Below are 72,089 nucleotides of genomic sequence, written 5' to 3'. Positions count from 1 at the left end.
TTCTCAATAGGTTGATTGTGATTATTGTTTCTACAGCAAGAAGGAACTCATGGAAATTATCTAGTAGAACCCATTATTTACAGAGGAATTAACTAATGCTAAGAGAGGTTAGAGGACACTTCATAGGTTATACAGCTAGTTAAGGAACAGATTAAGTATCAGCATCTAGATGTTTTTATTCCTGACCCTGCCCTCTTAACCCCAAATCAAGGTTTTCAGCTAAAGAGAAGTCTTGCAAAAGAGAGATGGTACAGAAGAACCTGGCTGCTTCCACATAGTCATATCCACATATTTAAGCAAATTACATAATAGGGGTCTGAAAATGAAAAGACCATCAGTAATATTTAAGAACTTAAATAGGAGATTTAAACATTTTTAATCAAAAAATTTGATGCCAAGGAATTAGAGTCAAATATATAGGATGATGAATTTATTCCCAGATAGCCTGATGGGAACCTCTAAGCTACTGAGTGGGGGTAAGGGCTTAAATACAATTCATGTCTATTTTAGCAAATCACTTCACACAGTCTTCCATAATTACCTGTTGTTACAAGGATTAGCAATGATTTCAACCATTCCCAAAAAGTGTTGCTTAAAAGATCAATATTGAGTTGGAGAGAAGTCCCTAGAATAGCGCCACAAAGCTCTGTTTGGGGTCCAATTCACCTGAATATTTTAATCAATACTTCTGATTAAAATGTAAAACATGTGTCTGTAAAAAACCTTTTAGACTAAAACAATTCTGGGAAAGATAGTAGTATAATGGCCAACAAAATGAAGTTTCAAAACCAACTCTGCAGGCAGCTATGCTGGGCTGAAATGAGTCAGATGAAATACAACAAGTATGAAAGAAGATTCTTATATTTAAGCTTTGAAAAAAATGGAAAAGAAACAACTAAACAAATGCAAAATGAGAGGCCCAGCTTGAGAGCTATTTCTTTTTAAAAAATTCATGACTTTTATCTCTTCACTGTCTAAACTCTCCTTTTCGTCAAGAGAGTATTGGGGATGCTGCTAGGAACTAAATATATGCCCCCTCAACAATCATGTGTTGAAATCCTAACTCCCAAAGTGATAGTAAGTGGAGACTTTGGGAGGGAAGTAGGTCATGTGGATGGAGCCTCATGAATGGGATTAGTACCTTTATAAAAGAGACCCCAGGGGCGCCTGGGTGGCTCGGTCAGTTGAGCATCACTTTCAGCTCAGGTCATGATCCCAGGGTTCTGGGATTGAGCCCCATGTCTGGCTCCCTGCTCGGCAGGGACCCCTTCAGGCTCTCTCTCTCTCTCTCTCTCGTTCTCTCTCAAATAAATAAAATATTAAAAACAAAACAAAACACAGGGCTCATCACAAATGCCCTCCCCTCAGTTTATTCTCTATAGTTAAGGGTCTATTAAAAAGAGAGAGAGAAAGAGAGACCCCAGTGAGCTCTCTTTCTCTTCCATCATGTGAAGACATATTGAAAATATGGTTGATTGTGAACCAGGAAGTGGTTCATTCCATTGACATGATCATTCTTTTGACATGATCATTCCACTGACATGTCATTCCATTGACATAAATCTGCCAGCGCCTTGATCTTGCACTTTACAGCCCCTAGAACTGCGAGAAGAAAATGTTTGTTGTTTGAGCCACCCAGACTTTGGTATTCTGTTATAGCAGCCCAAGCTGACTAAACAGATGTCACACAAACAGACAAGCTAGAATCAGAAGTGGGTGGTGCTAGATCATGGCCTGCAGAGCTACTTTGAAAAGAACAAATTTGGAATCCAGCCATGCCGAACTCTACTAGCGTGTCACACAAAAGGCACTAGAGAGAACAGATTAAAATAGATGCAAGACCATAGGCCATGACAACAAGAAGTCAGAGTGGCGCTGTTGTATATGAAACTTTGAGGTTTCTGTGGGCCTTTGAAAGGCCATGACCTCCTACAGAAAGTATGCCAACAGACGATTGTAGCTGTGTTCTAGTAAAACTCTTTCTGGACACTAAAATTGGAATTTTATATAATTTTCACAAGTCACAAAATATTCTTCTTTCATTGCCCCCTACCCACCCACCCCCAACCATCTGTGAAAATGTGAATAGTGGAAATACAGCCATGGGCTTTAGTTTGGCAACTCTAGTGACAGACCAGAGTTGAATGAGTGAATGAAAATGATTTATTAGGTGTTTTAGGGAACAGAGATAGATAACACCAGGAACAATGGAAGATGGACTTTAAGAGGAAAACATATTCTATGGTAACCCAGCTATTTTAGGAAAATTCTAGGGAAAAATATTAATCTGTTAAAAAAAAAAAAAGAAAAGAAAAATAAAAGAAAACACTACGAAAAATCACAAATATGCAGCATGAACCTTAGCCAAAAATTCACCCCAACAAATATGGAACTGCTTCCTTCAAAAGAGAGGAATTTCATCATTCCATAACTTTAAATTCCATAAATTCCATAAGTGGAAGCTCATATCAGGAGGTACACATGAGAGTTGAACATAAGCAAAGGTCAGAGGATGGCATCTTTTCCAGAACAGGACTGGATTCTCAGTTATATTATTTCAGGCTTGCAACAAAATTTTTTTTTTTCTGCAGAAGAAAGACTTTTTAGAAATAAATAAAATGAAATTCTTTCTAGAACACATTGGATTACCATATGGTTAGTTTTTAGTTTTTACACCAACTCATTTGACTATTTGATCTCATTCTTTCTGTTCTTAGAAGTTGAATGAAACTTAGAGCAAAAATGGCAGCTGTTCCCTTGACAAAAGAGAAATACAAGAGCGCAGACAATGGGTTTTCCTATTAGATGTGTACTTTACATGGAAAAGTTTTAGTACCATGGAGTTGCCCAGAATTAAAGATTTTCCCATGAATGATGTATTTCAATTAAATACATGAATGCTATTTCCAACAAATATTATGTTTATGTCAAATATGATGTAGTTTACTACTTTCTTTCTTTCTTTTTTTCTTTTTTTTTTTTTTTTTAGTTTACTAGTTTCTAAAGGAACATTGTTAACACAAATTCTAGGGCAAGAGAGACAGTCTGGTTTATATTACTCTGCAGAGTTTGCCATCATCCTCTTTACATTAAAAAATAATGAATCTGATCTCATTTGCAGGTTCTTAAAAGCAAGCATCACGTGGCCACATGACAATATGAAGCCACGGCTCATAAATAGTAAATGCAAACAGGATTTTCTTACCTTTTCAAACAAGTAGGACTGAAAGCTTTCTGGTTCTCCAGAGACTCAAACTTCTTTACAAAAGCTTTGGAAATTCAGGGGCACAGTAAAAAAACAAAAGCCTCTGTGGACTGTGGTAGATCAAGGATTTGTTCCCCCACACCATCCCCAGAAGGCTACCAGTTGTTCTACAGTTACAATAATTTTTAGGATGGAAAAATCTGGCAACTGTGAAAAACCTCAATTCACTCTTTTTCTTTCTTTCTTTCTTTTCTTTTTTTTTTTTTTTTTTTTTTAGTTTTACAGTGTTCCTTTTTTCTGGAATAACTTTGGAAAGTTATCGTAATTAAGTTTAGCGTAGTACTTATGTTAATTTCCTAGGGCTGCTATGACAAAGTACTGCAAAATGGGTGGCTTAATACAACTTAAAATATATTCTCTCACAGTTCTGGAAGCCAGAAGTCCAAAGTCAAGGTATCAACAAAGCCATGGTCCCTCTGAGGCTCTGGGTAGAATCCTTTCTTGCCTCTTCCTAGCTTGCAGTGGCAGCCATCAACCATTGGTGCTACTTGGCTTGTGGCTGTATCTCTTGGATATCGCTGTCATCACACAGCATTCTTCTCCCTGTGTCTCTTTCTCCTCTGCTTATAAACCATCAGTTATATTGGATAAGGGTTCACTTGACTCCAGTAGGATCTCATTTAACTAATTCCATCTGCAATTACCTTATTTCCAAAAAAGTCACATTCTGAGGTTCTAGGAGTTAGAGTTTCAATGTATCTTTTTCAGGGACAATTCAACCAAGCCAGTACTTAAAGAAATCTGATCCCAAAAGATTTCACATGAATCTGTTCACATGAATGAACTCTGAACAGAGGCCAAGACCAAATCAACAAACATTCCTACTGAACACTTTCATGCAATAATAAGTCTACCTGATTCTCCCTAAGCATCTTTTCCATCATAGACACTGTCTACCATGTCTCTCGTGCTAATCCTACTACTATACTGCAAGGTAGTGGTTTCATTTCAGGTTTACAGATGAAGAAAACAAGGATCTGAGAGAAGCAATGACTTGCCCAGTGCCAAGTCAAGAAAGCAAGAGATGCAGCAAGATTCAAATATAGGGTGTCTGATCAGCAAAGCAGTGTGTACATTTATAGAGTCACATGGTTAAATAATTGCAACATAAATTATTATTATTCATTGACAGTGGAGTGGTATCATTAGGAAGGGTTGTAAATGTTCAGAGTGTGGGACGGAGGTCTTTATGATATTTTATTCTGAACCCACCTCCAGATTAGAATTACATTATTGAACATTTAAAATCTGCTAGGATTTATAGCAGACACTTGGGATACAATATTAAACAAGATGTTCTCTCTTCCTACAAGATGTTCAAAGCCTAGCAGATTAAAAAGAAAAGTATATGGACAATCAAAATTTGGTGTAATAAGATAATAAGTATGTAACTTTTATCAGGCAGTTAGTCCCTTCCTGGGCCTATTCTATATTTAACAAAGTACTCCTTCTTGAGGTTGAGTTTATGGACAAACTAAATTATTCAAAAAGAAATTAAAATGTTGTATATATATGCTATCTGATGGAAAAAGTGAGGCTCACAGATTAGCCGAAACACTGGGAATACTTTTTTAGGTGGTACCTAACAATATTTTTTAAACCTACAACTTATTACCTTTAACACTGCTTCAATGTTTTTTGGTGAATTGGTCTCTTGTAACATGAAAGGGAGTAATAAAAATTGAAATTGTTTTTCTTAGTTCATTTCCGATTATCATAGTAAACAGTGAATTCCATTCTTCTGTGCATTTTAGATCAAATACCAAACTAGCTTATTGCAAAAAGAAAGTGAGTAGGAAGCGTTAAATCTTTTATATAATTTTTAAATACATTTTCTATCTGTAACTCAGTTTAGTACAGTGGTGGTTTCTGATGTTCAGTGAAACATAAAATTCATAGGGATATCTTTGTATTTGGATTTGCTTTTAATGTTGTTATAGCTTTTGATTACTGTACTTGCACTTATGAATACAACTACATACACATAATTTCATTTTCAAAACATCTATTAATAATTTACATAAATAATTGTTATTCAATTATATGTTTTATAATTTATATTATATATGTAATCTGACACACAATGAAGGGTAAAAGTGTTTCTCCAAATCATATTTTTAAAGTTTAATTGTTTTTAACTAAAAAAACAACAACAACAAAAAGAACAAGTTCAGGCATTTCTCCCAGCCCCTACCCCACACCTCTGGCAACCATCAGTGTGTTCTCGGTATCTAAGAACTTGGTGTTTTTTGGTTTTGTTGTTTGTTTATTTGTTCGTTTTAATTGGTTTCTCTACTATTCAAAGAATAGCTTTCCTTTTGAAACCTGTCCTAAGCCAAAATGAATTAAAGCAAAAAGAGGCAAATTGCCTTTAATTTATATGGGAAAAAAATTTTTTTTGGCATGCCCAAACCACAAAAATAACCTCTCCCAGGGTTTTCCGACACTTTGGACACATCTTGCTAACAAGTACACAAAATAAATCGAGATAAAGCACAGATGCTCCCAGACACAGTTCAAAGCCAGGCAGTTTGAGGCTGAAAAGCTGAGGACAGCTCCCAGGGAAGCGGTTTGGTGGTGCCCTTCCTGCTGCTGGGGTTTGCGCTCCCCTAAAAGGGCTCATTGTGATACAAATGCAGAGTGCTGTTTTTGCTTTTCTCTTTTCTCTTTTCTTCACAAAAGCATAAATCCTTTTTTGATTTCTTTCAGCTAGTGAAAACTACTAAGGGAAGTCTCTCAGAGAAGCAAAGTGGTGTAGTTCAAACTTTTGGTAGTGGGGGATACCTGTGTTTATTTTTAGGTTTCACATATAAAAGAGGTCTTCCTCTGACTTACCTCACGGAAGATAATATCCTCGAAGTCCATCCATGTTGTCTCAAACACCAAGATTTTATTCTTTTTACGGCTATATAATATTCCATTGTACATAGACAGACCACAGTCTCTTTATCCATTCATCCATGGACGGACGCAAGTTGTTTCCAGAGCTTGGCTGTTGTAAACAAGGCTGCAGTGAACATGGGGGTGCATGTGTCTTACACAAACTGGCTATAAACCCGAGCCTTGATGCTGCGAACCACAACAGAGAGAGAACTCACAAGCCAGAGCTTCTCCCTCGATAGTAAAGGGTTTGAACCCTACACCAAGCGTTTCAGCTTTTCAGACATACCCTTGAGAGACAAGCCCCCAAAACACCTAACACTGAAAACCAGTGGCTCGTATCTGGAGGCCCACAAGACTGAAGGAACCTCAGGAGCAACTCTGAAAGGCCTCTGTGCTTGGACTGATCTACCCCAGGGCCCCGCTCAGAAGGAGCTGATTGCACTAGACTAAAATGAAGTTTCACCTGCTTACAATAAAGTGTTGGCCCGAGGGGCAGGCATGTAATTAAACACACACACCTAGGAACTTGCTAGAACATGCTTTAGGATGGATGCTAGCAGGTGCCATCTTCCTACTTTCCCATTACTATGCTCCCAAGCACCAGTATTTCACAAAAGGGGGCTTTAACATGCATCTGGTGCCCGGTTTTTGCAGCCACCCCCTAGGAGCCACCTCTACATCACCTGGCTAAATCTAGAAGCCTATGGGGCTTACCTTTGTGGACCCCTGAGGACTGTAACCAATGAAGAAAGAGTTCTTCTTCTTCAACAGCTACCACTGAAGGACACAGCAAGAGACAACAAACCCTGGAGCTTGGTGTTTGTGTGAAGGAGGCCTGTTAGCTCCTGGCTGTGGCCTGAGCAGCAGGCTTCTAATTAAGCAGGCATAGAGGGGCCTGACTATAATCCCTCCCAGAGACCAAGGAGGGTGGAATCTGTCTTCGAATTCATCCTACACCATGCTCTAGAGTGCTGATATCTCCTGGAGGGAAGATTTACCTGTGCCTGGTGTCCTGCTTTTTATGACCGGTGCCTCACTTTTTGTGGCTGCTGACTTGGGGACATCCTTAAGCACCTGGCTGTGGTGGCTGGGGAGGTTTATATTCTTGGGTCCCATGGGACTGTGGCCATCAGAGAGATGGCTTTGGGCAGGGCTACCACCCTGGGAAACTGCACAGGCAGCAAACTGAGGCACACCACTCAGTCTTTCTGTGAAAGAGGCTTCTTTGCTTGTCCTGGAGCTTTGGTCTAAGAGGGAGCCTTCAGGTTTGGCACACATTTCGTGGCTTATAAGCTGCTCTCAAAGAATGGGCTGTGAATGCCATCTTGGTGCTCTGCCTCTGCCTTGCTCCAGCTCACTGGTATCATCCAGGAAGGATCTTACACGCTCATTTGGAGTCCTGGTTTTTGTGGACTGCCACCCAGACAATAGGTCCAGATTGCCTGGCTTTGCAGGCCAACAGGGTTTATGCTTATGATCCCAAAGGACTGTATTTATTTTCATAGTTTTAAAAGCTGTTGCTTAAGGGTATGGCTTGCCTGATTCTAGGTGCTGGGATCCTCCCTCTGGGGACACTGACAGGTCTTGGCACATCCTTTTTTTTTTTTATTCTGTTTAGTCACCATAGAGAAAATCATTGGTTTTCGATGTAGTGTTCCATGATTCATTCTTTGTGTGTAACACTCTATGCTCCATCTTTAACTCCTAAAAAACTATTAAAAATATATTGGGCTACTTAACAAGCACAAAAGTTTGAAAGACAACCAAGAACTGATGCAGGGTTGAATGATAAATTTCATCTCATAAGAGGCCATCCTTCAAGACTGGGTGAGGAGGCACTATTTTAAATCTCCATTTTATAAAACAGGAAACAGCACAGCAATGTTAGCTTTCCCATAGTAACATTGCCAGAGAGTAGCAAAGCTGGTTTTAAACCCATAGAGTGGCTACAGAATTCATACCCTCAGCTTTAAACTCTACTGTTTTCTCAATAAAATATGGAAGAATAGATGCTAGGGAAGCTCAAAGGAAAGGTGTGCAACCAAGGCTTTAGGTTAGGCAGGGGGTACCTTGTAGGGCAAGTAAGACCTAAGCAACCTAGAAGAGAGTGATTCATGGCAAATTCAAAGACTAGAGAGAAAATGCATATGATCTTATCTTTCTCTTGAGATTGTTATATGTATTAAATGGGACAAATCAGGTAAAGTCTTAGTTCAATGTCTAACAGTTAGTCAATGCTTGATACATTTGAGCTTCCTTCACTACCACCATCATTATCCCTGGGCTGATCACCAGCAAGATGTGCTATTGGAGGAAAGCATCAGGTGGGATGGAAGGAGATGAATTAGATCAGGATTTTCCAAGCAGAATGGTTAATGAAAACCCTTGGGAAGATTAAAAAAAAATAATAAATAAAACAAAACAAACAACAACAAAGAAACAGATTCTGGAGCCCTACTGTAAATTAATGAATGGACACCTCTGAGGGGTGATAAAAATGTGCATTTTTAAAAACAGCTCAGGTTTGCTATTTGGGGACCACTGAACTCCATGACTCTCATCTTTCCAAGCTTGATATGCTATGACTCCAACCTGAACAGTTGATCTGGAATGTAGAAATTTGGAAAAATTGATGCAAGTGGAAAAGAGAAAGGCAAGAACATTAATGTGTACCAAAGACAGTGAAGAACTCTCTGGAGCAGTTATTGTGGCACAGGATTATTTTGATGCCACTCAAAGTGGAAGTCATCAAATGTTATTTTAAAAACCACACACAAAAAAATCACCGTCCTATTCACGCGATGCTGAGTTTCAACCCAGCCTGATACTCAGTCCACTATGAACCTGACCTCATCTCTCACCACATAGTTGAATCTTCTGAAACTTGTCTTTCTTTGTCAGTCTCATGTTGTTCTTCAGTTTTGTCCACAGTGAGGGTACAAAGGGCACTCAGGGATTAAGTACATCCAAGTGTATTTTATATATATGATCCTTAGTAATTGCATTTTTAAATGTGTGATAGAAAAATAATTACATTGTGAATATTTCCTGTCTTACCTTCCTTAGTTTCTCTCTAATGAGAATTCCATCCAGGATTTTTGTGATGGAAAATCTGGGCAACAGCAGTATTCTTAAAAAGTCATAATTTGCTTATGGAAGAAAAGAAACAAGTTGTAGAAGGAAAAGGGATAAGATATTGAAAACAAACTCTTGCTTAAGGTATAAAAGAAAAACTTGGAATTGTTGACAGTGAGAAGAGAAAAATCTTAAGATCAGCTATTTATCTGAGAGATACTGTATTTGAGAAAACTAGGGGAAGATGATTTTAATGAAAAAAGGGAAACTGATGAGACTTGCAGATCCTATCTGCCTAGACATTATTTAGGAGATTCAGTAAAACTACAATGGACTAAATTACTTTTGATGGATGGGTTGTATTTTTCTTCTAAGGCAACACTGACAAAGACTGGACTATGAAAAGTAGCAGCTTTTACGTGCGTTATGTACATTTCAACATAGCCGTGCTGATGAAATCAGATCTAAAAGTCTTGCCTGAAAGTTCTAGGAGCCAAGGCACCTGCATGCCTTCTTTACTTAAATCTCAATCTAGATCTTCAGAAAGCAAAAGCACAAATCCAACTACCATATCTCAAGGAAAACAGTAATTTCTATTTATTTATATTTGTTAATTTGTCTGAACACAACTGTATTCCTGTTCAATTTTAAATTTGAGTTTGTGCCATCTCTTTGCCACTCAAGTGTTAGGCAACTTATCAGTTTAATAGTATTTGCTAAAAATATGTGGACTCAAATTAACTATGTTTAGGTAAAAGTAAATATAAAGGTAATTTTTTCCTGAGACTTAAGCAGGCTACATGGATATTTCATAGCTGACAAGGGAGTTGCTATGAGAATAAAACAGAGCTGGGTTCAAATATTGTCTATTTAAGTTACTAACCACAAGATTTCAAGGAAGTTGCTAATTATTCTAAGCCTCAGATCCTGCAGTGTATAGCAGGATAACAATATCTACCTCATGAAACCATTGGGATGAATAATGGGTTGAGTTTTGTAAAGTGCTTAGTGCTTAGAAAAAGCCAACACATAAAAAAGAACTTTGAAAAATAGACTTTGCATAAGCATAGGTTAAAAAGGGCACAAATTTTTCATCTTTCCATTGGAAGAACATTATAAATGCTTAATATGTGATAGACTTACCAAAGTATATCACCATAACCACAAATAATTGTAAGACATAACTTACACTTCTCTTCATTATGTAAAAAATGTAAAAATCACAATTTTTTATTAAGAAAATTAAAGATGATAAATTCAACAGCTGCTAATGCTTCAATTGCTCATCTCATGACCAAATATAAAATGTGCTCCTCTCTCCTTCAGCCCTGTCTCAAAGCATATTAATCATGTTCTACCTACGCTAATGTGGGGCACCGTCATCCAGGTGAGTCATGGGTAAAGTAGTTATCCAGTCTCTGTGTGAGTGACAGGTTCTGTCTGAATTCTAGCTTTCCTACTCCAAGAAAGACAAATCTGAATAAATGTATAAGCCAAATCTTCATGTCTTTTCCACAAACGAGTGATCACCCATCACTAATAATGGTAACCATTAGTCCATTTATTTTACTAAAAAAAAAAAAAAAAGGCAACTGAAGTGTGTACCATCTACCTTCTCTATCCCACCCAAATAAAATGGTAACCATTATCAGATTTGGTATTGCAAATGTATTTTACGGAATTAATAACTGAGATGAAAATGGCCCATTGTTTCTCTTTTTAATGGGGCTGGTTCATCATGTTTAGTTGTGGCATTTCTCTTTGGCACGATACAGGCAGCAGGGAAAGAGAGGAAACTTAGCTGCTCCCTGGGGAATAGAGGTTCCATCCAGACAGTTCCAGAAATTACTCAAGAGCACCTACCTAGTAACTGAGCACATGCATTTCTTTCATGAGGGCACAGAGAAGACAAAGCTCCTCTGTAATGGATAGGATGCCCCAGACAGAAGTTCAAAGCATCAACTGAAAATTTAGCCTGAGGCCACCATAAATCCATCTTAGGAAACCTCCAGACAAATAGTGTTGTTCAGTCTCAAATTAACAAATGGAGTCCAGGAGTTTTTATTCCACTTAACCTGTCTCAATGGGAGTGTGAAATGCTTCTAGAACCCAGGCAGCTGAATATGCTAAAACCTGCCACTCTGAGTAGGGAACCAACTCTCTCCACCAAAAACCATATAAAATACACATATGTTACTCATTTATCTTCACCTACTGGTTATATTAAGTAAACTGAGTCATTCTCATTTCAGACCCCTGGCAATCTATACCAGTTGGTTATTTATGTCAAGTCCCAAGTTAAAGAGCCCCTCTAAATATTGGATTAGATTAGGAGAAATCTACTGAGTGGAGTAGAAGTTATAAATTGAAAGCCCATGAGCAAGATGTAGTTCAAAAACATGTAAGATTCTACTGAGCTCTTAAACACTTGAATTAGCTACCACCTTAACAATATTTTTAAATGAAATAGTTCACATGCAATTCTGAATCTCCAGTTTCTCTTAGCAAAACCAGATCTATAGTCTCACAAGATGGCAATCTAATACTAATGACTAGTAGCTGCCCACTTTACATAGGGCACGTTTCATTGAATTTGGCACAGTTGCCACTGGGCTATTTTACTCACTTTTATCAGCCAGCCTTGTTTAAATATCTCTGTGATTGCTCTAGTAAAGATTCTGGCAGTCCCATGAGCCAAACCAGAAAAGCAACACTGAACTATTAATAAGATTTATGTCTGTCTTAGTGTGCTACTTGTTATATTTGTATCTTTCATAGCCCAGTGCCTTTTATAGAGTAGATGTCACACATTTTCATTGAATAAATGAATAATTTAATTTGAAGACTGCTGCTCATGTATTGTGAAAAATTATCCTCCCTTGTTTTAAACACAATACTTCTTTTAATACAGCCCTGAGGTCTCATTATCACTTTTAGCAATTATAAACATTCTATAGAGCCTCTGCACCCTTCTCCCTGAAAATAAAATATTAGGAATGACCTCTTATAATCTATGGACACAAGTTCAGGACTATCCTTCAAGCACCAGAGGGAATGGTTCTAATAATGCAATTTGAGTAGGTCTCTCCAATCTGGTTTAGGGGTTGATCCCAATGACCTGGTGATGAGCCATCTCTCAGAATCTGTGGTGCCTTTAGTCACAAGAGCATCTGGCCCGGCTGATTCAATTATCACAAGAGACCTAATGTGAAGACCATTACAGCCATTGTGCAACAATGTATGCCAAAGATGAATGAATATTTGATAAGAAATCAGTGGCATAAATTGCCTGATTTGAAAGATATGGAGAGAGGCTGGAGAAAGAGAGATAGGGAATTAATACAGGAAGAGTCAAACTAGCTAATAACTGGTGACATTTTCTCTTATAAATGGTACGTTTAAAGAAATCTCTTTAGGATTTCCTAAAGGAGCAGACCCACTAACCTATTATATTAATAGAAAATTCAAAATTACATGGAAGCTTATCTCCATTTGGCTATATGGGTTTATGTGCTGGCTTGTTGCTGCTTATAAACTCTAGGACCCAGAGTGTTAGTTTTGACATTTAAATTGAGTTTTCTCAGGCTCACGGGCACAGAGGGATTTCTGCCTACTTAGCATGGCAAGGTATACATCTGTCCTCTCCTGCCATCTTTCCCTTATATTAAATTTGCACATTGCAAGCAAATCACACAGGTAAAGGTAAAGGCAATAATTTAGGTAAGGGGGAGGCTTCAAAAAGATTGGATTTGAGTAAGATCCTTTTATTCATATAAGAATAACTTTCATGGTGGTAGACTTGCAGTTTAAAATACAGGTAGAGGGAGGCTGGGAGACTCACTTGGTTAAGCGTCTGCCTTCAGTTCAGGTCATGATCCCAGAGTCCTAGAGTTGAGCCCCATGTCAGGCTCCCTGCTCAGTGAGAGTCTGCCTCTCCCTCTTCCTCTACCCCTTTCCCCCTGCTCATGCTCTCAATCTCTCTCTCTCTCTCTCTTTCAAATAAATAAAATCTTTAAAAAAAAAAAAAAAACAAGATAAAATGCAAGTAAAAATAAGCATAATATTTGGTGTTTATTTTGTCCCTAGAGCCTTACAGACCAACCTCAGCACTTTGTGTTCCCAAGATCTGACCGTGCTATGAAACCTTTAGGAGACATCCAAATTGTAAAAGGATCATGCTTGCACTCAGGGAGTTTTACAATTTTGTTAGTAACTTGGAACACACCCAATGGAAACATTTAAAGAGCATTTCCAGGACAATAAATGAAGCACAAATGATGCAAAGCTAATGTAGACAACCATGTATATAAGCTACTTCTTATTTTTAAGCCAGTGCCATATGTTTTCTTATGCAAAAATAGAATTAAAAAAAAAATGTTTGTGCTTTCTCTCTGTGCCAGGTCTTTTTACCCATATTATCTCATTTAATCTGTTCAAACACCCAGGGCATAGGTATCCTTGCTTCTCTAGAGGAACGAGCTATGGTTCAGAAAGGTAATTTGTTGATGGTCATCATAATAGGGAGAGCTGGGGCCGTTTTTAGTTGCTCTCTGAAAACCCACTCCACATCTCTTTGCACATCACAGCTGCATCCCAGGGCAGAGTTCCTCAATTTGAATGAAGGGAATTAAATTCTTCAGAGGTAGAGAGACTGTCCAATAGGGGCTATAAAACCTGTTAATAGGACCAAGTCATCCAAGTTTAGTTAGAACCTTCCTGATTTTAACACCAAAATACCACATCCTGAGAAATAACTCAGTCCTGGTTTAAAACAGAAAATTGTGTGCACCCACAAGCCTTCAGTCCCAGGCAAACTAAGATGATTGTTTACTCTCCCTGTGGTATCCCCATACACATAGGGACACAGTGAATCCTACTATCTGCTTATTTAACATCATTTCTCCATGTCACCACAACAGCCCACATCAGGTGCTCTAGTGAACCCTCATTGGCAAAAATGGCCCCTAGAGTATAGTAGAAACCTAACAAATATTTGCTAAATCAGTGTCCATGTTTGTCTAGTCTCCCAATTCATCGGCCACAGTGCTTTGCATGTATGCAGTCAATGCACAAACAGATTTGAACCAAATACCGGTGAAATCAGTCCCTAATGAATTGCAAGAGTGATCTTAAAGAGTTAAAGAAGACTTGGGGGGAAGAGAGATGACCCATCGTGGTGGTGATGGTGGAAAATGGTGGATTGATTGCACGTTTATGAATATCACATCTCTCTGCCCTGGAGAATCAACTGGTGGAGCCACTTTTTCTCTCGTGGGCAGCAGCCTCCCCGAATCCCTTCTTGGCTGCCAACACCAGCTGAGCTTGCACAGGACCAAAGGCCAGTGTAGGTGTCCTAATGACTAGACTAAACAACATTTCTTAAATCCCAGTGAACATGCCAGTAATTGAACATATATTATCTCAATTTAATACTTGCAACATGGTGCAGTTACTATCATTATTCCCATCTTCTAGGTAAGTAAGTTAAAGCTCCACAGGGGCTAAATCCAGAGCCCAAGCTCTTAGGCACAACGACATAGTATATCCCAAGTTATCAGACAGTTGCCGGACATACCATGTCTAATAATATAGTATCTCACTGATTTATGATGTCTTCAGAGTGCCTTGGTGATAACAAGAATGTTATTATTTTCTGGTCATTGAAGCATGTTATATTCCAAAAGAATATGTAAACAGGTATGTGTACAATTTAAGGTAGCTTAGGTTCGCTTGTTCTTTCTTCTGATGGTTGAACCTTTGTGCTTGGATTTTGTAAAGCTGAGCTTATGCCAAACACCGCAAGCAGTTTCCCCATAACGGCATCTGCAAATACTCGCAACATAAAAATGTTTCCCTTGAAAGTCTCAAAATACACCCTTCTGAAAAGAAATCCTATCCACCTTTGTCAAATGTTCCCCTTTTTTCTCTTACCATTTCCCTTCCTTTTGTGTGAATTGGATGTTCTTGTACTAATATACCTAATTGAGGGATTCAACTAAAATGCAAATGTACATGAAAGCATAGTCCCTGGGTATAATATTCTTAACTACTGATAATTGCAGAGAATATATTGGAATTAGCCAAGCACGACAGGAAAAAAAAACCTCTTTCAACACCTCTACTTTAATTTAATCTTGGAAATGCATAGAATCAAGGAATTTCAGCCCAAGAGAGAATCCTAGAAAAATCTAGTTTGGTGGTTTTCTAACTTTGGTCTACAGGGGCGTTGGGCCCTATTTAGTAAATGACCAGCCAACAAGACCCCATCATCATCATCAAGGAACTGTGACTGGTGAAGGTTGAGTAGGGGCTCAGGCCATCCTAACGGAGCACTGATGGCAGAGACTGTGAGTTGGCCCACCCAGCACCCAGTCCAACCCTCTTCTAAAGATGGCTTCCTGTCTTAAACAAGGCCTGTGTTGAGTCAAGCAACATATAGGTACAAGTGAGCTACATGAAAAGGCAGCCACAGGCTGGGGGTTCAAACCTGGAAAGGACCATGGCAGCATCTTAGGGAGGGCTGTGTAGAGTTTCTAGATTCCAAACCACAGTGTAGTAGGGATCGGGTGATGGATAGCAGTGACAATGGTGCTTTCACTAGACTAGGTGCCTGATGGTAGGGAATGTTCTCTGGCAGCTTTGTTCTTGGATGTAAGCATCCATGCCCAGCTCTCCAAAGACCCAAAGACTAACTGGTACTTCTTTGTAAATCTCTTTCTACCTAAACTATCTAAAGTAGATTTGATTGACATTACCAAGAACCTGGACAAATTTGTTTTTATGTACTCACATGGTGTTTCCTTATGATTTAATTTAACTAAAGAATTCTGGGGGAAAAAAAAAAGAATTCTGGGGGGAATTCACACATTTTATCAGCAACCGCATTTTTCAAATAAAGAAATAGAGGTTCAGAGAAGTGACTATTAAAGGTAAATCTTAGTCTAGAATCTAATTCTTTCTGTAGGCTCACCAAGTAATGTTCCAGGAGTGACCATTACTGGTCCTTGGCAAACTATATCCCATATGATTGTTCAGCCCTTAAGAATCAACTAGGTGGCCCATGGCTGGCCTTTCATGCACACCTGTCCAAAAGCTCTAGTGTTACAAACTGAAGTTTCATTGCTTTTTACACTTCAACAATTTTCAAATCCCTAGCTATTTACTTTCAAATCTTATTATTTTGTGAATGTGACTGTTATTCTAATAAAACCTGAACAGTGTTTCCTCATATTCTTCCTTTCTGGAAGTATTAAGATATTTGGGGACAGTTTCTTGGACACTACTTCAGTCTGTTTTATATTTTAATTTTAAAAATGTTTTCCCAACAGGTGTTTCTATGTCAACATAGTAAAATGATATATGCCTTTCATATTATATTATTATAGCATAGATACGATTGGACACTAGATTATACCATAACTACCATAGCTAAGAGCAAGGGCTCTCATACCTGGGGCAAGTTATCTAGGATCTTTGTTAAAATCTCAATTTTACCTTATCTTAAAAAAAATAAAAAAGAATGATAATCATACCTATCTATTTCATGGTATTGTAAGAATTACATGGAATTCATGTAAAGATTGCACCATGTAGCTATATTTGTGGTGAGCATAGCATAATATACAGAGTTATTGAGCTACTATGTCATACACCTGAATCTAATGTAACATAATGTGTCAACTATACTTGTGCTAGTCTAGCATATAATACAAGCTTATAATACATGCTTACTAAGAATTAGCTGCTATGTTTATTATTACTGTCTCCGGACTTTCAATCCTAGACTCTTAAGAGACTTTGAGAGAAACTATGCTACAGGACACTAAACCATTGTCCCAAGGTCTTCTGTTACCTGTTCCACCCAGAAATAAGGGGGAAGAGAGCAGGAATAGTTGGTCAGTGCACTCTATGTTAGACACCACCCACGTCATGAAGGCTGTCACAATCTGCGGAAACCTACTTCTCTAAGAGTATTCCACTATCATGGCATCATGAAAAAATAGTCTACATATCCCATAGTGTGCAAAGCTTTCTTGAACAGTTGATTTGATCTAAAAAACAACTCTATGAGGAGGCAAGCTGGACAAATGTCTTTACTCTGACTTTCCAGGGAACACATTCAAGCTAAGAGGCAGTTAGGGCACACTGAGAAGAATACGATTGGTCAGTGGCACACTCACATCTTCTGACTTTGGTCCAGGGCTCTGTAGAGATTTGTACACACATAATGCGTGAATAACATATCTGAATAGCCAATTCTGAATCAACTTATAAATGAGAGGTTACACACTTAAAACCGTACAGGTGAGTAACATAAGTGTGTGAATCAAGCTGGGTATAAGGCAATAGGCATCGTGTGACTGAATCATCTAAAAGTTCGTACCTCCCTAAAGGGATTTGCTTTCAAGAGATTTTTATGTAAATGTGAAGACCAAGTGGGACAGTCATACACTACTTGTAGGAATGAAAAATGGTACCACCTTGGAAAGCAGTTTGGCAGTTTCTCAAGAAGTAAAATATATATATAAATATTTATATAAATATGTACCGTATGATCCAGTCGTTTCATGCTTGCATATCTACCTAAGAGAAACAAAAGCATATATCAAGCCAAAGACTTGAACACAAATACCCAAAGCAGGCTTATATGTAACAGGCAAAAACTGGAGCAACTCTAATGCCCATCAATGGTGAATTTATAAATATACAGTGGTATATCTATACAATGGAGTTCTATTTAGCAATAAAAAAAACAATTAATACAACAACAGGATGAATCTCAAAATAATTCTTCTGAGTGAAAGAAATTCTAGAAAATATTTTTTCATTTTTAGTGACAAAAAGCACATGAGTTTACTAAGTCGAGGGATGGGCAGCAAAGAAAAGGGCATGGCAGGTATGACAGAATTAAGTACAAAAAGGCACAAAGAACCCTTTGAGGCTGAGGGATGTGTTCGTTATCTTGATTGAGATGAAGTTTCCTCAAGTGTGTATGGTCAAAATTTGTATGATATGTGTAGTTTATTCCATGGCAATTGTGAAAGTTTGTAGGGCAACTAGTATAAGTACTACAAACTGAGAAGCTTTAACAACAGAGATTTATTCTCTTATTGCTTTGAACACTAAGTTGGAGATCAAGGTGTCAGCAGGTTGGTTCCTTTTGAGGGCTATGAGGAAGAATCTGTTCCGTGCCTTGCTGCTAGCTTCTGGCAGTTTTCCAGCAGTCTTTTGTTTATTCCTTGGTTTGGACAGTGTCACCCTGATCTCTGCTTTTGTTCTCACATGGTGTTCTCTCTGCATGTGTCTATGTCCAAATTTCCCCTGTTTAATATAGATACCAGTCATAATAGATAGGGGCCCACCCAAGTCCAGTAGGGCTGATCTTAACAATTATAGCTGCAATGACCTTATTTCCAAATAAAGTCACATTCTGAAGTAGAGAGGTTAGGACTTCAGCCTATGAATTTGTGGGAGACACAATTCGACACATACCAGCAATTACATTTAAATAAAGTGTTTTATGAAAAAAACTGCCAAACCAATTAAACCCAAAAGCAACTGTCAATTTTATGTAATAAAAAATTAATTAATTAAAAAATAAGTCATCTCTCAAAATGTGAATATGGTACTGATGCCCAATCTCTCTTTCTCTCTCTTTCATTTTTTTTTACATTTTTACATGCTTAGACTACTCTATGTTATAGGGTGACTCAATTTTCTATCCTTTGTTTCCTGCATCACTTTTAACTTGTGAAATTTCTGTGGACCTTTCTTTCTTAAAATGTGCTGAGATGTCGTCTGGCCTTCACTGGTGAGAAGACATCATTTATACATCAAATCCACTCTGTTTTTTCTCATCAACTCCAAGTATTTTAAGTGGCACTGCTCGACATCCACATGTTCATAAACACAAATGTAGAACACTGGCACTAGATATCACTTCTCTGCATTCAATTATAAGAAAGTCACTCAGATATTCAGAATACACTTATATTTATTTTTCATATTATTATTATAATTAGAACAAATTCAGATTTCTGATAGCATCCTAGCAGACTCTTGAGAGTATATCCACACACTTCTGGAAGGTCTGAGGATTCCAGGGAAGGTTACACTATATTAGAGAAAGATTCCTGATGTGAAAATCTAGAGAACTAGATTTTAGGCTTGGTGCTCCTATTAACCAGCACTATGACCTTGTGTGAGGGTTTAAATCTACCCAGATTTCCCAGATGTTCTCAAGTTCATGCTCTCAAGTACATTAGTGTTGTTGAGACTTGGATTTGCTCACCTGTAAAATGAAAGGGTTGAGCCAGATTATCTCTAAGTTCTTTTCAGTCATCAACTCCGATAGTACTTGCTAAATTGAACTGCAGTATGGACTTGCTTCTCATGACTAGCATAAGTTTATACATCACATGTCTTTCTTTCTCCCAAAGTCACAGAACTCAAAAACAAAGTCCCTTTTCCAAAAGACAGCATGCGTTCAGTGCAAGGTTTTGGGCAAGGATAAAACATCAAGGGCACAATGTGAATCAGATTTAAGAGAATAAGGTATTCCAACAGATGATCAGTCTGGTAGATGGGTACTTAGTTATCCATGAAAATGGAATTTGGGCAATGCCTCACTCAGAAGAGACTGTTAGCATGCTCAAAAATAAAAAGTGTGAGCATCTCTATAATAAAAATAAAATGAAATGATGGCAAAATGCAGACAAACCTGACAGAGAAAGGTGTTCGATGAAATGTAGGGAAAATTCTGTGAGCTTCCGTGTTTCTGCGGAATGTATATAAACCGGCTGTACTTACTCTACCTGCCAATCTCTCTTTTATAGCCTGGTAGGCCCCCTAGGGCCAAAAGTAAATGTGGATATTAAATTTATGATAATAGGGGCACTGAATTCCAGTGTGTCGTCTCTAAGCATTTTCTTAAGAGGAACGATTGTGAAGTCCCTTAAAGTTTTATGATTGCTGAAAGAAAAAGGGTGTTACTGAAAGAAAAAGGAGTATAAGCCGCTGATGAGGCAGCTGGATGGTCTTCCTCTCCCTGCTGGAGGTCTCTAGGAACTTCAGAAAAGTAATGTGTGACGATATTCAAACTGGCAATCACCCAAGACCAGTTTTAAAAGGAAAACGATCCTTGGAAAGCCCTGCCTAGGAGTTGTTTCAAGTATATTTTGTTTCCTATAATGATTGCCTCTTACGTGCCATATGATGCTGATAGAGTCATTTCCTCCCTCCCATTTTATCAGACTTGTGATTCGGACAAAGTAAGAGGAGAGTCCTCAGTAGGAGAGAATGCTATATTGCTAACATATGTAGCTATATTTTAATATGGATCTACAGATATAAATCTATATAGATTTTTAATACAGATGATATGTTGCAAGATTTCTTCCATGCCCTTTCGGGCACATACCTGGTCTACATTCCCCATGTTCTCTGGCTTCTCTGCAGTCTTTCCTCGGGAGCTCTTGCTCACAGAAAGTGGGTGGAGGTGATGTAAGCCATTTCCTAGCCTGTTCCGTAAAATTTGTCCATGCATTCCTTTCTTCTTTCTCTCTTTTCCCAGCCTCTATGTGAAGGGGAAGAAGTCTGGAAATAGAAGAGGAAGAACCGACTGATGGAAGCAGCCTAGGCCCTGAATGACCCTGAGGAGTCCACTCGGCCAGGAACATGGTCCCCTACATGAGGACAAAAAGACTTGCCTTCTTTAAACCTCCAGAGTTCTTTGGTTGATTTGTTCTAGCAGCCAGCATTCTATTACCTAATTTGTTAATATTTGGTGAACGCTTGCTATATGTTAGGCACATACACACCTCTTTAATTCTCACAAACCCCATGATATAGGTACTGTTATAAATGCAGCGCTTAACTTGTTCAAATTCACACAGCTGTGTCAAGCTGGCGTATAAACCTCAGACACACAAACCAGGAGCCCTAGCTCGTAACCATTGTATGATAACCCCTATCTCAATAGAGGAAACATTACTAAGTGTAGTACCTGGCACAAAGTACTTAATTTATGTTAGCTCTCTCTTATTATACAGGGGAAAAGAGAAATCAAAATGGAGGGCGAGTAACTGAAAACAAAGAAACTTGATTCTAAAATCCTGTTATCAATAAAATATTTACAAAAAAAATGCAAAAAACTTATACGACCTTTTATTTTTCAGTAAGGTCTGATTGCCTAAAGGTAACTAGTAATAAAAATAGAAAAAAAAGTCAATGTTAAATTGCTAATCCAAACTATTGTATATGTTTTTATAACTCAATAACCAAAATGGGCATTTGTAACATGTATCTTATTATAATATGTCATAGCAAATAACTGATAAAGCCCTTATTTCTCATCAACAGAAGACTGGAATTATACAGTCATTAAGCATGATAGTTTCAAAGACTTTTTTTTAATGATATGAAGAAAATGCTTATGATATAATGTGTGCTCCAGTTACATAAAGACATTCATTTATTTAATTTACTCAATTCAGTGATACAAAAATGTTTAATGAGTACTTAATACATGCTGAATGCTGGATTAGGAGTTAGCCATCCCGGCTCTGAGCTCTGCCTTCAAACAGTATATACAGTCTAGCTTTTTAGTGTAGGCTCTATCTAGGGCTTAGTTGTTTTATCTATATAATAAGGAAGTTAAATTAGATGCTCTGCAACAATTAAGTTCTGCAAGTGAAAATAGGATACTTGATCCCATCAGGCATCCTAGTTCTTGTATCTGCAAGGTTATAATTCAACTAAAACGATAACAGTGCCATACACTTACTAATGTGAGTTTCATTTAGGACAAAGAACCATCTTGGTCTGCCTGGACTGAGGGGTTTCCTGAGATGTGAGACTTTTGGGACTAAATCCTGGACAGTCCCAGCCAAACTGAGACAGTTGGTCACCTTAGTTCCATGCCAAACTATAAGACTTAACATACATTACAGAAACCTCAAGTTTGTGTTTTGTTGGAATGATTTTGTGTTGGAATGACTTGATATGCAGAACAAAACTGGAAGAATAGGAATTACATATGAGTTGTAAACCCACTCAATTGTCAAAAATTTTTAGATAAACAGGGGCACCTGGGTGACTCAGTCAAGCATCCAGCTCCTGATTTCAGCTCAGGTCATGATCTCATGGTCCTGGGATCAAGCCCCAAGTCAGGTTCTGAGCTCAGTGAGGAGTCTCCTTGGGATTCTGTCTCTCCCTCTGCCCCTCCTCCTGCTCACTCATGCCCCTCCCCCTCTCAAATTTAAAAAAAAAAAATCTTAAAAAAAATTTTTTAGAGAAACAACACTTTTGGTATGAAATTTAACAATAATCACATCAGTCACATAATTATGAGCTGTAAAGTCATTATCCTCTAAGAGCTTGGTGGTGTTTGTTTTAAAACTACAATATTAATTCAGAGGCTGTAAAGAACACTGACTACCAGCACTCTATTAATATTTCAATTAGAGAGAGACATATTTTCAACTTTTAAAAACTGTCATTTTAAATGGCATATTATAATTTCATTCTCAAAATACAGATGTTCTTTTAAAGATTATTCTAATATGATCAACCATCTACAGTTTCCTTTTTCTTTTTTTCCCCCTCAGTTACCACAGAGATCAGTACAGTTAGGCTAATACCAATTATAATGTTTCTTCAAACCAAAGCTAAAGAACCTCAAGCGGATGTTGGGGGAACCCAGAGGAATCTGTAGTGTCTCAACGGGGCAAGAACTCCTCCTTACATCAGTAGTAAGATCCGGCTTTCTTGGGAATTCATAGGTCCTGCTGTGTATTTCCTCTGTCCTCCCAAACTTCCAAGATCTTCTACAATGCCCCAAATAAATATTAGGATAAAGTCTTTTTCCACTAATAGATTTAGGACCCCAGGACTGGGTGAGTTCACTAAGAGTAATTCAGATAGACTTCTTTTTTAATTGTTTTTAAAGATTTTATTTATTTACTTGACAGAGATCATAAATAGGCAGAGAAGCAGGTGGGGTGGGGGGAGGTGGTTGGGGGGGCAGTAGGACCCCGGGACCACCCCCTGAGCCAAAGGCAGAGGCTTTAACCCACTGAACCACTCAGGCGCCCCTCAGATAGTCTTCTTCTTCTTCTTCTTCTTTTTTTTTAATAAGTAGGCAGAGAGGCAGGCAGAGAGAGAGGGGGAAGCAGGCTCCCCACTGAGCAGAGAGCCCGACGTGGGGCTCGATCCCAGGACCCTGACATCATGACCTGAGCTGAAGGCAGAGGCTTAACCCACTGAGCCACCCAGGCGCCCCTCAGATAGTCTTCTAAAAGAGAAACAAGTGAGTTTGGTTTAGTTCTCCTGGTCAATTGACTGGGCATTTCCTCTTCATTTCCCCAATGATGAAGGGCTTCTAAGTATCTATAGGTAAAATAATCCTGAAACCCTTTTACAGATTCACTAAACAGCAGTTTCTAAAACTTGGACCAGTTACCATTCAGGCAATTTATTAAATTTCCAACCACTAAACTAAATTTCAGATTCCTTTGTAATTGCTATGCGTACATTTGTCCTCTTCTGTCCCACAGCAATCTTTCCAACACAAAACATTCCCTATGCTTCTGCCCAAGACCCCTCTTCATCTCTGACACATGCATTTCTTCATAATGATAATACTCTGGAGCCAAATAAATGCACTGGTCGAGTAGAAATAGGCAGAGCTTCCATTCTTACTCTTGCCTTGGGAAAGAAGGAAATAAGTCTAAGTAAATGAGATGCTGACTTTAAAAGAAATGAATTGAAGAGTTGTGAGACAAGTCTTTTTTCTCTCATTTGTGGTGCTAATGCCTTTAAAATATTCTGTCACCTGTGTCAGTTTTGTGCATTAATTATTCTATCTGTCTGACCTGATGTTTGGCTTTAGTCTTCACTATCTGACTAATAATACCTACTGCTTATATTTGTTTATTACTTACTATATACCAAGAACTGCCCTAAGCATATTTCTCAATCAGCATAACCCTTTGGGATAGGTACTGTTATTAACCCCACTTTACAGTCAAGGAAACTAACCCTCCCCCAGAGGGACACCTTTCATAAATAGCAGTGCTGAGATTTAAAGCAGTGTTGACCTCATCCGCTGGTGCCTGATTTGGTTTCTCCTTAGCTGGGCTTCATACCATTCTCATAAAGTCGCTTCCAAAACCTGGAGGCTATCTATTATCAATCTTGCCTCCTAGAAAGATAATCCCCCCCCATTAATTGCTTCAACTGCCCCTGATGGCATACCTCTGTAAAACACCACTATGCAGTGTCTACCATCAACTCCCCTCCATTCCCAGAAACACAGGCTGGAAAACCTAAAGGAGACTCCCTAAGAAGACTGTGTTCTATTGTTCCCTGATCATCCAAGTTGTGTATTTTTACCAGAGGCTTGCCTTCTTTCAAATAAACTCTAACTTACATATAATCAGTATGAGAAAGCAGAAAAGAGACAAAAATATGAATCTTGGGAAATTTTCTAGACTTCACTCCCTTAGAAAGTTCTTAAATCTCATTCATTTACAGGCAGTACCCTCACACCCCAGTTGCAAGGGGCCTTTTTACATAGCTGTTCTACTCTTCACCAACCTTCTACTCTAAACCCTAACATCTCCTTTCCCTGGAGCTGTGACCCACTGGTATCTCCACAATAGTTCCACAATAACATAAAGGAGATGAACATTAGTAGCATCAGTATTTATCAGACATCTATGAAAGACATCAAGAAACACTATAGAGACCAAGATATTAGATTATTGTTGTTAAATTTACACTATGTCTTCAAGGAATTCCAAAGATGATTCTGCAATAATATATCTTTCCAAATTCTCCAAAAATTCTAAGCTTGGACATCATGAGGAAATGTCACCACACTCTTGCCTGAAGCTGTTCCGTAATGAGGGGTTAATAATTGTCTAGCAGATTCCCCGGTGAAAAGTACCAAAGGCTTCTCTCCAGCCTGCTTCTAAACTGGTCACTGGAAGTTAAGATTCAGGTTCATGGGCGGTTTCCAAAAACCCATTTCCACCTTTTGCTCTCAGACACCCCCCACTTTGAATAGACTGCATTCCCAATCTTCCGGTTGTCTGTACACACTTTCACACCTAACAAACGGGAAAGCTGTAATTACAAAGTTTAGTTTCGCAATCGTTTTTTTCTGAAGCCTCCCTAAATCAGAAGTGGCTTCACCATTCATTTAAATGTCCGCAAATACTACTTCCCACAAGGGCAGGAGCCAGCTCCACAGCCACCTAGATATGCAAACACACAACCCAAGTGATCACCCTGAGTGCTGCGTTGGTGGTATAGTGGTGAGCAGAGCTGCTTTCCAAGTAATCGCCATGCATTTTGAGACAAAGGTCAGATTTCATACTGAAACTTGGCTCTCTGTTGGGCTGATTTTTGCGTGATTTTTAGCCTCTGAGCCCAAGTTCTACGTTATGCAGAGATTGGGCCCCTTTGTACCTAGGTCGGTCCTTTTTTTTTTTTTTTTTTTTGGTATGTCTTTTACTAGGAAACGGCGGTATGCTTTGCCTCTAACCCAGCCGCAGCCTGTCGTCCCCTAAACAAAAAGCGGCGGCCCACTGCTCCCTGCGGCGGTCGCGGCGGCGCAGGGCGGCCAGGCCACCCGAGACCCGTGGTGCTGCGCCTTTGTTGGGCGGGCTACAGATGGTGCCCCAGCACGGGGCTGAGCCGGGGGCGGGAGGCTGGGAGGGGGAGGCCGGGAAAGGGGTCGGGCGGGAGGGGAGGAGACCGTCGTGCAGCCAATCGGCGCGCAGCCCATCAGCTGACCGCTTTTGCTTACACCAGGTGCACGCCGGCTGCGGGGAGCACAAAGCGGGGCGCACGGAGGGCGCCGGCAGCGAGCCGGGGAGCTAGGCGAGGCCGGTGCGCCAGCGCCCGCAGCGCCCTCGGGTTGGGGAGAGGGGCTGGTGGCGTTAACCCAGGCGGCGGAATCCGCGCGGTGGCATCCCTACTTGCCCCGGGTGCCTTCCTCGGGACCTGGCGGCTCTCTGCCTCGCCCTCTGCACCCTACTTCTCCAACCCTTCTTCCCAATCCTGACTGCCTCTGCCCGACCCCCGAGAGTCGGATTGAGCCCAGGCCCGCGCAGCAGTTGTTGCTCGTGTCGTTGCCTCTCCTCCTGTCTTGGTGATCTGCTGGGAACCCCCCAAGGAGCCAGTGCGCGCTGCGGGCTGGGAGGGAGGCGCCGCTCAGCCCGTCGTCCTCCTCCTGCTGCTGCCGCCGCGGGTCCGTGCGCACCCCACACCCCCGCCAGCCGGGCCTCGGGGTAAGTGCGCTCCCGTAGCCGGGCGGTGGCGTGAGGTTTGGGCTGCAGCTTGGGGAAGTCGAGGCAAACTTGGCAGCGTGGCGGGCCCGAGACGGTCTGGGGAACGTTGGGATAAGATCGCGGGCCTACGAGGAATGAGGGGGCGCGGCTCATGGAGCTGGGGGAAATGACCAAGTCGGGGAAACGGGAATCTAGTAACCCTCTCCCTACCCCCTCCCCACACCCTCCCAAAAAACAGCGGTAGTTAGGAATGAAGGCCAGACAGAAATGGGTAAAAGGCAGTGACAGGAGAAGCCCGCTGAATTTCAGGGACCGAGGCGAGGGAGGGTGATGCCCGGGGATCCAAAGGAAGGAGGGGCTGGCTGCTGGGATGTGAACCCGTGAGGCAGCCGGGGCCGGAGAGGAGCGCGTAAAGGGGGCCTGGGGAGTTGGAAAGAGAGCCAAGAGATGGGAAGGGAAGGTGGCAGGTAGTGGGAAGAGGTTAGAGGAGGGATTTCTTGGCGTTGGTCTCGGCGATAAAGAAAGGGTCAAGGAATGCAATTCACAAAGCGTTGAGAGTAATGAAAGAGCATTAAGAAGAAAACTCAGTTGCCGGGCAGTGTAAATGGGGGAAAAGACCTCACCCTACACGTTTTGAGTCCAGGAGTAGCAGCCTCAGGAGGCTTGCCAGGGATGCTGAAATGTCAGGGAAGCCTCCGTCTGCTCCGGGAACCGAGCCGGTGCTGAGTTCCCCGCTCGGCCGGGGTCGGAACAAGGAAAGTTTGCCAGCGAGTGTCCTTTGTGCTGTGTGGAGAGGGGTGTGGGCAGCCCCTGACTCGGCGTTACCCGGGACCCATCGCGACAGCCTCCCGCGGCAGCTTCCCTGCCTTGGCAGGATGGGGCGGTGTAGAAAGATCTCACCACCCGAGCGGAGCCACGCACCCAGGACTGGTGGAAAACCCGTCCCGGGACCCTTCTGAAGGAGTCGAGGTACCTACGCGGAGTGGGATATTCCGCGGTGGTAGCTGAGCTGGGAGAGGGGATTCTTGTCTGTTGGGTTCACCGCTGTAGACCCAGGGCCAAGTACAGTGCCTGGGAGTGAGTGAATGAATGAACGAATGAATGGCAGGGTGTGAATAGTTTTGAGGCTTTTGAACTACACAGGCAAAGACCAAGAGTCCAAGAAAATGGATCCTTCCCTAAATCTTATATCACCGTTAGCATTTTCATTTCCAGACCTACATAATAAAGGAAAAGCCGGGTTAAGTGAGGGAACAGGTATTGCTGATTGGGGCTTCTGCTTGTAGAATTTTCTGAAAGACAATATGTTGTTCTGTTTTGCAGTATGCTTTGCTGCCACGGTCTAAATAATATAATAAGTGCTCATTACTTCCTTTTTTTAAGAGCTGGGACTAGAGATGTTGAAAGTTCAGGAAGGCACTTTGATCAGTATAAGTCTAGAGTAAAAGTGGTGTTGTTGGTTCCTTGGCCATGTGTGTCCCAAAGTCTCTGATTTGCATGCAAATGTGAGCGAATCCTGGCAGATGTCTGGCCTCATCCATTCACATGGAAGGAATTTGAAAAGACAAGGAGTCTTTAGTTAACAATAGACCTTAAGAAAATGGAATAAAGGCGCAGTGTGAGTTTTTCTGTTTAGGAATTCCATGGCTTGCTGACACCTTTATTCTAGAGCCAAATTCTCTGAGTGCTATTGTGTTGAAAGCTCAAAGTACTACTTGCTCTTTACCTGGTTGAGTATTTTTGTGCGACATTCAAGCTGGATGTTCTGAGCTGGATAGTGAGGAAAATGTTTATATGAAACAGGCAGTAACTTTAATCCATTTCTGGTGGTTTGAGGTGATTGCTGAATTGACCTTTTAACTTTAAGAGTTTTTCTTTTTCTTTTTGTAATTTTACCCCCTGCTCACATTTGCTCTCCATCCTCAGAGATAGACAAATGGGAAAAAGAGCTGCAGTGGACTGATGTGAAGAATATTTACTGTTCAATCAAAATGATTTTAGTTGTTAAGGCATCAGACTTGCAGATGGTAATGAAACCATCATGTTCCTAGTCACCTGAGAGGTTTTCGGGTCAGAAGACCAAACAGTGAATGGGAGGCAGTCATGCACTGGACCCCAAACTAGGGAAATTTTGCTTTGTCTAACATTAGCTAATAGACCACTGCACAGCTTACCTCCTGGAGAAGTGTGACCACCAAACAAAAGGCCGGTGGTGTGGGCTGCACGTGAGCCCTGGGATTATACCTACTGACAAGCCAGCCCCTTTAGCCTCTTCTTTTGTCAGTCTGAAATACTGTTGAAGGGAAAAAGAACCTATTGACTAAACAGTGCTTGCCCCTGTCTTCTATATCTATACTGAAAGGGACATTAAAATACGGTCCCCCCCTCAAAAGACAACATTGTTTTGTGGGCTTAGTGTTTGCAGGGGAGGGGTGCACAACAGATGTTAGTCTGCTATTTTACGTGTTTCCTTTAAGTTATTTTTGCGGTTCAGTGACTTTTACACATAAGGCAGTATTTTCCCAGGAGGAGAGACATGAATTGAGTCAAGTTTAAGTAAGAAAATGTGATAGCCAAAATTACATTTTGTGTCTTAAAGCTATCAAGAAGTCAGAAAGTAACAAATCATTATAATAAACACTAACATGATGGAAACCTGAGATTCTGTCCTCATTATGGACTTGAGGATTTACTATAAAATAATTGACTTTTCTAAACCAGGCTATAAACCATTTTACTGTCCTGTATCTAGGTATTGTTGAAACAAACCAGCTAACTTTAAAATGACCACAGCCTCACCTATGTGAAAACTCTGGTTATTATCCTGCCTATGTGAAATCTTTATTCTGCAGTTCTCATAACGGAAGATTAGAGAGCATTCCTTGGTAAATAAAAGTAATAAAGTACTTATTGTTTTGAGAAATCACTGTGCTAAATAAAATCATAGACCAGATCTAACTGCAGACTGTGGCCCTGAACCATAATACACGTAGCTCTGCATAGTATCTGGGATTCAAAAAAAGCAAGGGAAAACTCGGCCATTGATCTCTCTCCAGTTAGGCCCTGCTAAAGGCTAGTTTCTTGACCTGAACTGCTGGAGCAATTACCACATATCCTAAAGCAGTGACACTCCTGGGAAAAAACTGGTAGTACGTAAAGAAAATCTGTCTCTATAGCGTTCTATTGCTACTTTCCAAGTTAGTTGGGTATGACTATAAATACATAGAATGGTGGGCTTTTTATGCCACCATAAACAAGCCATGTACCATAAATAAATATAGTAAATTATAGGATCTGCATGTCACTTTTTACTAAACTTTCATAATGCTTTCTTAAAATGTATTTTCAGCTACAAAATAATAGTTCTTTGAATGATTCACTGGAACACTAATGTAAGGTTACTTAAATATTATATTTAATTTCTCAAAATTATTATGCTGAATATCAATTTGGGGTTAAGCCAGTCAGGAGATAAAGCAAATTCCATTTTAGGATCATATTTTGGCTTCTGGGAACAATGGAAGTTTCTTTGACTCATGAATAGAACTTTGATTAATATTTTATTCAGGGTGAGAATATAATTATATAGATGAAGTCAGGAAAACATGTGTCCTCTCTTATTTTTGCCTTAAACTATAGAATGGAGACAAAAATTAAACCCTATCTATACAATGCAAAAGTTACTATCCAAGGGAATCATTCACTCTAGAAATCTTAACCGACGTTTGCTTTCTAAATTTTTCATTTTAGCATATTACCATCTGCCTACTTTATAGATATATTACAGGGTTTGACCTCTAAGTCTTAAAACATAAACAGATGCATAATAAATAGTTGACATTGCATTTACAATATGTAAGAAAAAATATAATATGTATTTCTGGACCAATGGCACCCATAGAACTGTTATGCATATTATTCAACAATTAAAATATATGCTATTTTATGTTACACTTTTTAAAGAGAAACATTTGGGTTACATATTATTTTATTTTTTACTTTTTGGATATTTTCAAAAAGTCTAGCAAAGGTAGGATATTATTAGCAATTTTACTCATTATTTGGTTTTGATAAGGAAGCTACTATCTAGTGCTAGCTGGCTTATCTTAGATGTTTCATAACCCCGCCAGCCCGAAGTTTTCTCTTTTGTAACAGGATAGTGTTGTGTGGATAGAGCTGAGAGGACTGACTCTCCCACTGAAACTGCTAAAGGGTTTGTGGCAGCTGCGCTTCCATAACATAACGAACATTTAACCTGGATGGAACTATTACACTTACTGGACTGAAAATTATACCTGACATGCAAAGAAACTAAGCTTCAGCTTTCAGTGCTACACAACCAAATTCTGTCAACTTGGACTTGAGACGCAGCTGCTTTGACTTAACCACACTTGGATTTGAAAGTTATGGAATGAAACTGCTTTTACAGTGGCTTATTGCCTTCCATTTATGCTCCTTATGGCCAAGGGTTTGGAATGCTATTTGAAAGCTCTGATTAATATAAATGAGTTGTAATTTTCTGAGCCAGGCCATCCTACCTCACATCTATTATACCCCTGGCAGACATGTGGACTCCACAGCTGTCCCCTCATTTGTGTATGAAACAGACACATTGGTGGCATTTTTTGGTTCCCATAGTTACAATAACAATATACATGTGACATGACATCCTTCTGGGCGAAAGGTTTTTTGTATTTTGTAGAACTGGGAATGAAGGACAACTGTAAAGTTTGGGGGATACATAAATTAATCTGCCATTGTTTTCTGGAGCCACCATTTCAATCATGAGAGCTGTCCCTCACTGGTATCCAGGACAGGGCAATTGCAAGACTTTGGCTCACAAAGATTTCCAAGGGAGGCATTTCCAACAATGCATCACCTCTATAGGAGAATGCCCATTAAATATTCATTTCAAAATATTTGCTCTTCCTATTTATGACTGCCCTTTGTAGAGATAATGTATTAGCATAGCCATTTTCAATTCATACAGGAAAAAAAGACAGTACCAGTATTAGCATCCATCTCAGTAAGACCTAGGAGACAAAAAAAAAAAAAAAAAATCAGTTTGCACTATTAAGCAGTAAGCACAAAGAGAGAATCTTCATTTAGGAACACTAAAAAGCTTTGCAAAGAAAGAAAGGTTGCTTAATTGGTTTCATGCCTATAATTTTCCCCTCTAGAAAAAATGTTAGCATGGCAATAAAGAATATCATTAACCTGCATTGTTATTTCACAATAGTAATAAGTCTTAATTTGCATCCATAATAATCACTGTAATCAAGTACTGTACAGGGAGTCAGGAAGGCATAGGCTCATTTCCCAGCTCTGACACTAATGACTGAATGTGTGACCTTCTAGATGTCCTGCAACCCTCCTGATGCTTCATGTCCCTGAGTTGTTGTAAAGGATGCAGGAATGCTAGATGTTTCTAGCAATACCACTGCAAGGAATTTTATTTCTGCCCTAAATGCCATGATTAGGTGGAGAGCGAAAGGTCTGGGGGAACATAGCCATGATGCTCTTTTCTGCAAGGTATTTTTTTCTGGCTCCTAATCCCACAGCTAAGAAAATTTTTTGTTCCTTTAAAAATTTTCTCCCCCTAATGTGACAGTTCCCTATCACTTCACCTGGGTCTTCTTGAGTGAGATAATTTTACCTGGGATACAGGAAGCTGTTTATGATCTTGGAACACTTGTTCACCCAATGAATATATACTGAGCTCCAGCTGTGTGCGAGGCGTTATAAGGAGGTACTAAAACCAAAAGAAATTAGCTTGATTTTTCTGCAGCTTGTACATTAAATCCATCAGAAGCATTTTGTTTCCATCAGTCATGTATTCTTCTACAAATATTTATGTAGTGTAAAAGGCAGTCTGCTGGATCAAGAACAGGGATTTTTCAACTGGGGGGTAATTTTGTCCCCCCCCCACCCCCCAGGAGAAACTTGGCAGTATTTGGAGACATTGCTGGTAGTCATCACAACTGAAGGTGGAGGATGCTACTGGCATCCAGTGGATATAAACCTGAGATGCTGATAAACATCCTAAAATGCATAGGACAGTTTGCCCACAACAATTACTTGGTCCAATGTTAATAGTATCAAGGTTTTGAGAAACCCTGCTCTAAAAGACACTGGCTCTGCCCTCAACTGACTTAAAGTCCATTAGGGGTTACAGAAAGGGGTGATGAGTGCAATAAAGTGTGCTGTGGTGGTGAAAGTGTGAGCTACGAAAGAACAGAAGCAGGAGCCTTAATTCAGATTTTGGACATCAGCAAAGGCTTTTAAAAACCTTAGGGTTAATTCACAGAACAGGCTTTCACCAGGAGCACAAGTGGTTGGCAGGGGACAATTTTAAATCTAGTCATATTGAACACAAATGAGTGAGATGGTTGCTTATGAGAGGGTAGACCCCTCTAAACTGGTTAAAATTCAGTGTCTCCAGCAAGCCGTAGAGGAAGCTAGAAAGAGAATGAAGGTCAGTTGTAAAGAACCTTTAATAGCACATGCTGCATAAGGAGAAGATGGGCTTCATTGACAAAGAAAGGGAATAGTGCCTCATGTTTTAGAACTTCACTTTTTGCAGAGTTCTTAAATATGTATTTCATTTGACGTGTAACATTCTGAGACACCAAGTATCATTCTTTCTCTCTTTTTTCAATAAATAAGGGACCAGAGCCTCGGACAGGTTTGGTGTGACCTTGGGCAAGTCACTTAATACCTTTCTAAGGTTCCACTGTAAAAGAAGAAGGGTTGCAACTCTCACTTTTCTAGTGTAAGTTGAATTTATGTAAGGTCATACATCTAGCATAAGACTGGATCTGGGATGAGACCTGAGGCTCCTGGTGTGCGCCAAGCCTGCTTCCTGGACTGTGGTGACAGAACAGGTAATATGACAGTGACTCAGCACTCTAGCATTTGGGTTACTAAGGAGAGTGAGGATCTGGGATGTATCAATTAAAATGTATGATGCAGGGAAATTTAAGCTGGGTTTCCCAGACACCAAAAGACTAATCAGACTCTCTCTCTTTAATATCTTACCTCAACCTGATCTTAGAAGTTTAAAAAAAATACTTGTAACAAGCTGGGAAGGGTTCATTGGAGAGTGTTGGCGAGGATAAGAAAATGATTTATCCCGAACACTGGCAAGAACTTGAGGGTCCTCTGCTTACAAAAGAGAAGCAATAGTGGCATGGTTTTTTGGTTCTGTTTGGCAGGGATATTTTAACTTTGTATGTATGTACACACATACGTGCACACACATATATACAAACGGGAGGCAGATTCCATACCAAAAACAAGTTCATGTTTTTGTTTTCAGTAATAAGACTTATTTATCAAAATGAGCTTTGTAAAGAGCCTTCTCTCAAGGTCTTAAAGATCTAACTTCTCACTTCTCTGGGATAGCGTAAAGTTTCCTTGTGAGAAGCAAAACCGAGAAGCTCCATGACCACAATTCTCAGATTTCCAAGTTCATGAGTGATAGTTACGTAGGACTTCGGTATACGTCCTGAGAGTTTCCCGAACACCGATGGAATCCACAGTAACTCATCCAACCATGATAGATGCACCAAAGACACTGGGGTGGCAATTAACTGGATTTCTCTGCTTGTTCTTCCAGCTCATTATGGTTTTGTGCAGTGAGGACTACATGTAAGGTTTAAAACCCCCCAAAGGACTAGTTAGTTCTGCTATGTCCTTTGGGAACAATCTATCTCTGGAATCCCAGCCAACCTCCTCACATACTCACAAAGTCCTCATTTCTCACCTGGGAAACCTGGTTAAAAAAAAAAAAAAACAAAAGAAACCCTGAGTGTCTTCAAAGTCATCTCAGAGAAAAACACAAAGTATGTAGGCAGATGCTGGTGATTTTTTCTCTTCATGCATGAAGAATAGCACTGTCAAAGTAGAACCCTAGTAAAGAAGCTTACAAATGGTTATACCTTCAGGAGAGACAATGGAGTGAGAGATTACTAAAGCAATTAGTATTTGGGAGGAAAATATTACATAGGGCTCCTGAATTATATCCCCACTATATTACTGAATATAGTAGCGGTAGGGGAAAGGTAATGATACCCAAAATTATGTGCCTTTCTACTGTGTCAGGAACCATACCATCCATCTTATATGCATCAACTCAGTTAATCCTTGCAAAAACTCTAATATGGATACCCACTTTACAGTGCAGGAAACTAAGGCACAAAATAAGTAACCTGCCCAAGGTTATACAACTAGTAGTGTGTACTCAATATTTGTCAAAGAAATGAATGAGTATATATCTGTTTTAGAGGAAAGAGTCTTTTATTTCCCAGTTTAGAGCAGTCCTGCTTTCTAGGCAGGGCACTTGTAAGAACTGGCTCTGGGAGTGTAGATGACAGTTTCCGAGCTGGTGACTGGTAATGCAAGGATGTGAACTTGGGTCTGTCTGACTCTGAACTTGTGCTGTTAACATACCGGGTCTTTGTTTCTTCATCTTTAATTGCAGCTATAAAACAAAAGAATTGGACTAGACTAGCTCTCCTAGCCCATCTGGCCCTAAAAATTCTGTTATTCCATTATTAAAGTGAGGTTTATATAGAATAAAACATGATGTATTTTATTATTTGAATTTTGAAATCTACCTGGGATTTTTATTTAACCAGTCGTCATTGAATTGTTCTTTAAATTTATATTGGCATTATTAGCAGAATATTTTTTAAAGATCTATTTATTTTAGAGGGAGTGAGTGTGCACACAGAGGGAGGGGCAGAGGGAGAGGGAGAGAGTTGCAAGTGGACTCCTGGCTGAGTACAGAGCATGATGCAGGGCTTGATACCACTACCCCCAAGATCATGACCTGAGCCCATATCAAGAGTCAGATGCTCAGTGAGCTAGGCCACCCAGGTGTCTCATTAACAGCATAGTTTTAAATCATATTTAAGATTTTTAAAAATTTAATGAAAAAAATTTTAATGAATAGAAATGCATAAAGATGGCATTCTTCTAACCATTACCATCACACTGCATATTGTTATATCATCATTGTCTAAATTTAGAAGGTTTCTAAAAACTGAAAACCATCTTTCTGTTACACAGAAAAAAGACAGGAGTAAAATGATTAATTTTGAGAAAAGTTAGTATCTTTGATATTTGCAGAATTTACTTTGCTGACTCACAATGAAAAGTATTGAGTGATTTTTTACAAGAGCTTAAAACTGCTAGCAATATTAAAAACTACTTGAGTTTGCTTCTAAAGATTGTTTTGCTGTAAGGGATCTTTCTGACATGCAAGTCATACATCGGAACGATGTGAGTCATTACCATGGTGCTACTCGATGCATAGCCCAGGGCAGGGCTGAAAGTGAATAACTAGATAGGACTCAGAGTTGGGAGGAATTGGTTCCAAAACTACATCTTTGCTGTGTGGTCGAGAGTGATTTCATTAAACCTCAGTATCCTCATCTGTAAAAGAGAGTTAATGGTAGAACTTGCCTTATAGAATCATTAGACTCGTTCAATGAGATCATGCATTTACAGACCTTTGCACAGTTCCTGGACCAAGGGAAGTACTTTGTAAATAGGAGCATTTAGTAGATTTTGAAATCTGACCTTTCTGAATGTACAGTGTTTGATTTCAAGGATGCTCACCCAAAGGAGAGTGGAGAGATTTTAAGAGACAAGATTCAGACTAGATATTTGTGAAGTCCGTAGTTCACATGGTTTTCACCTTTGTGGTGGACCCCAAGAGAGATTTCTGTTGACTCATTCAAGAAATCTTAAGTCAGCTGATGTGTTTTAAAAGGCAGACAGATAAATACATTACAGCCATTTTTGTTTGTTTCTACATTATGTTCTGTATCTACTTTCTTTTCTCACTCTGGAAGTATTATAATGCCCCGAAGTTGTAATTCATATAGTCATTATATATATATGATATATACATATATATGCTATATCATATATATATATAGAGAGAGAGCTCTGAACCAAATCAGAGAAAATGTGATTAAATGAATTATATATGATACATATATCATATGTATTCATATATATGTATCATATATAATTCATGTATATGATATATATGTCATATATAATTCATATAATCACATTTTCTCTGATTTGGTTCAGAGCTACCATTCCTCAAACAGGAACTGAATTCAAGACATTGTCAAAACTAGCAGACCCAAAAGCTTCAACTCTGAGGGATCCAGGGTTATGTAATAAAGTTGTTGGGGCCTGTAAGCGCCTAGAACAATGGTAATGTTCTACAGTGCCTCAGTAAATCATGCTGCTAAGATTGTTATTGGTTTTTTGTATCGTCATTTTCATAACATCATTATTTTGCTTCTGGACCAAATTGCAAGGCTCCCAGTTGGGACCAGATTAGAACCCAGTGCAGTGTAACCAAAAGTCCTTTTGGCATAAGGGTCAATTACGAAGCAAGAGAAGGTCACCAGGCAAGCTAAATCGGGTAAGCTTAAGGAGTCTTAGCCTCTACCCTGTTATAGCTAGCAGATTTTCATGTACACATGAAGGAGAACATTGAGATAAAGCATTAACTGCCTCATTATTCTATGAATTTTTTTGGAGCTGGAAATGATAGTTATGTATAAAGCACTTCATTTGCATTGTCTTGTTTAATCTTCCTAGTCAAAGTTCCCCCATTGATAGGTGACTGCATTTATAGGTAACTGGAGATACCTATACCTATACTCTTAGCTCTTGGGGACAGCTGATACCACAACCAAGCTAGTCACCTCTGGCAACTCTAGTAGGGCAGTAAATAGCATTTTCTAAGTATGCTGAGTGAAGTACGCAACTCTGGGAGGTATTATCACCACTTTAAAGATGAAAAACACCTGAGATAAGGAATTGGTCTAATATTTAGAGTTAATAAATATATAGGACAAGGTACTTTGGTTTCCTCCAGGCTGAGTTAGTCACAATGTCTTTGATTTTCCCACATGTCCTTGTTCTCATTTCAAGTATAGCATGTGTCATTTTAATTTAGGATTATTTATTTTCATGTCCTTAATACCACCAACAGCGGCTCTGTGAGGGAAGACTATGACTTACTTAGACTTGGGCCCTGGCACCTTAGAAGAACACTTGGCACATAAAAAGTGCACTTAATAAATAGTCAGTGAATGAAAGAGGAAGGAGTTTTCATATCCTATCTATTTCATTTTGTCATACTACTTTTTCTAAAAAAATTTTACAAAATTATTTCCTATATAGTTTGGTAGAAATGAGTTGATTATAAATCTGTATTATATCAGAGATGTACTGCATTACTGTTTTAGAAAGGTTATTACAGAAAGTTGAACTCATTTGGGGATGCTTTTATGATATTAATGCCAAGGAAGTGTTATTAATCAAAAAGTATTCATTAAATGCATGTAGAATATCAAGTGCTATTAGAAGGGTGATGTAGGGGATGAAAAAAAAAATGTACATGGTGTTACTTCCCTCCCCAATGAGTTTTGAGACTCATTGGGGAGAGAGAATGAATAGAAACAAGACAGAAAATAATTAAGTGATCATCTATGGAAATTCCACACAAAAAAGAAAGAAAACAGAGCTCAGACGAGATGGGCCTGGGTATGAATCTCACCTCTATTACATACCAGCTGTGTGATCTTGGCTAAAAGCCTCAATTTATTTGATCCCCCCCAAGCTCTCTCATCTATAGAATGGAGGAATAATATGAATGGGTTGCTGTGTGAATATGTGGGAAAGCACTTGAGACAGTGCTTATTAGAACATGACAGTTGTTCACTTCAGCCATTTGGCAAATAGCAACAGATCTTTTTCTGTGAGCTGGTGATACAGTGGCGAGCAAAACAGATGAAATGTGGTCCATTCCCATGTGGGGGGTACCATCTGTTGGGAGTAAGAGCATTAATCCAATTACCACACAAGTAAATGTGGAAGTACAGTCATGTTAAGTCCAGTGAAAGAAAAAGTACACAAGGCCAGAAGAGAAGAGAATATTACATGGAGTATACTAAGAGAAATCCTTCCTACAGAAATGACATTTCAGTCAAAATCTCAAGAATGAGTGAGTTACTTAAAGCATAGGGAGTGCAGAAGGGCTTTGCAACCCAAGCCCTGGACGCTGGAAGGAGCTTGATGGGTTTGAGGAACAGAGAGACCAGTGTGGCTTAGAATAGAAAAAAAAGGGAGATCTGTTAATCTCAAACCTTCCTTTGCCCCTTCCTCCGAAGTGTACTTGGAGTTCAGAGAAAACAGAATTGCTAATTAGTATGAAGTTCCACAAAAGGTGAGTGTGCATTATGCCTGGAAGTGAGGAGATGTGCTGAATCTAGTCATGGAAGGGGGAAGATGACAGAAGGCTTGAATGTCTGGAGAAACGAATCACACAAGCAAGGTTTCAGGGGCCTTGGCTGGGTGAGTATCATGCTAGTGCCTGGTATGTTTGGACTGGCAGATGCCAGGCTCCTGGAGCTAAAGGGCACACTAGGAAGAAAAGCTCTCCTTCATTTTCTGTGTGACCCTTAGTTAAAGATAGAATGTATGTGAAAGTGGCACATAATGTCTACTAATTTAGTTTACCTTCTTTTGTTATTTGCTCTCTATTGCTTATTAACCCCCTTGTAGTACATTTTTCCTTTATTGTAGGTGAACCACTGATTAAGGTCCTGGCTACACGATATAGAATATCACCTGTGTTGCCTACAGATGTAGGTTTTAAAAATACTAGTTTGGGGATATCTTTAAAAATCCCACTTGTTTGGCATCCAAATGCTTCATGTAGGATATATTATTTTTGTTATGATCTCTGTGATGTACTTAACACTTAGCCACATCTGGCTGGTGTTAACATGAAAGAGGTAATGGGTGTTGAATGTTCAAGATCCTCCAAGAGATTTAGATGGTAAGGGATTTTATTGGGGCACTAATGACCATAAAACCTAGTTGTTATTGATTTGTCCTCCATGGAGAGATCTACTTTTCTACCTCATCTCAATTATCTGGGTTCATAATGCAGAGATCATTTCAACACCGAGTTGCTAATGCATGTCCCTGTAACAGTTTGTTTTAGCTCCATCTTTGTATTGACATATAACTAAATTCAGACACTATCACCAAGTAGTTATCAAAGGAAATGGTGGAGATTATCACTTACTTTTCAGTAAGGTGCAGAGTTAACCTTCACCTTGTATTGTGTTTTATGGTAGTACATCTCTGGTTCACCTGAGCCCTTTCATTTTCTCTCTATGCCTCTTGAGATCTTAAGTCTTCTATACTAGCCCTTCATGAGAAGGACATCCAACTTCTGTAAATTCACTTCCAAACTCCAAATGCCTGCTGGTTATTTTCACCCTAAAATCACATCACCAAAGGGTTAAATGGATGCAGTGGTTTCTAGGATCCAGAATGAGCTATGGGTACGTAAGAGTATACCATAGCCTTCTGCAGAGGAACAAAGCCACCATAAACTGGCCCAGCAGGGAGAAGACTGGAGGAAAGTGTACTCTAACCTTTCTCTTCCAACCCCCTAAAAATGGAAACTCGCCCACTTTCAAAGTAAACTCTTGCTCTTGCATGCCCCTGACTTGTTTTGGCAACCACTATCCTCAAAGTCAAACAGGCTGAATACCTTGATATTATTTTTAACTCTTCCCTCCCCACTTCTACATCTAGTCAAGTGTAATATCTAACAGTTACCTCTCTACTTGGAAGCCTCCATTGTTTCCTGAATATGGTCCTTCTCTTTTCTTGTCACCACAATCCCAGTTCCATTACCTCTTACTTAGCTTATGGGAGTGCTTCTTAATGGGCTTCCCTGTATCCATCATGTTCCCTTTCCAGTCTGTCTTAAACATAGCTGATGGATAAATTTTTGTAAATTATACAAATGAGCCCTTAATTTCCACTACAAGACATTTAGTGGTCCCCACTTGCTGTGGGATTCCTTTCCAGACCCATCCTGCCCTTCTCCACTCTTCTTTGTACTTGGGCATCAGATTCAAATGGACTTCATCAATGGGTCCTTTGCCACCTGGCTTCTTGTTGGCTTTTGCGTCTTGCAGCAGCTAGCTCAGAGCTGTGTGGCCATCCTTTGTGAGCCTTCCTTAACCTTGTCGATGCCTCATAAATGGTCCCTTTTTAAAACTTGCTTTAGTCACTCCTTTTTAAATGTAGCATCTGTTTTATGCTAGGACTTAAACAAGGATAATAAATAAACAAAAACTCCTCAGTGAAGCCTTGAAGCCTCTCCATATCTAAGTAACATCCAACCTTTCTTTTTCTTTTTATTTATTTTTGTTTTGTTTTGTTTTAAGATTTTATTTATTTTTCAGGGAGAGAGAGAGAACACAAGCAGGGGGGGCGGCAGGCAGAGGGAGAAGCTGGCTCCCTGCTGAGCAAGGAGCCTGATGTGGGACTTGATCCCAGGACCCTGGGATCATGACCCAAGCTGAAGGCAGGCATGGCAGGCATCCCCCATCCAACCTTTCTGTCTTGATTTCCATTCCTAGCTTGGCAGATCTTAACCTCCATTCAAAATGAAATAGTTCCTGCTCCATGTACCTATTCAAGCTCTGCTGCTTTGGTATCTTTACATCTGTGCTGTGCAGGTAAATGTTTAACAGCCAGCTCTCCAAAAACATGAAGCCCTCATTTGTAATGTTCACCAGTTTCCGGGGCATAAATGCACCCACCAGGACCAATTTTAAGCTATTGACATGATGTATCTGAACTTGGATTTGGAAAGAAATACTGACCGTAGACTCAGGACACCACTGCTTCACATAAACCTTCCCCTTCACCAAGAATGCCCTGTTTCCTGCCCCATGACTCCCAGGACCTTACACAGAATTCCTGCTCAGTAAGCCATTCTGATTGATTTCTATTACTCCTGTGGGCATTTAGAATGATACTGAATTACCAGCCACATGCTGATGGTAATACTGCTTAACCTAGAATTTTCTCTTGAGTGCTAACATGGGTGCTAGTTAGATTTTTGAGATTTCAAAGCCCTGAAGCAAATATAAGCTACGCATTTTATGCTAAGTTGCCGAAGCTTATACTTCAAGTTGCTTAATACTCCAAGAAAATGAATCTCATTTGCTGGGCTTGTTTTCAAATATGGTCTTCATTATCCTCATTTAGATATCATTTGAAGTAATAAGCCACCATTAAAATATATTTCCTGTCCATTATAACAATTTGAAGATTCTACAGTTTAAATTATGCCCCCTTAAACCTAAAACTCTACAGAAAACTTTTAAGGTGCATGTTATTAGTCTTACATAGGTAAGATTCCACTTCAATTTATCTAAATTTTATTTAGAAATAGCCTTTTTACTTAGTCTACCTTTCTAAGAGATAACTTCAGTTTTGTTTCACTCACAAAAATGATTCCTATACTTAAAGTTTAAAGATAACTACAATTTCTATTAGACAACTAAGAGGTAAATAATAAAGATGATCTAATAGTGTTGCATTATGTTATGTTTTTAAGGGCTCTAAATGACATACGGATATTCAACTAAAAATATTCTTTTTACTTTCAATTTAACAAAACACATGAGTTAAAGAAAGACTATAGAAAGCACTATGATTTATAATGCCTGCTGGCATTTTAATGTTCTCAGCTGTTCCTTTGCACCATTTGATTACACAAAGCCTAAACTGTATAATTAAGGACCATCCCACTAATGTGCTCTGTTGGATTTATGGTGTCCAGGTCATCAAGGATCTGAGCACTTTGAGTATTGGACCATTAGTTTCAAATGCATACTAACATAGGGAAATGCACTGGCATCAAAAAGAACCTATAATAAGAAACAATTTCGAATTCAAGGAGGTAGCTCTCACCTGATCTTCATTTACCAAAACAGCTTTAAAACCCGATTACCAAAAATTCTAATTAACTAGGATTTTTTTCCTCTGGAATGCACTTTTAGGAGAAAAGGGAAAATTGGAAGAAAATAAGTTAATAATCAAGACTTTACATTTGGGAAAAAAAGATTTCCCATGTGCATTCATTATCAGGGCTTGAAGAAAAACGTCCTTTAAAAAAAAAAAAAAAAAAAACAAACTAAAGCATAACTCTACCCTTACCAAAAGCAAGAAAGTGGATATTAAAGATTGAAACAAAAGCTTTCTACGAGACCTTCCAGCTATCCAGAAAATTAAATTTGCAAATTTTCTTAATCTTCTGGCTAACCCCGGTTTTAATCTAAAAGTTAGTTTTCTTGTGTGTACATAAGAGAATGCTGTATGCACGCACTCAGAATCTTTCTGGAGTTCCAATAGGACGATTGAAGCAGGTGGTATCGCAGAAAAGGCTTTGACTTCAGAACACAACAAACTTGAACTTAATCTCTGCTCTTTGACCAATTAGCTGTGGGAATTCTGATAGGTCACTTAATCTCTGAGCCCTGAAGTCATTTATAAAACGAGAATAAACCCATCTGCCTCCACTGGGTGCTGTGAGAACGGAAAGCACTTCCCATGGTGCTTACCCCTTTTGTTCTATATCCTCTCTATCCCTGTCCTTTGGCCATGTGACACTTCCTTAGAGAGCCAAAGTGGCCCCAAGCCTTCAGAGGGCCTTCATTATATTTATTCTCCCAGTGTTGAAGTAAATCAAGTTCTTGAACTCCTTTATTAGAACAGTCACCAAAAAAAATTTGAGAAAAAGAACTGGAAGCCAAGTTTATTTTAAGAGGTGAGGGGCAGATGGCTTTATTTTAAAAAAGAGGTGGCAGTCTTTAGAAATACAATGTGCTTGAGGTCTATTAGTTGAAGGGCAAGTACTGTCATTTACCCGAACAGGGCTGTCTTTAACCTTGAGCAGCTGGAGCTTTAATGCTAAATATATGTACACTTCCAGATATCAGTCTTCTCATGTTAAAGGAACATTTCAATGTGAAAGGGATATGTTTTTGACATTTTCTCTGTCTAAAGTTTAAACAGCCACTTAGGCTTCTAATTGGCAAATTCTAAGCAATCAGACTCTTTAGAGAAATATCATCAGATCTGAGCTAAAAGTATATAGGCTCTCATCTTAAGGACACTGGATGTTTAATATTTTTAAGAGAAATGTTTGAATGTCAGTTAATAAAGATTATTAGCAGATTAAAAAATAACAAAAGATGGTATAGAACTATTTTTGAGCAAAGAAAGATGCAAAAAATAAATGAATGGGTGTGAAGGATGTGAAAATGTTTGCCATTTTCTGGATGAGAAGTTATTTTCACGATTACGAACTAAACTTTAATTTGGTCTGGGAGCAAAAGCAAGTCTGATACTAGTCTCATGGAACTTCTTTACTTGGTTAGCATCCAAAAATCTACTGTACTGGTATTAGCAGCTTACATTTGAGCACTTCAGATAAGTCTGCTATTTCATTGGTCTATCTGTAGTTTTGAATGTATAATCAGGAGCCATTGTAGCAACTGGCTCCTTATGCAACATTTATTAATGTGGTATGGTAAAATCTATGTCTGCAGTGAAAATACCAAGCAATATAATGTGAAGTACTTAAAAAGAAGTAATGAAACTGAGCCTTCTAGGCATCTAAGGCTGCCAAACTGAAGATTTTACATTTATTTAACGTTTAATCATGTCTGTAATTGCAAAGCAGTTATTTCATATAGACATATTATGGGAGGGAAATTAAAATAATTTGTAAAAAGAATAAAAGTAATTGATTTCATAGTAGTTTTTATATCACTACACTTGCTGGTACTAAAAGGGAGCAATAAAAGTAGCCCAGTTGTTGGTTCATGCTTTGTTCTGTTTAGCCTTCTGTCAGTTTCTCAGTTCAGTAATGTTAAATTGCTACTTTATGATTCCAGCAATGCAAATAGCTAATTTCTTATAAAGAAAAAAAAAAGTTTTCTTGATCCTATAAGTGACTTAAGCAGAAAAAACACTGGATGTTTAATATTTTTAAGAAAAATGTTTGAATGTCAGTTAATAAAGATTATTAGCAGATTAAAAAAAAAAGGATTGTCTTTCTTGGTCCTACTTTGCATGTCACAGAATCTCAGGGTTTTAAAAAGGATTTGAAAGACCACAAGTTCAAGAATTATTCAAAGTATATCTGGTATATGACTTTTAAAATATTGAAGGAAAAATTATTTTGGCTAGCTCTGAGATAGTTCATAAAAAGTATTAGTCTTGCTTTTTAGGTCCTAGAAGAAGAAGCTGCAAAGATCATTAAGTTTACCATTGCTTTTAAAATTAAGAAATGGGGGGCGCCTGGGTGGGTCAGTCATTAAGTGTCTGCCTTCAGCTCAGGTCATGATCCCAGGGTCCTGGGAACAGAGCCCCGCATCGGGCTCCCTGCTCAGCAGGAAGCCTGCTTCTCCCTCTCCCACTCCCCCTGCTGTGCGTTCTTGCTCTCTCTCTCTTTCTCTCTGTCAAATAAATAAATAAATAAATAAAAATAAATAAATAAGAAATGGGTGTCCAACCCTCCATAAGATTACAGGCAACAGTAGAAAACATCTCCTTTCATGATCAGTTCTCATGTGTAGTAGGTATGCAGTGGGGAGAAGGGGGGTGAGGAGAGTCAGCCCATTAAGTATTTAATAAGTATTCATATAAAAATAATTAGAAGAGTAGCTGATGCACGTGGAGCACTGTATTGATTTCCTAGAACTGCTGCAACAAAATACCAAAAATTGGTTGGCTTAGCAGATAGTTATCATCTCACAGTTCAGAAACTTTAAACTCCATGTCTCATTCACACCAGCCACATTTCAAGTACTCAGTCCTTAGGAGCTACGCAGTCAGGGAGTGTCAACACAGAACATTGCTGTCACCGCAGAGAGTTGCACTGGCTAGTGCCAATGGAGCCAGCACAGGTTGGCAACTCTGCTCTCCTTCCCAAGGATCCATATACCTACTCATTCATTCCTCCCTTTTGACATGTTGTTTTCTTTTACAGAGTCACTTGTTTATTTGTCTTCTCTCCCCAAAGGATTATAAACTCTTTAAGGGTAGGGACTGTTCTTTCTGGTAACACAGTAAACACCCAATCAGCATTCAGTTACTCTAATTAAATTAGACAGCAGTTTATTGGACCTCTTTTGCATTTAGTCGGAGTCTAGATTTCACTGGAGTCTGGAGAAAAGAATGAACCAGAGACCAGGTTTTTCTTAAACCACAAGGATTAGGATGTATGGGGAGCCGATAGGTTTAAGCAGATATGCTTAAATGGCAAAGGTTTTTATTTGTGCTTAAAATTATTGTTCTATTTGGGTACCTGGAAAGCACATTTTAACTGATTTGGTTATTTATTTCTTGAGTGCCCACGAGGTAGATGGCAGGCTAGTGCCTGGCCCTGGATGACTCAGTGTGAACAAAACAGAAACAGGGTCCCTGCCCTGTGATACTCATTCTAGTTCTGGCAGATGAAAGTATTGGCAAGGATTCCCCCTGCCCCGACAGGCTGGGGCGGGAGGAGCATGATTTGGACTCTGGCCCTAGATGCCTGCATTCACATAAAACCTCCACCACTCTCCTGGCTCCAAGACCCTAACCAGATTGTTTCATTATATCTGAGTCTGCATTTCATCTTCGGTAAAAAGAGTGGGGGATAATATTTCCCACCTCATGCAGTTGTAAGCATTAAGTAAAAAAATTTGTATGAAGTGCTCAGTGCTGTGTGTGCTACACAGTAAGAACTAAGTGCTATTAGTCAGTACTACCTGCTATTCTTAAGACTACTACTCAGCCAGGACGACCCAGCAGTCAACATTAGATGGAAATAATGGGAAGTGTTCATATGGCTAGAAAATTCCTCATTATTTGAAAAGGGTGTTTCCTATCTTTTTTGGCGGAACAATGTAATTCCCTTTGCTTACTGTTTATATCTTCCACCCAGAGTAACTAAGATTGAAAAGTGTTACAAGATGTCCATCCGTGTTTTATTTTATGTTTCTTTGGTGTAGGATTTTATTCATTTGGGTCACTTCTTTCCAAGACAATTAGAAACAGAAATGCTTTGGGTGTCATCCAACCTTTCTTAGAGAAGTATGTGCTTTTTAACATAGTTGCAAAGGAGAATCCTTTAAAGAGGCTTACCATCAGCCTGCAAAATTGAAATCCTAAGTAACTAGCATGCAAAGATTTAATTAACATCATCTCATTCATATAAATGTGTGACTTTTTTCTTGCAAAAATGACATTGCCTTTGAAAAAATATCTTGGAAATGAGTTGGAAAGGAGGGGGATTGAACTTTGAAGGCATGTGATACTTGCATTTGCAGTAGGAGATTTTTTTGAGCCCTGAGCATTGTTTGTCTGGTGGAGGACAACTGCTTATGTACCTGAATATCATATTAAAATAAAAATCTTGGACCTACCAGATTCTCCTATAAAGTTCATGGCAAACCAAACTGCAGAAATATTCTTGTGTCTTTGCTGTAAAACCTTTCTCATATTCTAGAAATCTATTTTATCATTACTTGAGGGACAGAGGATTTCTTGCTAGTAACCAAGCTATTTGGCAGTGATGAACCATCCCTAGGCCTTCATTGTGATTTGTTGAACTCCAGTCAAAGACTCTGCATTGCTTTCAAGAGTTAAAACTCCCAACCACTTGATCTCTACTTCTGATAGTTCGTTGACAGTCTCATTCATCCATTTCAAAATTGAGAGTTCTTTGGGATGACCATATGACATTTGGGAGATAGTGTTTAGGGCACAGGCTTTGGAGCCAGGCTATCTGAATCCTGCTCTATCACTGTCTAGCTATGTGTCTTAAGCAGGTTACTTATTATCTCTATGCATAATTCCTTAATGTGAAAAGGGACAGTTCTATTGCTTTCCTACCAAGGATGTTATGAGGGAAAAAAGCACCAGGGCGCCTGGATGGCTCAGTGGGTTAAGCCTCTACCTTTGAGCCAGGTCACGATCTCAGGGTCCTGGGATCAAGCCCCGCATTGGGCTCCCTGCTTGGCAGGGAATGTTCTTCCTCCTCTCTCTCTCTGCCTCTCTGCCTACTTGTGATCTCTCTCTCTCTCAAATAAATAAATAAAATCTTTAAAAAAAAAATGGCACCAGATGCGTGTTGGGTTTAAAAGGAAGGAAGAAGGTAGGATGATGGGGAGGGAGGGATAGATGGGAAGGGGAGAAAGAACAGAAGGAAGGAAGGAAGGGAAGGATATTTGTTACAGATACTTTTCAAGAAAACCATTAATTTCCTTGTTGGAAGAACACATAATAACTTGGGTTTTTAGCAGGACCCTAATTTTTCTAAGTTGAGAACTCCAAAGGAGATTTATGATTGTTGAGATTCTACTCTTTGCCAGCACTGCTCAAGCCTTGTTCTCTCATGAGGAAAATCTAGAGCCATCTCCTAACAGATAAGGCAACCAAGACCTAGGGAGGTAAACAATTTATCCAAAGCACCATTGGTAGTGCCAGGATATGGACTTATTTAGCTCTGTCTGCTTCTTGAGATCATGCTTTTTCTTTAAAACAACAACAACAACTAAACAGTGTTTTTAGTCTTTTTAAAAGCCAGGAGCAAGTGTTTTGCTCCCAGCCATAAGAACTGCTGCTTACATGGGTGCCTTTAAAAGTAGAAACCCAGAAAAGAATAATCAAATGCCTAAAATCCTGGAGCTGGAGAAGCACTAAGACATCATCTGGATTTAGCCTAACCTCAACACTTAGAGATAGGGCAGATCGCCTGTAAGATCTGAGTTGGAGGCAAAACTAGAGAGGTAAGGATCCCCTCACTGTTGGTCCAGTGCTTCGGTCTCTGTACTGCTATACCTCTCAAACTACCTCAAAAGCAGATAGGGATTCTAAGTTAGACCACTTTAGGGCATGGGCCATATGCTCTTGACTTGCTATCTTATTTGAGATCTTGAACAAGTGACAACTTCTCTGTGAAAAACAGGGATGCTATACTTTGCACCATACACTTGTAGTCATTCACCATAGCAGTTAATACATAGTAAGTCTTTTATTAAATTAAAGCTGTTATTAAAATTAGCTATATTCCTAGTAGTATATTATTCATAAGTCCTCTTCTATCTTGAATGCCCATTCCCAACTCCTACTAATTATTCAAATCCACTTTATATTTCCTACATTTGAATTTCTATGCCCTCACAGAGTTTGCGACACATTATCCAGTGTCAAATTAAGAGAAGTTTAATTTATACATTCTAAAAATTAAATTTGTGATTTGGCCATGCTTATGTAGAATAGATCAACTATGATCAATTCACTGCCACATTTAAAAAAAAAAAATCAATGAACATGGTTAAGCTCACCTGACTTAATTTTTTGGAATAAGTTGGCCATCAGGATGATCAGTTGAGCTGTCTACCGTATCCCTGACTTAACCTAATCAAAGGTCAAGATGGTGGTTATTAAACAAGCCATTTCACTCCCTAAATTGAATGATGTTTTCTTATGCTTCTAATAAAGTAACTGATTAATAGAGCATTAGAGACTAACATTCTTCAAAGAGTTTTAGTTCCTGCCCAGTGATCAAGAATATAAATTTCAACTAACCCTACACTAAGTGAAGCATTGTGGGGTTCATGTGTTTGGAGAGTAGGATGGAGTCAAGTTTGGCTTTCAAATATGTAACATCACCTCTCTGAGGTATCCTCTATAAAATGAGAAGTTGTTTAAGATGTGCTAGGTGATCTCTGAGGCCTTTTCCAACTTAAGCAATTTGTGTGTCTCATAATTCGCAGGGAAATCAGCTTTCTTTGCCTTTGATCCGTTGAAGCCAAATGAGAAACTGAAGTAGAAGTTCTTCCCAAGGGCTCTTCCATAAGCACCCTTCCCCACCATGCCAAGCCACCTCTTGAATTTGGATTGATGCCAGCTGGTTGTGTCTGGGCTTTTTTGCTCTTCATTTTTCTTTTTCTTTCTTTCTTTCTTTTTTTTTTTTTTATGGTTTCTTTTGTAATTCTTAGTCCATCTGGGCTGGTCCGGCCGTTTACCATGCCTGGCCAACCCTCCTGCAAGAACTAATGTGCTGTCCATGCCCCATTCCTCTTAGAAGCTGAATGAATTGTGACCCCCAGCTTCTATGCTCAGTTTGGAGACCAGCTGCACCTTTGGGTTCTTCCCAGAAATGCTGGCCGACACTGCACCTGCAGTGTGATGGATTTGCCCTGGACTGAAAGGGGAAGGAAAATGAGGGGGAATCAAAAGATCACTTGTGTTTACCCTTTTCTTTGCACAGTGGTGCATTTACACCAACCAAGTATACCAGAGGATTTTTGAGACTTTATTAATTAATAATAATCATAATAAATACAAGAAGAAACTAAAATAAAACTAGAGAATGCACACATTTTTCTCTGGAAACCAGGAAAACCATAAACATTTAAAGTGATCAGATTAGGAAATGCTGAATTAGGGATCAAGGCATTTGGGTTTTATTTCGTTTCTCTGCTAATTAACTGGGTCATCTTGGATCACCTAGGGGATCTATAAGGTTCTGCCTGCCTTTAAAAATAGGTCTTCCAAAAGAAAAGAGTATAAGATGAATTTTTTGTAAATGCAAAACTTCTTTTTCAACCACTAAAGTTTTCTTCAGAGCAAAGATTCACACTGTAATATACTGAGCCTCTAATTATAGGCTTTCACATATGGAGTATTTGCCAATAATAGTTTAAAATTGATATTTAATCATCTACTTATCAAACATTAACTCAGCATTATAGATGATATGATTATTATTATATTTATATACCATTCAGAGGTTGCAAACTGGCCACGGGCCATAAAAGGCCTTGGAAAGCATATGGTTTTTTGTCTGGCCTACACAGTTAACACTTTTGGACACTTCTGAAGTCCATGCACATTCCAGCTTTTTACATGACTGTGTTAGATGCAGCGGACTTCACCTATCTAGCCCCTGAAAGCCCTGGAATTTGAGATCTTGGCATCATCAAGCTTGTTGCCTCCATAGCAATTTAATTTTAACAAGGAAGGGAAGAAGAGAAGGATTGCCTCTCAGAAAATGGCTAAGAAGTAGTTTTGCATGACACCAGGAGAATGGGTTGATAGATGACTTCCTGAGGTTCCTCTTAGCCTGGAAAGCTGTGACTACATTTCCCCTCAACCTACTTACTATAAGATAGATAAAATAGGACAGAAAGTTACTAGACATGCTCAAGGTCACTTAGGAAGTTTTTGGTGAAGCCAAAATTAAGAATCCCTTCCCTGGTGTCCTCATTCTGTTGCTCAGCCCACTCAGACATGCTGCTACACGGCTTGCTGATGAATAATGTGGGCTCTCAGGAACAGTTCCTTATGCAAAAGAGCCTCGGCAAGCTCTATTATGTCCTTGCAAGGGGATAGACTTTATTGTTTCCTTAATGCGTTATGGAGACTATTATAGCTCTTCCTCCCATACCAACCCTCCATCTGTGATCACTAACACACACTACAGGGTGTTTTGCTTTAGATAATGTGTGAACAAGGAACATAATTTGGGGAAATGGTTGAAGAAAGGAATCTAAGATTCAGAAAGGGCCGGGGACCAGACGAAAGTCCAAGAAACTAATGTCCTTAAAAATAATCCCTGCAGGGGCGCCTGGCTGGCTCAGTCAGTAGAGCATGTGACTCCTGATCTCGGGGTCAAGAGTTTGAGCCGCATGCTGGGTGAAGATTATTTTTTAAAAATAATAATAATAAAAAAATAGAAATAGCCCATGCAAATTCAGTTTTCGCAATGTACTTGCAAGATCTTATTTCCTTCCCAAGGAAAATAAAATATACCCTCCAGAAAGACTTTGCTGTGATCTCTTTCTGGTTCTACCTACACTAGCCATCTGCATTGTTAGAAGGCCTCTGGCCAGGCTTTTTTCAGAATTTATAGTTGTTAATACCACAGAAGGTACCCTCTAGCGGATTTCAAACTCCTACTTCTTCCTTTCATAATCAATACCCATTGAAAAGACTAGGTCCAATGAGACAACAAACTTGTAAATAATAATACCTAACATCTACTGGGGACTTGCTATGTGCCAGGCCCTCTGTAAAAACCTTTACATTTAACATCTTAAACTAATTCTCTCACCACCTTTGCAAAGTAGGTTTTATGATCTCCATTTTCTTTCTTTCTTTATTAAGATTTCTTTCTTTATTTATTTGACAGACAGAGTTCACAAATAGGCAGAGAGGCAAGCAGAGAGAAAGAGAAGTGAGCAGGCTCCCCGCTGAGCAGAGAGCCGATGCAGGGCTCAATCCCAGGACCGTGAGATCATGACCTGAACTGAAGGCAGAGGCTTAACCCACTGAACCACCCAGGCACTCCTGATCTCCATTTTCTAAAGAAAAAATTTTTAACTGAAACTCAGAAAGAAAGCTTCAGTAACTTGGCCAAGGTCACAGAACTGAACTTGAAACCAGGTTTGTCTTTCTAGAAATCACACGCTAAACTCCTATTTACAAAAGCTTACAGCCAGGTGCCTGGGTGGATCAGTCAGTTGAGCACTGACTCTTGCTTTTGGCTTAGGTCACAATCTCACCAACTCTTAGTTTTGGCTAGGTTCATGGTCTCATGACTCTGAGAACAAGCTCTGCATCGAGCCCGGCACTGAAGCCGGCCTTGGGCTTTGTGCTCAGAGGGGAATCTGCTTGAGATTCTGTCTCACTCTGTTCCCTCTCTCTCAAGCACATTAAATCTTTAAATACAAAACAAGGAGTGCCTGGGTGGCTCAGTTGGTTAAGCAACTGCCTTCAGTTCACCTGGGACGGAGTCCTGCATCAGGCTCCCAGCTCCATGGCAGTCTAGCTTCTCTCTGAACTTCTCCCCACTCGTGTTCTCTTTCACTCTGTCTCTCAAATAAATAAGTAAAATATTTTTTAAAAATTAAAAAAAATAATAGCAATGAAATGTATAGCCGTTTGAGCCTAACAATCAGCCACTTGTTCCTGCAGCAGAAGTCAAGGTGGCCTTCAGCCCAGGAAATTCCATCTGTGAGGTCAATCCAATGAAAGCAGCCTGGCCCCACCATGCTCCCATCCCCCACAACAGAGCAGCTACAGGGAAAATTAGCATTGAGACACTGCATTTTTTTTTTTTAAAGATTTTATTTATTTATTTGACAGAGAGAGATCACAAGTAGACAGAGAGGCAGGGAGAGAGTGAGAGAGGGAAGCAGACTCCCCGCCGAGCAGAGAGCCCGATGCGGGACTCGATCCCAGGACCCTGAGATCATGACCTGAGCCGAAGGCAGCGGCTTAACCCATTGAGCCACCCAGGTGCCCCGAGACATTGCATTTTTTAACCAGAAGGAAAGCTTCACTGAACAAAAATCCCATTGTCCGCATTACTAAGCCCCCTAAAAGAAGATAAGCAAATTTGAATGCTGCATTAGCTCTGGATCTATCTGGGGACCAGTAAAGCTAAAAAACGGAGTTTCCTAAACATGTACATAGTGTGAATTTGGCCACCAAAGACCGTATGCATAAAAGCACATGTGCTAAGAAGGCATTTTTCTTCATTTAGTTCTTCACTGCTATGACTACTAGGTTTATGGAAGGATGCTAATTCCAGGTTAGGAGGTTTTCCTACATTCCTATAACTAGTAACAGTATTCCATAGTTTGCTTGCCTGCATAGGATTTTAATTTAGCACAGTGCCATATTTGGTCTCTGGATTTCTAACACTTAATTCCAATAGTACCGGTTGAAAATAAAATGGAAATGGTAAAAAAATAACCATGATTTTTTTCCAAACACATGTCCTGCCCAAAGGTCTTAAAGAGATTTGCTTATTCATTACCTCCCAATACTCCTGCAGGGTGAAAATGAAATTTAATAGCAAACTTATTTTAATCCAGAGATTCAAATAAGTATCTGAGGGCTCACTCTGTGCTGGACTCTTTCCCAGGCTCTTTAGTTATCATAATTTTCATATATGAAGTATGTATAATTAGACTTAATTTAGACACAGAAACTGAGACAGAATTTCCATAGTTTATATAAGGTAATAAGTGAAGAAGTCAGAATCTGAATACAGATCTTTTGATTCCCCTCATAGAAAGACAGAATTCTTTCTACAGACTGAGAGCTATCTGGGTTTTAATGTAACTAGTATTAACTTAATCATCCTGTTACTGTGATTGCTTATTTCTTTCGCCCAACTTCATAAGAACTTAATGTGGAAGGATCCAACTCCAAGTCATACTAAATACTGTGATGTTGTTAAAATAACATCCCATCTCCTATGATTCTATGGGGAAAATGGGGATCAGTGCCAAATTCACTGATGGTGATGACCATGCAGTCTATTTCCTTTGGGATTTCATATTCAGAGCAGAGTGTCCTAAACATATCTTATTGGAAGAAGCAGCATCAAATGTAATTATATAATTGTTTGTATGCCTCTTTCAAATGCATCCCTTGCCAACCCTGGGCCTTTAAAGCTATGGGTTTTTATTTAAGGGATTGTTTCTTTAAACAGCCAGACCCGTTTATGGAACATCATTCTCATAGTTAGGACATTTTCTTCTCACATTTGACCAACTTAGTCAAGTAAGTCCTAGAACAAAGCAATTCCACTTTTCAGAAAAAAAATCTGCTAGCCATTTTTTATTAGTTGCAGAATTTAAGTTAATCAGTTGGTATGTAAGTGATAAAAGTTGGACTGAATTATAATGGATTTGTGTTTTTTTAATGATAAAAAATAACATTAAACTTACCAGCTCCCATTTTTAAGTGTAAAATTCAGTAGTTTTGTACAACAGAGTTCCCAGGTTTTTTCAGCTTGTAAAACTTAAATACCCATTAAACACAAATTCCCTCTCCCCTTCCTACAACCCTTGGCAACCACCATTCTTCTTTCTGTTGCTGTAGTTTTGACTACTTTAGATACTTCATGTAAGTGGAATCATATAGTATTTGTCCTTTTGTGACAAGCCTATTTCATCTAGGATGATGTCCTGGAAGTTCATCCACATTGTAGATATAACAAGTTTTCCCTTTTTTAAATTTGCATGATATTCCATTTTGTGTATATGCCGCGTTTTCTTTTTCCATTCATCCACCTATACACATATAGATTGTTCCCACCTCTTGGCTATGGTGAATAGTGCTGCATTGAACACTGGTTTGCAAACATCTCTTCAAGATCGTGCTTTGAATTTTTCTGGATGTACACCCAGAAGTGGGACTGCTGGATCATACAGTAATTCTATTTTTAAATTTGTTTCAGAACTCCCATACTCTATACCAGAGCGGAGGCATCATTTTTACATTCCCACTACTTGTTACTTTCTTTTCTTTCGATGGTAGTTATCCTTACGGATGTGAGGTCAGATTCCGTTCTGGTTTCGATTTGTATTTCCTTGTGATTGGTGATGTGAAGCATCTTTTCATATGCTTACTGTTCTCTCACATATCTTTGGAGAATTGTCTGTCTAAATCCTTTGCATAATTTTTAATCATACTATTTGGTTTTTTGTTGTTATAGGTGTTATATAGAGTTATGGGAGTTCCTTATGCATTTTGGACATTAGTCCCTTATCAAATAATAAAGATTTGCAGATATTTTCTCCTATTTTATAGATTGTCTTTTCAGCCTGTTGATTCTGGATGTGCAGAAGTTTATAAGTGTGCTTTAATCACATTTGCTATTTTTGCTTTATTCCTGTGCTTGTGGTGTTATATTCCAAGAAATCATTGTCAAATCCAATGTTCTGAAGCTTTTTCCCTATGTTTTCTCCTAGGAGTTTTCCAGTTTTAGGTCTTTAATTCTTCTTGAGTTAAATTTTGTATATGTTAGAGGGTAAAGGGTCCAACTTCATTCCCTTGCATGTGGATATCTAACACTATTTGTTGAAGAGACTGTTCTTTCCTCATCGTTTTGTCTTGGCACTTTCATCAAAGATCCCTTCATCATATATGGGAGAGTTTATTTCTGTGTTCTCTCTTCCATTCGTCTATATTCCTGTCTTTATGCCAGTAACCCACCATCTTAATTACTGTTGCTTTATTGTATGTTTTGAACTCATGAAGTGTGAGGCCTCCAACTTTGTTATGTTTCAGGACTGTTTTGGCTATTTAGGGTCTGTTGAGATACCATATGAATTTCAATACATTTTTTAAGATTTTTATTTATTTGACAGAGAGAGCAGCACAGGGAGAGAGAGAAGCAGACTCCCCTCTGAGCAGGGAGCCTGATGAGGAACTCCATCCCTAGACTCTAGGATCATGACCCGAGCCAAAGGCAGACACTTAACCAACTGAACCACCCAGGCATCCAAGATTTTTTTTTCTATTTTTGCAAAAACTGTGATTGAGCTTTTGATAAAAGATGGCAATGAATCTGTAAATCACTTTGGATAGTATGGGCATTTTAACAATACAATTCATGAGCATGGGATACATTTCTATATATTTGTATGTTTTATTTCTTTTGGCAGTGTTTTGTAGTTTTCAGTGCACAAGTCTTTTACCTGCTTGGTTAAATTTCTCAAGTACTTTTGTCTTTCGATGCTATTGTAAGTTGGGATTATTAATTGCCTTTTTGGATTAGTCACTGTTAGTGTACAAAAACACAATTGATTTTATGTATTTATTTTGAGTCTCACAATTTTGTTAAAATTGTTTATTAGTTTTAACAGTTAAGGGTTTTTTTTTAATTTTTTATTTTTTATAAACATATATTTTTATCCCCAGGGGTACAGGTCTGTGAATCCCCAGGTTTACACACTTCACAGCACTCACCAAAGCACATACCCTCCCCAATGTCCATAATCCCACCCCCTTCTCCCAAACCCCCTCCCCCCAGCAACCCTCAGTTTGTTTTGTGAGATTGAGACACTTATGGTTTGTCTCCCTCCCAATCCCATCTTGTTTCTTTGATTCTTCTCCTACCCACTTAAGCCCCCATGTTGCTTCACCACTTCCTCATATCAGGGAGATCATATGATAGTTGTCTTTCTCTGCTTGACTTATTTCACTAAGCATGATACGCTCTAGTTCCATCCATGTTGTTGCAAATGGCAAGATTTCATTTCTTTTGATGGCTGCATAGTATTCCATTGTGTATATATATACCACATCTTCTTGATCCCAGTTAAGGGTTTTTTCTGACATTTTAAGGTTTTCTACATGTGAGATCATACCATCTGCAAACAGAATTTTGCTTCTTCATTTCCAATTTGGATGCTTTATTTCTTATCTAATTGTTCTGTCTAGGACTTCTAGTTCTAAGTTGAATAGAAGTAACTAGAATGGGGATCCTTACATTGGTCCCAATCATCAGGGAAAAGCTTTTACTCCTTCATCGCTGATTATGATTTTAGCTGTGGGCTTTGTGTGTGTGTGTGTGTTTTTTTTCTTTTATGCCTAGTCAATTGAGTGTTTTTATCATGAAAGTGTGTTGAATTTTGTCAAGTTTATTTTCTTCATCAACTGAGATGAAGATGTGGGTTTTTTCATTCGTTCTATTAATATGGTGTATTACTTTGAATTATTTTCATATATTGAACCATGCTTGCATTCCAGGTATAAATCCATTGTTAGTCATGGTGTATAAACCTTTTAATAAGCTGTTGAATTCAATCTGCTAGTATTTTGTGGAGGAGTTTTGCATCAGTATTCATCAGGGACATTGGATTTACTTTTAAAACTGTTAGTGAATAACTTCAGAGGCATGCCTTATGTTTTAAACATACAAAATGGTTTAAGCACTCTGAAGCTTTGTTCTGTGTATAATGTCATATTCAAAAAGTAGGCTGGAAAATATGCTAATGAGAATTCAGAATGGCATACAACTAGAAACATCTTAAAACATCTCCTTTTGTGTCAAGAAAGGTTCATTCTCCACTCCCAAAGAAGCCAAATGCAGGTTTGGGAAAAGAAAATGTCTTCTCTCTGAGTAACATTCTCAGTTTGTGTGGTTTGTTTGTTAAAAGAGGAGTGTGTATATCAAACTGAAATTTGAGTATTGCAATCTAATTACCTCATCATATATTTTAAACCAAAATGGAAGCATTACTCATGAAAATATCCGAAGTATAGCCCCACAAAAGATATTTTTCAATGGCAACATATGGTTTTAGGAGTCTCACACAACTTCAATGCATACTTACTTTTTGCTATGTTTCCTTAATTCAGTCAAAACATAAATATTAGTTGAAATTCCATCTCAGAGTTATGAGAAGTAGATTTATTTTTTTAGTGTTTTATTTTTAATTAAAATTAAGCAATAACATGTGGCAGAAATCTTCTTAATGGGAAATTTACTGTGGTCATTGTATGTGTTTTAGGATTATAAATGGAAACAAAAAGAGTGGAATAAATTTGTGGAGGCAGTAATAGTTGGAAAATTATTATTATGTACTTATTTTATGGAATTTCCTGATAAAAGTCAGAGTCGAGTAGTTTTATAATTTTGAAAAGTTTTATGCATACATATATGGTATGGTAAAGTAACCAGATTAGGTATATTTACCTTATATTTTAATATTTATTATATATTTATATTTTATATATTTATTATATATATTAGGTATTTTTACCTATAATTAGGTATATTTACCATATACAGTAAAGTAACCAGATTAGGTAGAGGAGAATGCCAGTGTGTTTCCTCCCCACAAAGAATAGCAAGTATCCAGCATCAGCGTGCAACATATTCATTTCCTTCTTCCTCCAACTGCCAAATCTAGATGGGTGATTTTTTTTTTTTAATACCATCTTGTTCGACCAGTAAACAGTAAACAGTGAAACAGGTTTGCATGTTTTATATAACAACAACAGAAATGTAGGACTTTTCTTTCTTTCTACTAAAATATAATAAATATAGAACTTTTAGGTCTGGCTAGTTGTATTAGTTTGCTTCTTGGTCAGTCACAAGGATGACTATGTTTTGCATAGTACAAAGTAATAGCAGCAAATATGAATTGAAAGCTTGCTATGTGTTGGATACTAGATTTCAGGTGCATTATATGCTCTGTTTTATTGAACCCTTACAGTAATTTTATGAAGGTGAAGAAAACACTAGTTACTGAAGATCCTTTATTACTCAAAGCTAAAGTTCATTCCAGAAAGAGAAATGAAAAGAAACATATAGCTCTACTTTTCATAGTTTAGCAAGCGACAGGCCTAGTTTTGAGAAAGCAAGATAGACCATGAATCCACGGCGGCTTCTCTGCGCACCACCCCCCCCCCCGCCACCCCCAAGAGTGCCTTTTTAAACATGATTGGAATCCAGGGAACTAGAACCGTTAACTGCTAATACTGTCTTTATAAACAGATGAGCAATACATATTTGACCTCAAAAGACCTTATTAAAACCAACAGACAATGACTATAAATGCCCCAGTTTTCCTTCATTTACTTGTTCTCTAATAACCACTATTCAGCTAAAACTAATATGGATGAGAGATATAATAAGAGGAGAATAGAGATGCCTGGGTGGTTTAGTCAGTTGAGTGAGTGTCTGACTCTTGATTTCAGCTCAGGTCATGAGCCTCACGTCAGGTTCTCACACTGGGCGTGGAGCCTGCTTAAGATTTTCTCTCTGTCCCTCTCCCTCTGCCCCTCAGTAGGAAGTTGGGGGGAGGGAGGGGAGGATGACAATACATATAATTAACTTTTGTGAGCCTTATATAGATTCCTTTAATTCTCTTAAGGATCAACTCTATCTTATATAGTTGATGAAGCTGAAGCTTAAAATAATAAAGAACCCAAAAGAACATATCCCCAAAAAAGAACATATCCAATATATCCATGCTTTATAGCTACTAAATGGCCATTGAGACTCCCATAAGATTGTTGAAATTAAACATGTGTAAGTATGTTTGTGTTTTTCATTAAAATCAAAATCAGTGATAATTGGAGGATAAAATCCTTTGACTGTTTTATTCAGTCAAGATTAGCTATGATTGTTGGAATATAAGAAAAACTGATATTTTCTCTCTGTAGTTGTATTAAACTAATTTTTTGCATAAGAATAACTGAGCTAGAAAAGCACTGGCTGAATATGTCTACAGAATATATAATCCTGTATTTTGGAATCTGGAAAAAGAACTGCTGAAAAGAAATAAAAAGTTATTCTTTAAAATATAAATAACTAGGGGTGCCTGTGTGGCTCAGTTGGCTAAGCATCTGCCTTCAGCTCAAATCATGATCCCAGACTCCTGGGATTGAGTCCTCGCCTCGGGCTCCCTTCTCCATGGGCAGCCTGCTTCTCCCTTTTCACTGCTTGTCCTCTCGTGCTCTCTCTCCCTTTCTCTCTCTCTCTCTCTCAAATAAATAAATAATATCTTTTTTAAAAATATAAATAACTAAGAATTAACTTTGAGTCTCTTATAAACTGTGTTTCATGTTTTTCTTTTGATCTTTTTGACTTCTTGGAGCCTTCCATTTTTTTTAAGTCAACCTTGTTTTTAAAGAAATGACATCTGTTTTTCTGAGTGTCCCTATTATGTGTGTGCATTTGATGATTTTACCCAATTAAATAGCAAGAGTGGTAACTATTTTTAGTGTAGTAAGTGGAATATAGAAAATATACTGTAATTTTAAAAGTTTGTGTAGTTACTTTGAACATTCTGTTAATAGATTTGTGATTATGCCTTTTTAGTAGACAAAAGGAAGTCTATAATATAGAAAGTATATGAAAAAAACATAACATCTGTCCTAATCTAATTTTCAGGCACATCTCCAGTCTTTGATTTGGCTGAAGTAACATACCACAGAGCTGTGGGCATGCCTGGAATTGAGAGAAGCAGTTAAAAGACTCCCAATTGCTTCCTGCCTTTTGAAAACTCCTGAAAATCATCTCTTCGGACTCCGGAATTTTACACATCTCTACTAGGACTTTGCTTGAATGTTTACATTTTCTGCTTGCTGTCCTACATACCACACTATCTAGTGTTCACCTTTTGTTAAAACATAAGGGTGTCGGGAGCTTACTTGGCAAGCCAGCATGGCTAGGATGAGCTTTGTTTTAGCAGCTTGCCAGTTGGTGCTGGGCTTGCTAATGACTTCATTAACTGGGTCTTCCCTACAAAATAATGAGTGTCCACAACTTTGTGTTTGTGAAATTAGGCCCTGGTTCACCCCGCAGTCAACATATAGAGAAGCTACTACTGTTGATTGCAATGATCTCCGCTTAACAAGGATTCCCAGCAACCTTTCTAGTGATACCCAAGTGCTTCTCTTACAGAGCAATAACATCGCAAAGACCGTGGATGAGCTCCAGCAGCTTTTCAACTTGACTGAGCTAGATTTCTCCCAAAACAACTTTACAAATATTAAGGAGGTAGGGCTGGCAAACCTAACCCAGCTCACTACTCTACATCTGGAGGAAAATCAGATTACAGAAATGACTGATTACTGTCTGCAAGACCTCAGCAACCTTCAAGAACTCTATATCAACCATAACCAGATTAGCACTATTTCTGCGAATGCTTTTTCAGGCTTAAAAAATCTTTTAAGGCTTCACTTGAACTCTAATAAATTGAAAGTAATCGATAGCCGCTGGTTTGATTCAACACCCAACCTGGAAATACTCATGATTGGGGAAAACCCCGTGATTGGAATTCTAGATATGAACTTTAAACCCCTCTCAAATTTGAGAAGCCTGGTTTTGGCAGGAATGTATCTCACTGATATTCCTGGAAATGCCTTGGTGGGCTTGGATAGCCTTGAAAGCCTGTCTTTTTATGATAACAAACTGGTCAAGGTTCCTCAGCTTGCTCTGCAAAAAGTTCCAAATTTAAAATTCTTAGACCTCAACAAAAACCCCATTCACAAAATCCAAGAAGGGGATTTCAAAAATATGCTTCGACTGAAAGAACTGGGCATCAACAACATGGGGGAACTTGTTTCTGTGGATCGCTATGCCCTTGATAACTTGCCTGAACTCACAAAGTTAGAAGCTACCAATAACCCCAAATTATCTTATATCCACCGCTTGGCTTTTCGAAGTGTTCCTGCCCTAGAAAGCTTGATGTTGAATAACAATGCCTTGAATGCTGTTTACCAAAAGACAGTAGAATCCCTTCCCAATCTTCGTGAGATTAGTATCCACAGCAATCCTCTGAGGTGTGATTGTGTCATCCACTGGATTAATTCCAACAAGACCAACATCCGATTCATGGAGCCGTTGTCCATGTTCTGTGCCATGCCACCTGAATACAGAGGGCAGCAGGTAAAGGAAGTTTTAATCCAGGATTCAAGTGAACAGTGCCTCCCAATGATATCTCACGACACATTCCCAAATCATTTAAACATGGATATTGGCACAACAGTTTTCCTAGACTGTCGGGCCATGGCTGAGCCAGAACCTGAAATTTACTGGGTCACTCCTCTTGGAAATAAGATAACTGCGGATACACTTTCAGATAAATACAAGCTAAGTAGTGAAGGTACGTTAGAAATATCTAACATACAAATTGAAGACTCAGGAAGATACACTTGTGTTGCCCAGAATGTGGAAGGGGCCGACACACGTGTGGTAACAATTAAGGTTAATGGAACCCTTCTGGATGGTACCCAGGTGCTGAAAATATATGTCAAGCAGACAGAATCTCATTCCATTTTAGTGTCCTGGAAAGTTAATTCCAATGTCATGACATCAAACTTAAAATGGTCTTCTGCCACCATGAAGATTGACAATCCTCACATAACATACACTGCCAGGGTCCCAGTAGATGTTCATGAGTACAACCTAACACATCTGCAGCCTTCCACAGATTATGAAGTATGTCTGACAGTGTCCAATATTCACCAGCAGACTCAAAAGTCGTGTGTCAATGTCACAACTAAAAATGCCGCCTTTGCACTGGACATTTCTGACCAAGAAACCAGTACGGCCCTTGCTGCAGTAATGGGGTCCATGTTTGCCGTCATTAGCCTTGCGTCCATTGCTGTGTACATTGCCAAAAGGTTTAAGAGGAAAAACTACCACCATTCATTAAAAAAGTATATGCAAAAAACTTCTTCAATCCCACTAAATGAGCTGTACCCACCACTCATTAACCTCTGGGAAGGTGACAGTGAGAAAGACAAAGATGGTTCTGCAGACACCAAGCCAACCCAGGTTGACACATCCAGAAGCTATTACATGTGGTAACTCAGTGGACATTTTGCTTCTGGTAGTAAGGAGCACAAAGACGTTTTTGCTTTATTCTGCAAAAGTAACAAGTTGAAGACTTTTGTATTTTGACTTTGCTAGTTTGTGGCAGAGTGGAGAGGACGGGTGGATATTTCAAATTTTTTTAGTATAGCGTATCGCAAGGATTTGACACGGCTGGCGGCACCTCTAGGCTTCCAGTTTGTGTTTGGTTTTTATTCTTATCATTATTATGATTATGATTATTATTATAATATTATTATTATTATTATTTTGTTTTAGTTGTTGTGCTAAACTCAATAATGCTGTCTAACTACAATGCTCAATAAAATGATTAATGACAGGTTGGGGTTCCCCTGTGCTTTTACCAATAGCATGACCCCTTCTTCTGAAGCCATCAGTAGAAAGTACCATGTCCTCCAAAAAGCTAACACACAGTGTGAAGCAGCATTGAATCTTTTGTAGCAATCTGGTCTACAGACTTTTAACTCAAGAAGCCAAGGCTAGACTTGTTACCTTCCTTGAATGATGTTAGTTGACTGTACTGTAATGTTGTATCAACTGAATTGAATGTTTGCCTTTGAACAATGATTTCTTTTTTTGTAATAGTTAAAGAGGCTTAGAATAAGCTAACAGGCAATAGAAATATGTATATCAGATTTTTTAATGTAACAAACTACATGTTAATTGTTACCTTATTCTTTTTATCTTTAGTAGACACTTTTAAAAGAAAAGACAATTTTGTTGTGTTTAACTCACCAACATGTGGTGTATAATGAAGACAGAACTATAATAAATTAGTTTTGTTCTGATTTTTTAGAACACTTGCAATAATGTATCATTTATAGTTCTTGCTAGTTGCAGTGGTGATATATTTCACATCCCTTAAACAACCACCAAAATAAATCAAGTATAGCTTGATGCTTTTAAAACTAGGCCCCCAAAACTTTTGAATTCTTTTCTAAGGGAAGAAATATCTATTTTCATGAACATATTTTAATGAAAAGGATTTCTATATTTTAAATATTACTGATGAGATCTAATGGAGGGAAACATCCTTATGAACAAAAAGGCCTATTACTGTATCCCAAGCATCACTAAATGTGGTTAAAAATAGAAACACATTGATAAAGAGATAGATATGTCACATTCCTTTTCTGTAAGGGTTTTGTTAAAATTCTGATTTTTTTTATTGTATCCCCACTCTCCATCAAAGTCTAAAACATACAGTTAGGCAGTATTCCACAATATATTATGTTATTCCTTTTTAAATGGCATTCTATTTGCTTAGACTCTTATTAGCCCATATATCCATGTGAAGATATCTGCTGAGACAAGTAAATGGTTAATAGAAAACAGAACAACTTCTGTACATTTGGCATTTTTCAGCCAAAAAATATAGAGACCCAGTTTGGCAGAACTAAGTGCTTACTGGAAAATGCATGTGTGAAATTTTGGACAGGAAAAAAAAAGATTTGGGTAGAAGGTCAGTTCCACAAAGTTATGTGTATTGGGGGAGGTGGAGGGAGATGAAGATATACTTAGAGGAAAAAGGAAGCATTTGAAAATGCAGGTTAATAATACAGAGAAATAAAAGCTGCTCCAGATGGCACCTGCCACCAGGGATACGCAGGCATACCAGGAAAGATAAGATTGTAAAAAGGGACTGCGCAAGCAGGTGGCAGCTGAGCAAAAGGAAGAAGGGAGCAGAAAGAACACGCAGGTGAGGCAAGCAGAAAGGATTTCTTTCTTTGTAAAATTCCTTGTTTCATGAATCATTTAGTTTTTCCCATTTCTAAAGGGGATTTTTTTTTTTCATATGCTGAAGCAAATGAGCCGCAGCAGAAAAACAAGTATTTGAGCTAGAAGCATCTCTTCCCACATCCCTCATTTCTTGAGAAAAACCTGTACCCAGAGAAGAATGGTAACTTGCCCTGGTTAGACTCTCCTGCCCATTGAGAACTCTGCACTCCCATCTATAGCTCTGGGTCCTGAGTCTTCTGGACTCCCATACAGAGCTCATCGCTCACAGTCCTCAGCAACCGCTAGCACTCTTGCTTCAAAAACGCTCTGTATCTTCAAGTTCTCATTTACTCAGGACAAAATTCAGCACCAGGGCAGAACCGGAGGGTCAGAAAAGCTTCTACATTGTTATTACCAAGTACTTGTAGGAAACAGAATTGATGTTGCTTTGGATACAACCTTGGAGAAGTTTCCTGTTGGGTGATTCTTGTCTTCAAATATCTACAGAGTAGGACACCATCTAGTAAACTCTTGGTAATTATGCAAACAATGAAAGGAGATTGACACTGAAACATCAGGCTTAGAGCAGGGAGGAAAGAGGAGGCATTGTTTATCCTATAAAGCAATGATCTGGACCTGGCACATTATCATCACTCAAATATTAGTGGAATAAGTGAAGGAAAACAACCACTTCTCAATTCTGGATATAGACTCCAGTCAGGGACTCCAGTGTTTTTGTCAACGAACTTTTGCTAGGCCAGTTCGGGAGAAACAATCCCTTTAAACTTTTACTCCTCCAATAAAATATTTTGAGCTTATTTTTCCTTGTCTGTGCTAATTGGGTTGGTTTTCAGTTGACAGAAAGCAAAATGGCATGGTACTTTTTTCCCTAGACAAGTATTTCTTCATTTGTGCTTAATTCAATTTGATAAGTCAGACAGTCAGTGAAATTAGGCATCAAAGTAGTTCCTGACTGATAATGGAGGTTATATCACCTTTACCAGTGAAGTGACAATTACAGGACATTTTCTAATTTCATATTTTCCCTTTTGCTTCCTGCTGCCCTCAGGACATATAATGTATCTCAACCTGATTTTACAAGGTCATTTTTTGAGATACGACTTAAAACGGGCATTCTCAAATTGGCCTCTTTAATTAATGATAAATTGAACTGATGCCATGAATATAAAAACATGCAATGTTTGAATATCAATTTTTCTAATTTGGCTGTGGGTTTAGTTTAGCAAAAAGGAATCATCTCCATTCTTTAGCAAACAAACACTACCAAAGTCCATTATTTTCTCTCCTGTGGTTTTCTACTCATTCATTCATGTGTTCATTCATTCGTTTGCTGAAAACACCGCAATCAACTCTACCTGTTGTTTGCTTTCCACCTCTGCTTTCATCTTCCAAAGCATTTTCTTTTCTTCATTCCTGTTTTTATAATGGGGGAAGAAAAATACTTTGTATTTCTAGCACTTTGCCAGCAAAACCATACTTTCTGCTTCAGTAGTCATTGAAAAGGGGAATCTAGCTACTTCTGATGCATTCTAACTACAGCTGGAAGCGCTCTCTTCACCTCCATCCTTTCACTCATAACCTGGTTGCAGATAGACTTTATTATTATTATTTATTCATAAGGGGTTAACTGGAGGGAAAACATTTCTTTAAAGATGAGTTTTAGGGGCGCCTGGGTGGCTCAGTGGGTTAAAGCCTCTGCCTTCGGCTCAGGTCATGATCCCAGGGTCCTGGAATCGAGCCGCTGCATCGGGCTCTCTGCTCAGCGGGGAGCCTGCTTCCTCCTCTCTCTCTGCCTGCCTCTCTGTCTACTTGTGATCTCTGTCTGTCAAATAAATAAATAAAATCTTAAAAAAAAAGAAAAAAGATGAGTTTTAGAATCATCCTCTAGAGCTATAGAATTATCTTGACCTAAAACCTCTGTAGGACTCGGTGGGCATGCTTTCTCTGCCTTCCCCACCTGCCCCCACATGCACTGAGATCGGCTCCTTCTTTCTGAACTCTTACGTCAGAAACTTGGGGCCTAGGATAAAAATAAGGAGATTACAATGGAACTCGTTGTTTCTGTACTTGGTTTGGCATTGTCCAGCACATGTTAACAGAACCAAATGGTTGTTTTGTTTTGTTTTGTTTTGTTTTGTTTGTATTGTAGAATTCCTCAGAGACTTGATGGCACTCACATAAAGTCAACAGCATTGCCCAAAGCCATTCACCATTGGTGTGTCCCAGTACTATTCCATCCTACAGATCCTGAGAAGTTGAGGATTTAATTTGATCCCCAAAACAATTCTGGTGAACTGGGTATTATTCTTTACAATTTACAGATAAGATAACTAAAGTCCCTAGGAATAGTCATTTGCCTGACACCATAAAGCTCTGTAAGTGGGTGACCATTAAGGGGCCTTCACTTTTAGCTTCCTCTTCCTCTGTCCAGGATCCTCCTAAAGTGGAGAGAGGAGCATCTGTGAGAGGGCAGAGGCTGGAGGTCACAGGGCATGTGGATAAGGCAGAATAAATAACGCCAAGGAGTGCTAATGGGCGAGGACATTGGAAGCTTTCTTTATGTTTTAAAATGCACTTCTCTCCTCCCCGTTAAGAAGCTTTCTTTGCTGGAGATCTGTGGGCTACACATCAAAACTGTTTACATCAGGCTAAACTTTAATTCTAATCTTCAATTCCCTCTATACTCTCCTTACTGTTACCTGCTCAGAAAATGGAAGTTTTAAAGATTCTGTGGAGGAGATTCCAATCTCATTCTTTCCTCAGCAATAAAACAGAGAAGGCGAATGTAAAATCACTAACAAACTCGGTGTTTAGCTCAAAAGCTAATGTGAGGAAATGTGAAGTTCATGTAATAGGGTAGTTGTAAGGGTGGTATGTGACATACCTGGAAACAAAAGGCTTTGGTACAGTCACCAAGCTTGTGGAGTTTGTGGAACATTTATACTCAGGAAAATGTTACCTCAAATAAGTCCATCTGGAAGCCATAGGACATTAAAAAGTTGTCTTTTTTTCTTTCCTAATAAATGCAATAGCCTCCCCAACATATCCCATTGTCAGTTACATGCTACTTTTTATGCAGCAAAACCAGTCTCCCGCACCTCACCGAAGTAGCTCCAGGCACAATGTGGCTCAGACATCGCCACTTTTCTCCTTCCCTCCTTGGCCTCCCTCTTTGTCCATGGGATTAAATGACAAGGTAAATTTTAGCCTGGGCCCTGACAGAATGGTTGTGAATTCCTAATAAGGGGGCTGTCCTGAATTAAGCGGTATTTTATTGCATCAGTCTTCTTATTAGCCTGTCTCACTAATATAATAAACAGAAAACGGGGTAGTCATGGGGGAAGGAAAACAAACCATTTACCATAATGACTTCTGAAGGAATACGGAGGGAAAAGCACTGTATATAGCTCCCCCCTAGGAGCCTCACATTTACATTTACATTTAATCCTCTTGATTGCCCCCAGGAGGTGAATCTTATTGTCCCTACATTAGAGAATGATAAAAACGGATACTCAGCCTCAGAGATGGAAGTAACTTACCTGAAACCAGCTAGTATGTGGCAGAATTTTAACCTGATGTCTACATGACTAAAATTTAGAGTTGTTCACTTATAAAATGGTCTGCAAGCAAAATCTGGATCAGGCATGTAGAACACATACCCCAAAAGTCAGTTTGTCCCTTGAGACAGAAGGGAGAAAAAGAAGCACAGAGAGGGATGCCTGCAGTGAGGCATCGGAGTTACAGGGGTCTAATGTAAGGCCTAAACCTGAGATTAATACATGGAAATAACAGCAAGCCAAAGAGAGGGAAAAACAGAGGACAATTTTTCAAAGTTTGTGACAACATCTGCATACAAACCAATGGAAGACAGTGAAGCTGCAGAAGAAAAAATTGTTTAAAAATGGTGGGGTGGGGGGGAGGGAGTCTGAGTAGATCATGTATTGCTCCACATGAAACACGAGGCATATTCCAGATGTCCTAAGCACTTGACTTGTATTATTTCATGTAAACTTTAATAACTTTATGAGTAGGTAGTGTGGAGGCCAAGAAAAACAAGGCTGTACCCACCTTGAGTCTAGCCCTGACATAAGTACAGCCATCTCGACAAAGCAAAAGCTGGCACCTTGTACCCCTTCTCCACCCGCTCCCCTCCGCTCGGTAGTATATGTGAACAAATAGTTAACTTGTAAAAAATCACAATCCTGTAAGACAGGAGTCTCTCTCCGTTTACAAATGTCCCAGTGCTAAATCTCACTAACAAGGATGCTTGATAGGAGGAATGTGACATTCCACCAGGAAACTCCCAACTGTCTTCATGCTAGTGCCTCATTAGAGGGAAAAACGGCCTTGGCCTGATAGTAACCAGGCCTTCAATATCCTGACAGTCTTCTTTACCCTGATAGTCCTTGTGAATATCCCCTTTGTTCTCACCCACCGCAGAGCCCACCCCTACTCTGCCTTTAAAAGCTCTGACTGTAGTCTGGTTCAGGGTCCAAGTCCCAACTCTGCTGCGTCAGGTATACTTGGGCCCAAGCTTAAGCTTGTCAAATAAACCCTAGAGTGACTGCATTGGTGCTTGGCTCCTGGGTGGTCTCTCTGTTGTACCTTGGGCACAACAGGTAGATCTTCGTTTTTCACATGGAGAAGCTGAGTTTCAGTTCACCGGTCATTACGAATGAAACCCTGGCTGTTGGATTCTAAGACCCAAGATTAATCAACCCCTAAACTCTTTTAGCGGAAGAGGCTCTCAGAGGGCCGGGCTGGCCTTCTCATTTGGTTGATCGTTTAGTTCTTTCCCGAGAGTGGGAAGCATGGAAAAGAGTAGGTTTCCTGACCTGTCTAGGATCTTTCATGGGCCTTTCCACAAAACGTTTGTTAACATGGAATTAATGCAATAGGCGTAAGTAAGAGGAAAAATGCTGCCTTGGTGTTTTTCTTTTGTAATCCTTAGTCACACGTTTTAATAACATCTCTGATCTATATTTTAAAGCTATTCCACATTATTCAAGGCAAAGATTTGTTCTGATTTCTTATCTAATCTAATCTTAATTTTCCTGTCAATCATTCCAGAGTATGGGGTACAGGGAGGATACAATTCCCAGAGAACTGTTAAAGCGGAAAGTTTTATACCTAATCTCGCATCTTTGTGATCTCAATAGCCCTTAATTAAAAAATATATTCTTCTCTATTTTCTAAGAGGCAAACTGGTTTAAGTATCTTCCATTCTACTGAAGAAACTGAAAAGAAGGAGACTATGACTTTTAACTAAAGTGTATGATTCCATATAATTTTCTTTCTTGTTAGAACATTACACACTTAAAAGAATGCTTCATTTCACCTAATGTTATTCTAACTGGTTTAAGTGTGGCTCCCCCGCCAACATCAGAAGACAGTTCCTATCTGCCATTCATTTTGAAATGCTATTTTTTTCTTTCTGATTATAACAGCAATACATATTTACTATAGAGAATCTGGAGAAAAATATGTATTAAGAAAAACAGCACATAATTCCACAATTCCAAAAAAAACAAGTGAGATTTTGGTATATCTAGATGTCTTTATGTATACAGAATTAGAATCCTGATATATATAGTTTTATATAGTGGGGTTTTTTTTCTGTCACGCACAAAAAATAACCATTTTTCCACATTATTAAAAATTCTTGGAAAGCACAATGTTATCTACTTACGTAGATATCCAGTATTGAACAATTCTTTCTTTTCAGGGACATTTTACCTTTTCTATGTCAAAAACTAGGGGCATGAAAATGAGGCTACTGTGCTTATGCTCTCCAGAGCACAGAGGAAGACAGACAACTCCGTAAACGACCACCCAGGATGTGAAGCATCACCAAAAGGTTGAAATGGTGGCACGAAACCACAAGGAAGAAGAATCGGGGTCAGGCTGAGAACTCAAACTTCAAATCTCACAATTTAAGCTCAGGATTAAAAGATGAAGTGAGTGTTTACCAAGTGAACATCCAGAGGGATTTGCAGAGGGGGCAAATACCCCTGATCACAGAGCTTTGGAGGACATGGAAGAAATCTTCCCAGAGAAACTGGAGATTCTGGAGACATTCCTGTGACAGGGAAGAGGCTACCAAAAATACAGAGTAACTACATAGGAAGCTGACACAGAAGAGAAGATAGAGCATGGTTTTGTGCAAAGACAGGAGGGAGAGGCTGAGTAATTCAAGGAGGCTAGGGGTCCCAAAACACTTTGCTCCCAATTGTATTTATTTATTTATTTATTTATTTATTTATTTATTTATTAGCCTTTCAATGTAATCTCTGGGGAAGTACCACCCTGGTGAGAAAAACGAAGCTTGCAAGCTTATGAGAGCCATTTGATAAACCTCCCAAACCCTGGGGCCTCTGTGTGGAATCTCAGCTGTGGTAATATGTAAAACTTGAGTTGTAAACAGAAGAGAGATTGCCCAAATTGCTTACATCTACCCCAGGCAGGGAGCTGCAGTCAGTATAGGTTTCCTTTGGTATCTGTAGTGTCCAAAAAATAAGAAGTGCATGGTTAGAAAATGGATATTGATGATAATGTGAAGTTTTAAAGCACAAATTAATCCTCTGTTTCACTTGCTCCTTGCTTACTAAATACAAATATTTCTGGTTCAATTACTTGGAAAAAAAAATCTGACTTTTTTAGTAGTATAACAAGATCTTACATTGGGAACAGCAATAAAGGAAGAGCCATACTTTGATGCATCTACTCCCAAACTCACACACTGCGCCCTCTTTGTCCCCAAAAGTAAAATAGGTCAAAGACATGGTAGTGTAACCTAATACAAAGTGCTTCTCAGTGTAGAATCTATTCCTACAGGATTTCTTTTGGATTCTCAATTTGATTAATTCCTGAGAATAGAAAGAAGAAACTAGTACAAAAGTGTCTTTTCCCTAATTCTGCTTTTAACATACAAGAATATATTGGTGCCATTTTTATCTTTGGGAGATTTGTCCAAGCCTGTTTTCAGAATCCATCAGTCCACCCTGTGAAGTATTGGTCTCTCTCTGTACAAAGATTCAAATAACCACTCTACAGATATCTGCATTCTATTCCATTTCCCCAGACAGACAATGTAAATTACAGTTAGCTTCCCACTAGGAACATAAATTGAGACAAGCCATTTTGTAGACAATGAAAAACACTGGACCATCCAAAAGTCAATAGAGCTTTATTGAATGAATGAAGTCATTCATAACTTTGACTTTGGAGTGAATAACAAGTTTTTGCTAGAAGCAGATTCATCTTTCTAGTTAGATTTTGTTTTGTCTAGTAATAGATTTTTAGACTGCTGCAGAGAGTAAGCTGGCATTGGGTTGATTTGAGAAACAGCATCTCTTTCCTTTTTTTTTTTCCTTCTGTATTGAGGCCTGGGAAATTTTCCCTAACTTCAGTCCAAGTTTATGGAAATCGTGTAACCCAGGACATCTGGTGGGGCTGAGCCACTCCTGATGATCCACAAATGTTGTGTTGAGATTTGTGTTTGGCCCCCAAGGTGCTATTCTGAACACACGACACAACAGTTCATTTTCTGGACATCTAACAATTTTCAGTAGGTATGGTAGCCTCAAATACTCCCTATGCAGATGAATGCATATTTTTATAATTTAGTGAAATACACTTTCCCAATCCCCAAACTCTGAAAGCTTTATTCACAACAGCACTTTGTTTTCCCCCAGAAAAACTTTGCACTTTAAAGACTAGCAGGGATTCATACCCAATCTCTCACACATTCCATAACTGCCAA

General features: G+C 38.9%; 1 protein-coding gene across 1 annotated transcript; it reads left to right on the top strand.

Moving 5' to 3' along the window:
* Positions 1–26,387: 26,387 nt before the first annotated feature.
* On the top strand, positions 26,388–65,124 carry LRRN1 (leucine rich repeat neuronal 1). The gene is made up of 2 exons (XM_082744350.1): positions 26,388–26,520; positions 60,140–65,124. Exon 2 carries the CDS (start codon positions 60,413–60,415, stop codon positions 62,561–62,563), a length of 2,151 nt encoding a protein of 716 aa, XP_082600476.1. The 5' UTR covers positions 26,388–26,520; positions 60,140–60,412; the 3' UTR covers positions 62,564–65,124.
* The last annotated feature ends 6,965 nt before the right edge of the window (positions 65,125–72,089 follow it).

Source organism: Mustela nivalis (genome assembly GCF_964662115.1).
Source record: "Mustela nivalis genome assembly, chromosome: 1".
Lineage (NCBI taxonomy): Eukaryota > Metazoa > Chordata > Mammalia > Carnivora > Mustelidae > Mustela > Mustela nivalis.
The sequence above is the reverse complement of the archived record's forward strand: the minus strand, read 5'-3'. Positions and strand labels throughout refer to the sequence as shown.

What these genes read in the sequence shown, in the direction of transcription:
- LRRN1 (XM_082744350.1), top strand. Translation starts at nt 60,413, where the DNA reads ATGGCTAGGATGAGCTTTGTTTTAGCAGCTTGCCAGTTGGTGCTGGGC.